The following is a 72,089-nucleotide window of genomic DNA, read 5'->3' as shown; positions in this document are numbered from 1 at the left end:
ATATTGAGAGCCAGATGCTCGGTTCATGGATGTGATCATAGTGTCATGGATTTTGGCATAACATGATTGGTTATACAGGTACATCCTTAATGTTCATTAGCTTGGATTTCTGATTCAGTTATGGTGGTATATCTTCTTGGTTGAGGATCATGGTTATTTAGTTTCTTTTGAGGAGCTCATGATGTGCACTTTGAGTTCTTTGATGGTTTGATGCCTTGGTTGATTCTCATGGTTAGAAGATGGTTTTTCATCATGATGTCATGAATAGCTTGGATACACGGTTTAGTGGGAGCTTGTGATAGTGATGGGGTGACAGTGCAGGATTAGTTCCTAGTTTGGTTTATATCTTCTTGGTTTGGAGAGGATGGATTTTATGATGCTATAGGTGACTTGGTACCACAGTTGAGTGGGAGTTGTTGGCATTAATATATTTATTGAGTGTTTGCAGATGTTGGAGGTTTGTCTTAGATCCTATTGCTGCAGAAGCATCTTTGACATTTGCATGGTGCACTTGTTATCTTCATGGTGTTTGAAGATGGTTAGATCTTGAGGACTCAAGGAATTCTTGGTTATCTTCATGGTATGTGGAGATGATTTTCTTCATGGTGTGTGGAGATGGTTGCATCTTGAGGACTCACAGGGTTCTTGACAAAGGTGTGGTTTATGCTTTTATTTGGCATGTTATCCTTGGTGTGAGGATGGTTTCATTATTATATCATGGTATACTCTTGATACGCGTTTAGAGTTGTGACATGTTATAGTATGTTCATATGGAGCATGTTATCTCTTTAGTTGAGATGGTAAGATCATGTTGTCATGTTTATGTTCCTGAGGCCATGGTTGGAACTTTGACATTGATCTTGGTTTAGTTTCTTGGTATTGAGTACACTGATCATAAGCTGGATACTTCATGATATTGCTATGTTGCATTTGGAGTTGGCATGGATTGATTGGTTATAGGTGCTCATGGATACTTAGAGACGGTGGTGACGCTGATTTCTCTTGGATTAGAGAAGTATTTGTTGGGACGGTTGATGGTTTCAGCAGGAAGTCCGAGGGGCAGTCACCTAATATGGACTTGAGAGGAGATTGTTCTTAGATGAGTCTTGGTTGGAGACTTGGGTATCTTGATGAGCATTCTCATTCCCCACTCTTGGTCTACTCGGTGGTTTGCTACTTGAGAGGTATAGCCCATTGTTTCTCTCAATTGCATTATATTTATGCTTATCTTTCATGGATATGGATCTTGAGCTATGGTACATGAGTTAGTTCTGGAGGGTTCATTTGAGAGATGGTTTAGCATTGGTTATCTCCATGTGCATATGTTGTTATGCTGGTTGAGTTTGGGAGATGGTTTTATATTGGGCATTTTTCTTGGATTAGGAATGGTTATTCCTTGGTTTAGGAATGGTTTTATTGAGTTTGATCTTCTTGTGAGAGGCTTACATCCATGATTAGTTATATGGTATGGTTTGGGTGTTGTTGAGGCTTCTTGTTGAGGTTTTATGGAGGAGATCATACTTGCACAGTTTACATCTAGAGTTGTGTGTAGAAGGACATGATACAGGTTATGATTTGCATAGTTTCTCTGGTCTTGGTTATCTTCTTGGATGTTCAGTTTTGACTACATTGGATTTGAGATTGGTTAGAGATTGTGATCACTGGTTTGTGCTCATGTATGTCATGTGAGAGATGACATGGTTATTTCTTTCTCTTTCCTCTGTTGGTTGTGGAGAATTTGGGAGACTATTGGAGACTTGTTATGAGAGTTATTCTTGCAGGATATTGGATTATGTATTATGGATGTCCTTGATACTACATGGATTCACTTCTTTGAGATGTTGTGAGTGGATTGGTTATAGATTTGACATTATCTTTTGCAGTGGGAGCTTCTTGGTATATATGTGGCAGGTATTTCTCTTGAGGCTTGTGATTGTAGGTTATAGATTGGATATGTTGGTGATATAAGATTCACTTGTTATACCTTTGAGGTATGGATAGTTGGATGTGTTTGGCACTTTGTTGTGGGTGCTATTTCAGCTATGGATATTTTGACAACTACAGATACATGTGATTACCTTTGGATCAGGTTATTTGTGCTTGAAATTTTAGTTGGTACAAAATTTTATGATCTTCTAATGCAACAAGTTGGGTGGCTTTCTCTTTGGATGGCTTCTATGTATGTCCAGTGGGAGTGGCATAATAGGAGGTGAGATCATTCATGTTTGAGATGTTGGATACTTTGATTTTGTCATGGGTATCAGGATGGAGCACTTGGTGTATTTTGATCCATGATGGTGGATGTGCTTGGAGGGATTGTTCCCTTATTCATTTATGTGCCTACGGATTGACCCTATGCAATGTATACAACAAGTGGGAGATTGCTGAGATAATGGGTGTTGCACACATTGCATAATATTGTTATTTTATTATTTTATTTTTATTATGTAATGTTGTACCTAGATGGACGTGCAATATGTAAAGATTCTCATGGAATATTCTTGATGAGTTGTATTGTAACATTGTAAAAATATTTTATGTAATTATTTAATATTGAGGAAAAGAATTAAATGCCCAATATTAAATGTGGGGTTAGTGGGTTAGGTAGTACATGGTTTTAGCACATGGTTTATGTAATACCACTTGGTGGTTTTGTAGGACTTGCTACTATATAAGCAGCCACAAGGGTAGTTGTTGTAGAGTGAGAGAGAGTGACAAGGAGAAGACAAAAGGCAAGAGTCGAGCGGGACAAGGCTTGACAGGTTAGCCAAGGGAGCATTTGTGAAGGTTGGAAGCATGGCATGGGATGTGTGGATTCATGCTTGTTCACCTAGTTCGCTCGATTGTGGCTATGGCCATGAAGGCTTCCACGGTTGTATGGCAATGGTATTTTTGCTGAATAATATATGATGATGGATGCTTTTGGAGGCTGGGTTTTTCCCTCAATGAGGGTTTCCCAGGGTATATCTTGTGTCACAATTTTGTGGGTATGTTGTCTATTCTCTTGCATGTGGATTTTAATTCCATGTTTATTTCAGATTTATTATGGGTTATCTGGAAACGGTTATATTCTTTGTTGCCAAGTTTCCTTACACCCTTTTCCCGTATGATAAACACATCCACTTAGATACGATCCAAATTCATGGCCCACATAAAAATAATAAAGAACTCACCATAAACATTATCCACAATATAATATGTATCTTCCAAGTATGATTATATATATATGGTGTCCACAGAAACATTAATGCCTTAATTACAATATATTACAAACTTAAAATAAAATAATACTTGAAAACTCCATTTAATTATAATTATATCGAAATCAAAATTAAAAAGAAATATCTATATACTCTAACCTTAACTTCACCTCCCAACATTTGGCACACCTTCATAAAAATACAAGCATCCTTAACGATATCATAAAAGTTCAACACCAAATAAACATTCTGGAAATCATCATTTTGACCTAATCCAAATTCCAATTAAAAAAATATAATCCCCCAAAACCTAACGTACTGTCAGGGCCCACACGAAGTATTGTTAGGCATCATATGGATGTAGAAGTGGCAGATGGAAGGAAGACGGACGACATACCCAGCTAGTCAAAATAACTAGCTGGGTAGCCGTTGCTGAAAGTGGGACCCCAAACATATGCCTCATAAAACTGTGGAAAGAGGCGAAAATACTACTAAATGCAAATAAAGCATCATGAGCTGATTTACAGATTTGGTGCCAATAATAGCACACCGGGCTAGAAAAAATGCCACCATCGCTCCATGTACGCTGCCATTGTAGGAGATGTCAGGAAAAAAAAAGGTGTAGTGGTCAGCATGCAAGACCCATTGGAGCTAAGTCATAGATCTAATAACTGCTGACAAGGCCTACGCATGGCCTAGGAGGAGTTGTTGGAAGTACAAACAAGGCCCAAAAAAAGCATCGCACTCAGCAGAGCAGGCAACAAGGTCTTCTTGATGTGAGGTTAGGTCCAAGAGGTCGCTATTGGCAAGAGCCTTCAATAGCATGTGGCCAATAAGCCCCATAACGTAGTGCTTCTCGCAAAAAAAACTCCATATGGTCCCATGTCCATTTTATTTGGTGTAGTAGGCAAAAGAGAGTCCATTGACCCCAAAAAGCTCTCTCCGAAGACACGCCTCCAAAAAAAACTTTTCTTGCTCTATGGCAAAAACAAATTGCCATAATGATTTTTGATAATAAAAAATCTAATCCTTTATTATTAGTCCCTGCGGCCCATAGGTGGGGACTAATGTTTTCACAACACTTCTTCAATTAACTCATGCCTTGAGAGTCAGGAAACTGAAAAACAATCCCATAAAATTCTGTCCTTTTTCATTTCTATTTACTATTATTTTTTCTGTGAATTTTCAGGCATTTCTATTGGTTAGGGTCCATTTCTCCGGTAGTCTTTTCTTTTTTATTTGCACAAAATTCTAGTTAAAAATGTGGGCGTTCCACCTGTTCTATGCACAATGTACAGCATGTGCCTCTTGCATGCTTCGATCAACATGGCTAGCGATGGCAAGCTAATGATGCATTTCAGCGAAATTCCTTTTGACTTAGACGTGGCTTGTTTGTTGGTGGTTGCCCATGAATGGCAAAGGCATTCATAGCCTGCACAGAAGTCCATCCTCACTGCTATCGACCTGAGGAGTCAATTTCGCATACCAGAAAGCTCTTTCAATCCCTTCCAAAAAGCTCTTTTACCATCAGAGATCCTTAGAATTTTTATGAGAGTCAGGCGGATTAAGGCTCTGGAAACAGGGGCCTTCTCGCAGGCGATTGTGAAGCATGTAGATATGTGCGATTACTGGAACCATGCAATGCAATTTCAAATAGATGAAGTAGTTACAAGTATTTTTTCCCTATTATTTGGCATGTGAGAAATGCAGATGTATATTAGCATTCATCATTACTAATCATATTCTTGTTCTTGAATAATACCCAAGCTCAGAAATATAAGATGATGAAATGTATAGGGAGAGAATGAATTATGATGGTTTCAATACCTGTGTCTGTCTTCTCCAGCCCTGCAGTAGCTTCTCACAGCTTATAAAACTCCATGCTCACATTCTTGTCAATATCCATTAACAACTTGTGATATTGTACGTGTACGTCAAATTCAATGCAGTGGGGATGACTGCAAACTGTTTAACAAAATCAGTAAATGAAATGTGTTCTTGTGACACTAACTGAAGTATAACGAATCCTTGGGTCTATTATTTTACTACAGATTATATTGATCTTTTTTAGACCCTATTTCCATGAAATAATGTATACCTAATAAAGTAGAATAATAACTATTTCTTCAGACTTTGCTACTCTTGTGTTTTGTTTTTTCCTTTTAGGTTTCTAGAGATCTTTGATTTAAATATTTGAGGCAAAATGAAACAAAATGTATCTTATTATTGTTAAGAGTTCTAATTTTCATAAGAAGAATATCCACTATACAAGACTATAGAAGTTGTTTAGTAAAAAAAAAAAAGTCATTGTTGTAAAGATCTAAGTATTGAGTTAGACAATGCCAAGTTGTAGGATTTCAAATATGCTCAACAATAGTATGGAAGAATCAGTCTTGATGACTTCAAATATCAAGAAGCTTGCATCTTTAAAAGCCCACTATTGGCACTATGAATAATACTTATCATACGGGTGCTTTTCAAGCAATTAGGGCAAATTTTTTTTGGGAAAATTGATCTCCATGCCTACCAATCTTATGCAGACCGCTGCCTATTACAGTCTAAACATACAATAGAAACAAGTGATTCTAATGTCTATCTATATATAACGTTCTAGTTCTTTCAACAAATTTTCTTGATTTTCTGTTCATTTAGTTCATTTTCCATGTCTAAATTCTTCCTGCAAACAATATGTTATGCATAGGCTACCATTTTATTTTCTCTACAAGTTTTTATGCTTCTTGTATTTGGTCTTTTATCAAATTTCAATATTTTTATTGGACTTTATGCTGCTCTATTTTTGCACAAGATTTAGATATTTGTTTAAAATATACTATATAAACACACACTTTGAACTAAATTTCTCCAATGATAACAATGATTACCTATTCTACGTAACTGCTCTGTAACCCAAGTAATATCTAAGTTTCCTCTTTTTTGAAGCTTCTGTAAATACAAAATATTTCCTATGAAAGAATTTCTTACAATTTGACTCCATGTATTTCCCTTTCCTGCTTTTATCACTCCTATAAATAACAAGCAATGTTAGTTGGGTTGGGATATGGCTTCCACTCATAGTTTTTCTTAGCTATCAATTTCTAACTCTGTTTGCAAATAACTGATTATAAATATATAGATAGGCAGCTATATGTATGTAATTCACAACTGTAAAATGTTTCTATGGCTCTTCAGATTTGAAAGATACATACACTAAAAGGGCTTCCCTTATCAGTTTATATTTCTATATTACCTTCCACCCCCAATGAGATGCACCATTTTAAACATTATAGCAAAGAAATGCTCATATTCTTAATGCAATTCCATTTTTGTTAGGAAAACCTCTAACTATTATGTACTTTTAACAAGGACTAGTACGTTGTTCAAAAACCCATTTATATGAAGATTCTTCACATCCCTTAAGATGAAAACCCTAATGATCTACAACTTGGGATAGACCATTTCGATCACCTCCACTGGAAGTGCTGAAAGAGCTTATGTGTGTCTTTAACTCCTCTTTCTTGTTATTATGTGTTACTATTTTATTTTTCGTTCTATTTGTTTTGTTCTATAAATTCTTGCACGCATAAAAAAAGTAGAAACATCAAGAAGTGCCAGGAAAAAGCTTCACCTAGGGTTGAGATGCACCATTTCAAACATTACAGCAAAGAAATGCTCATATTCTCAATGCAATTCCATCTTTGTTACAAAAACCTCTGACTGTTGTGAACTTTTTTCATTCTATTTGTTTTGTTCTATAAATTCTTGTAGCTTGGATCGAAATCATAAGTTTCAAAACTAGTAATCTACTTTAGTTGTGATCAAAACAAGTAGACAGTTCGTGGCTTTCATTTTTGTTTCTCATTCTGCTACAATGATTCTTATATGTTTGCTTGCATATGAAGTGTTTATTGTCTGGCGTGGTATTCCACCTCTAATAGCTGGCAATCTTGTTCAACTTTGTTCAAAAGCTAATGTATTTATTATTTTCATCTATTCATGTTTTCTGAAGCCCTACTTTTTGTACTTTTCCACACTATGTACACTTAGATTACCTTTTAAAACTCTCAATTCTCAAACTTTCTAACCCTCTACATGAAAAAATTAGAAACATCAACAAGTGCCAGGAAAAAGCTTCACCTAGGGTTGCTTGAGCACTTGGCAGCTAGGCAAGGCCCACAAGTCACTTGGCATTTTCAACAAGTCCTTGGCCAGAGCTTAGGGAAAAACTGAGCTAGAGAATCGGGTCTCATATTGCAGCTCATGCATGAACAATGAGTGACTTCCTCTATAAGAGTGGATTAGAATTAATAGTGAAGCTTTTCTCATTGCTTATGGAATATAATCTTTGCTTGAGCTTTGCTGGAATACCTTCACATGCTAGGAATTGTGTGGCAAAGGCTCTCAAAAGATATTTGTCAATCTCTCCAAAGACTCTAGCTCCGCACAATTGTAAAGGAATGTTAACTACTGCTGATTAATGGTTCTGATTAGTTCCTTCAATTGTGTGTCACTCTATTTGAGTACTTTCATGCATTTGACTATGCACTAAATCTCTAAATCTTAGACTCTAGTCTTCCTCTATCATACGCCAACTAGAGCTCTGTACTAACCATGAACATTTGCTCCATCTTTCCCACTAAACTTGCCACAAGCAGGGACTAATGCTGCACGCAACACTTGTTATTTTTTTAAAATAATAAAAACATTGCCTTGATTTTTGAGCCCAAGGCCAAAAATGGGCTAGATGCAAAAAAAAAATTGCCTCAGATTTCAACAGCATCCAAACTAGATATATATTTACATGGAAATGGGGGTTTTCGAGCACACTAAGGTCAATGGTGATGTCCATTTTTGCTCAAAGTACCTCAAAAATTAGTGACCCCCTACATATAATAAAAAAATCAGCTGAAAGCTCATGTCTAAAAACTGATGCGAAATCTCCCACAAGAAAATAGGGGCATGAAGATTTGAAGCTTTGATACCATATTGAAGTTGATGAGAGATCAACCCCACAACTCCCAAGAATTACCTACATGAAAAAACCTATCACAGAAAGAGAGAAGCAAAAGCTATGGACGCTAAAATTACCAGATCCATAGATGAGACATTCTTGATAAGCAAAAACTAGATTGCTATTATCAAAAGTGAATTAATCTCAATGAATGTTTACAATGAGAGATCGTCCTTATAAAGGAGATCGAAACCCTAAAAAGGTCTAACCTAGGCTACAAAATAATAATTAATAAAAGAATGATTTATTATATGCCTAAAGTTTAGCTTAAGTAGACTAGAGTTAATTAGAAAATATCTAATTAATCTAACATCTAAAACATCACATAATGTGCATGAATCCTCATTTTCAATAACTAGAACTCACAATACCTCTAAACATACTACACCACTACAAAATTGCCCAACAAACATGTTGACATTGAATGCAAAAAGAGAGATTTTCTTTTAACTAAATAAGATTATTTTATTTATTTAAAAGGATGTTTTCTTTTAATTAAATAAGATTATTAATGAAATGATCAAACCTTAGGAAATATTGAAATAGTTAAATTAATTGCAATTTGATCAATGAAAATGATTTGAATTGATTCAATAAAAAATTACAATGCATTGATTTAGGAAATTGATAAATTGAAGAATTGGGGCTCATAGTCTAGGTGACCATTTGAGGGTGTATATGTTTGCCCCTCTTTGACTAATGTGTGATCATTTCGGGAACACATGTAGTCAAAGAATGTACTTGAACTGTGAGGTCGATTTGGGATCACAAAAAAATACAGATGTGTGGTCAACTTAGAAACACATTAGGAAAAAGAATAGAATTATTTATAAAAAAAATTCCTTGACAAAGACAAGGTTGTCCCAAGCAGAACAAAGATTGATAAAGTTGAATCAAGGATTGAAGTTTAATAGGTACTGCCCCCTCGTGATCAAAATCAAAATGAAATAAAGGAGAAATAAAAAATTGATAAATTTGATCAAATCAAACTAAAGATAAGGTTCTTGATGTAAGATGAAAAATATAAGGATCATAGAACCAAGGTAGACCATCAAGCATAAAAGATTATGCCCCAGAGTTGAATTAGAAGAAAAGAAGTGGGGCGAAAGAAAATGGAAGATAGAAGTTTGAAAGAGGTCGAAAAACATGAAAAGAAGAAAAAGAATTTACCTCAAGAAAGAGAATGCCTCAAAATCAATCAACTATTTAAGATAAAAATTTCAATTGAGATCACAAAAGAAGATAAGAAAATGAAGATCAAAACATGACCATAGTTGATTAAAAGTCCACAAGAAAGATGAAGGAAAACTCTCTCAAACTCATAATGCAACCTAAAAATGAAGTCTAATAATGTAAGCTACATGAAAATGCAAAGGTGTACTTGTAGTAGAGCAATTGTAAAATAGGATTTTGTGTTCCACGTTCATTAGAGAATGTTAAAGAACTTATTTTCATCATTGGTTTATTATTAATAGACATTAGAAAATCACACAATCATCACTAGTCACAAGTGCAACTATGAAGATATGAATGTGATTTATATCGGATTGGAATGTGGAAATATTCTAACATAAACATCAAAGACATAAAGGTCAAGATGACTATGATGTTAGCTTACCCAATTTAATGTAGTAGAACCATGCTCACATCAAGGAATAGATGTCAGGATGACCATAGAACGACTATGCAAAAAATTTGAAGGATGATGCCTCAACTCTCCTAAGTGTTTCAAGGGGGCAATAAGAGACACTCTAGAGTTTTAAGAAGACACCCGCAAGCAGAAAGAAAATAAAAATATGCCCCATGTCCTAAGTCCTCTAGCTATGCATATCGGAGAGACTTTTTAGTCAAGAACACTCAACAGAAATCAATAACAGTTAGTACACAAAGAAACAATCATGAAATAGCTCAAGCATTAAGTGTTTGTGTTTAAAAATCTAAGTGTGTTAACTAATACTAAGTTTCGAGGGTAAGGATCAAATTCTTGCAAGTAGGTAAGATCACATGACAAAACTAGGTAAGACCAAACTAGTAAGTGTTGAAAAAACCTCAATGTTAGGGGTTGTATTGAAAAATACAGCTGGTGTGGTGTTGAATAACACCATTTATGAGGTGTCCTAAAGACCAATGCATCCAAGAGACCAAAGTTAACACAGTTATGCCCCTTAGACAAAGACAAAGACCAATTTTAAACCAAGGAAACAAGGACAAGGAATGATGGAGAAAGGCTAAGTGTTGAGGATAGACACTAAGAAATAGGGATACAAAGGCCTTAAGTAGCGCCCATTTCCAGGTTTTCACCACTTGAATTTTATTGCAATTAATTTTTTTCATCATTTATTTTTTTTGGAATATATAAATATTTTTTTGGAGATACATCAAAGTGCCTATTGCTAGGTTTTCACTAAGATAATCATTTTTTCAAGACGTTTTTCAATTTTTAAAATTTTTGACACTATATAATTTTTTTGGATTTTTGAAATATATCATTTTTTTGGATTTTTTTAGGATCAATAAATATATACAAAAGGTGCCCCCGAGAATCATGGATAAAACTTCTTCAGGTGCATGACATTGATAGGATCTATTGTTTAGTGTGGAGCCTGATCAGTCCCCAAGTGGGAGATTGTTAGATTGCGGTGACTGATCAGGGAAGTACTTACATACTCCATAATTCCTCGAATTTAATCAAGATTTAATAAAGATTTTTTGGCCCTATTTTATTAAGATTTTGGGTTGACGTATAATTATTAATTATTACCCTAAAGTGGTAAAAATACTTGTATAAAAGGGCTTAGGGTTAGGGATCGTTCCATAAGGTGATGCGAAAATTGGTTCTTGCGGCAATATTGAGTTGTAAGGGATTACAGATTGTAATTAGATTGTAATCATTGGATCGTAATAATATCGAACTTTCTATTTGGGGGACGTAGCCTAGGGATTGGGTGAACCACATTAAATCTTGTTGTCTTGTGTTTTTTTTTGTGTGATCTATTATTTTATGATATTGTTTATATTTTCATGTAATTATTATTTATGTCTATAGTTTAATCCTAACAGGATCAGGGAGTTGCTTTCCCTCTTTTGTAGACAGTAAATAAGCACTGGATCCAAAAGTTGTTGTAATGATGTAAGGTTTAGGCCAATTAGGTTCAAATTTCCCCTTTTGATCTCTTTGTTGTTGATTCTTAGGATTTTCACATAGGACAAGATCTCCCACCTAGAATTCTCTAGGGTAAACCTTTTTGTTGAAGGCTTTGGACATGCGCTTTTGATAAACCCTCATATGGTCAAATGATGCTTTACATTTCTCACCTAGAAGTTCTAACTCTTGAAGTCTCATGGCATGATAGTCTTCATCTATAACTAAACCTTTGAGAGAAACTCTAAGTGAAGGAATCTCAACCTCTAAAGGTAACACTACTTCAGCACCATATGTGAGGGCAAAAGGAGTAGCCCCAATAAGAGTACGAATACTCATTCTATAGGCCCACAAAGTCGAATTTATCTGTAAATTCCAATCTTGGCCACTCTTATGAACTATCCTATGCAGGATATTTAGGATGGTCTTTTTTAATGCTTCTGCTTGACCATTTCCTTGTGGAAAGTAAATGAAGGACCAATGTTGTTTAATCTTAAATCTCTTGCAGAGTTGTTTAAGGTCCTTATTTTTGAATTGACCTCCATTGTTGGTAATAATCTTGGAAGGCACTCCATATCGACAAATGATATGATTCATAATGAATAGAGAGACTATTTTTCCTAAGGCAACCAGAAAGTGGTACAACTTCTACCCATTTAGTAAAGTAATCAGTAGCAGTGCTCCAAGATGTGATCTTGCTTGCGAGTTTGATGCTCGCTCTGTCTGGGGGTATCCTTTGTATATATTTATTGATCCTAAAAAAATCTTTTAAAATGATATATTTTAAAAATTCAAAAAAATGATAAATTTCAAAAAATTCAAAAAAATGATATATTGTAAAAAATTCTAAAAATAGGAAAATAGCCTAAAAAATGATCATCTTAGTGAAAACCTAGCAATAGGCACTTTGATGTATCTCCAAAAAAAAAAAATTCCAAAAATACAAAAAAAAAAATTGAAAAAATGAAGCAAATTGCAATAAAATCCAAGCGGTGAAAACCTGGAAATGGGTGCTACTTGAGGCCTTTGTATCCCTATTTCTTAGTGCATGTCCTTGACACTTAGCCATTCTCCATTATTCTTTGTCATTGTTTCCTTGGTTTGGAATTGGTTTTTGTCTTTGTCTAGGGGGCATAACTGTGTTAACTTTGGTCTCTTGGATGCGTTGGTCTTTAGGACACCTCATAAACGATGTTTTTCAACACCAACCCAGTTGTATTTTTCAATACAACCCCTAACATTGAGGTTTTTTCAACACTTACTAGTTTGGTCTTACCCAATTTTGTCATGTGATCTTACCTACTTGCAAGAATTTGATCCTTACCCTCGAAACTCAATATCAATTAACACACTTAGATTTTTAAACACAAACACTTAATGATTGAGCTATGTCATGATTGTTTCTTTGTGTGTTGACTGTTATTGATTTTCATTGAGTGTTCTTGTCTAAAAAGTTTCTCTGATATGCATAGCTAGAGGACTTGGGACATGGGGCATATTTTTCTTTGCTTTCTGCTTGTGGGTGTCGTCTTAAACCTCTAGAGTGTCTCTTGTTGTCCCCTTGAAACACTTAAAAGATTTGAGGCATCGTCCTTGATTATTTTTACACAACTATTCTTATGGTCATCCCAACATTTATGCCTTGATGCGAGCATGGTTTTGCTACATTAAATCAGGTAAGCTAATATTAGAGTGATCTTGATCTTTATGTCTTTGATACTTATGTTAGAATCTTTCAACATTCCAATCTGATATAAATCACATTTATATCTTCATAGTTGTGCTTGTGACTAGTGATGATTATGTGATTTTTTGATGCCCATTAATAATGGCCTAATGATGAAAACAAGTTCCTTAACATTCTCTAATGAATGATGAACACAAAATCATATATTACAATTGCTCTATTGCAAGTACACCTTTGCATTTTTATGTAGCTTGCATTATTAGACTTCATTTTTAGGTTGCATTATGAGTTTGAGAGGGTTTTCCATCATCTTTCTTGTGAACTTTTAATCAACTGTGGTCATGTCTTGATCTTGATTTCCTTATCTTCTTTCGTGATCTCAATCGAAAATTTCTATCTTAAATAGTTGATTGATTTTGAGGCATTCTCTTTCTTGAGGCAAATTCTCTTTCTTCTTTCCATTTCTTTCCACCTCTTTCAAACTTCTATCTTCCATTTGCTTTCACCCCACTTCTTTTCTTCTAATTCAACTCTGGGGCATAATCTTTCATGCTTGTTGATCTACCTTCGTTCTGTGATGCTTATATTTTTCATCTTACATCAAGAACCTTATTTTTAGCTCAATTTAATCAAATTTATCATTCTGTTGTTTCTCCTCTATTTCATTTTGATTTTGATCATGAGGGGGCAATATCTATCAAACTTCAATCCTTGATTCAGCTTTATCAATCTTTGTTCGACCTAGGACAACCTTGTCTTTGTCAAGACAAAAAATTTATAAATAATTTTATTCTTTATCCTGATGTGTTCCTAAGTTGACCACACATTTGTGTTATTCTATGATCCCAAATCGACCTTACTCTTCAACTGCATTCTTTGACTACGTGTTTCCCGAAATGATCACACATTAGTCGAAGAGGGGCAAATGTATGCACCCTAAAATGGTCGCCTAGACTATGGGCCCCAATTCTTCAATTTATCAATTTCCTAAATCAATTTACCAAATTTTTGAATTAATGCATCGCAATATTTTATTGAATCAATTCAAATCATTTTCCTTGACCAATTGCAATTAATTTAATTTTTCAATATTTCCTAAGGTTTGATCATTTCATCAATAATCTTATTTAATTAAAATAAAATATCATCTTAAATAAATAAAATAATCTTATTTAATTAAAAGAAAATCTCTCTTTTAATTAAATAGTTTTATCTTATTTAATTTTTAAAAAATATTAAATAACCTTATCTTATTTAATTAAAAGAAAACATCCTTTTAAATAAATAAAATAATCTTATTTAATTAAAAAAAATCTCTCTTTTAATTAAATAGTTTTATCATATTTAATTAAAATCTTTTTTTTTGTTAAATAATCTTATCTTATTTAATTAGAAGAAAACATCCTTTCAAATAAATAAAATAATCTTATTTAATTAAAAGAAAAGCTCTCTTTTAATTAAATAGTTTTATCTTATTTGATTAAAATCTCCCTTCTAATGAAATTATCTTATCTTATTTAATTAAAAGAAAATTCCTCTTTTAATTAAATAAATAAATCCCCACTTAAAGTTCTCTTTTTGATGAAAAATAAAATATATGAAATAAATCAAATAAAGGTTCCATTTTTTGCACATATCTCTAAGCGGTGAGCTTTTTCAGCTTACTTTTCTTTTTAGGGATTTATCCCACATTGCTCTTGTGAGAAGTCTCCCACCTCCATAGTTTCTTTTATAAGGAGTCCTCTCCTTCTCATATAGAGAGATGTTAGTTGCTATATTATTGTTATGCTACAGGTTTGGAGAGCGATTTTGGAGAAGGAGTTTGAGCCTTAATGGAGTTTGGACATTGAAGCTTCATTGCAACTTCTCTCTTCTTGTCTTCTTCTCTCATGCATCAATGGCTTCCATCATCATGCTTCGTCCTTGTATTTTCATATTAGCTTAGAGTCATATTTTCTTTCATAGACTAATCTTGCATTGTTATTTCCTTTCACAGATTAGATTTCCTTTCTTGCATTGCTTTGCTTTTTAATCATTTAGATTAGCTTGCATCTTTATTTGAATGCATATTTTGATATTTGAATCTCTCATTTTATGGTGTACTTGCATGGGTACAAACTAGGTCAAACAAAGGGCCTCCATTGCAAATCCTTGCACTCCATGAATAGAGAGTTATGAGTCACCATTTGAGACCTCATTCTTGAGAAATCTTGGATATAATGACTCAAAGAAGTGTGTCAACATTTTAGCACACAGACATCAATGATAACACATCCACTATAAAAAATATTCTTACACAAGTGTTTCTGCCTTTTATATCCACAATTAAAGAAAAAATAACATTAACATTGTTTTCTTTCATTGTCACTATCCCTTTCAAGACTTTGAAGAAGTATGTTTTGAATTTTGTGACTCCTTACCAACAACATTTTATAGAATCCATTGCTTTCTTTTTCCTATAGATAAAGCTAGGGGATGACTTCCTTCCACCAGGTTGTCTTTTTGTTTGTTTTCACAATAGCACACTTGGTTTCCAAGTTCATTGTTTGAAAATCCATGACACATAAAAGAGATACCTTCAAAATTGATATGTTGAATCCAATTGCCTCTTTTAAATTTCAATTGTAAATCCATAGTTAGGTCTTCCATCAAATCTATTTCCACTAGAATTCATGTATTTGTAGTGAGAAAATCGTAGGGAACTCTCCTTTACTCTGAAAAGTCTATGAGGAGAATTGCCAACAATTTAAAGGCAAGATTTTAACTGATCTCAAATGAGATATTAGGAAGTCTTACCCAAATTATCATTTCTTTGAGCAATTTTGTAGCAAGATTGAAATTTGGGTACCATGGTTTCAATAGTTTAACATGTGCTTCTCCTCCCAAGTCCACTAAGAATCACATAGGATTTCGGTCTTGTCTTGTTCATATGCAAAGATCACCACAAAGAACAAAGAACCCACCCCTTAGCTTTAAGGTAAATCTGAACATTCTTGTTCAAGATGGAGCTCCAAAAATATTAAACTTACTTATGTAGTTCACAAAGGATAGGAAAAAAACCCTTTAAATATTCATGATTAAACCATCTTAGCATAATATATCTTTTTTGATATTTACGTAGTAGTATCTTCTCCTACAAAAAAATGTGGGACTACATGCTACCCTTATCTCCATATTTTGGCCCTAATCAACCCTCCCCTAGCATCCCAATTGTTTTGTTTCTCCATTGACCTAATGAGTCATCCCTTCAAATATTTGCTAATATTGTCACATCTTGCCCTCGAAATGTAATCCATGTTTTCTCCAAGATATATCTTCTTTCTTTCCTCCTCCATGCTCCTTGTTTGAGCCCTTAGGAAGTCCAAACCTTCCAAAAAAATCTTTGAGAAGGCTTCGCCTCTCTTGAAGCTCAAACAGCCCTCCACCGCCCCCTCCCCTCCCCCCCCCCCCGCCCCTCCCCCATTTTCATTTGCATCATTCCCACCTAATGATCATCCTTGCCTCTCTTTTTGAAGTTTTGGTCCTCATCATTTGCAAAAAAGGGGGCCTTGGTCATCATGAAAGTTATCTTTGCCATCTTGCAATTTGGAATCCAAACCAAAGTGAGCAGTATGTTGCGTGGATCTCCCTAATATACATCTTTAATGGGATCAAGACCTAGTAAGGCATGCAACAAAACCCTACTCACTGTAGTAGGATATGTACATGAGTGGGAGCCTCAAATATCTTAGATCGATTATTTAATATTTTTTATTATAATTTTTTATTGTTTACTTTGTTTTTATGTCAAGAACTACACAAATTTTAACTAGCATAATCTAATTTTTGTAGTTATGTTTGACTAGTTTTATTTATATATAATTTTATATTATTTATTTAAGAGTTATTTAAAGTAAATTATAAAATTATTATGTACATACAAATAATTTTTCACTAAATAATGTAAATAAAATAGAGATCATTTAATATAAAATGGAATAAATCTTGAAGAAATGAAATAACATATTTAATAGTTCATTTAAACTAAACACATCTATTAAATACATTCATACTAGTAATCACACTTTGATGTGCAATGGGTGAGTCAAAGAGGTCATAGGGAAGGTCAATTAGGAAAATATTATTCTATCTTTTTGTATACATTTGTAAAGTAAATGAGGTGGAATAGAGTTTCATTTAGCAGATGTTCTTATTTATGGAACAAAGGTCTCAATAGAGAAACGATACCTCCAAGTAAACTATACCTCCACTTATATGGATCCAAACATGACTCTATAGATATCTAAAGATGATTAGTGCATTTAAATGATCGCACTTTACAACTTCTTTTTCCTCAGAGCTAGACCTCATATTATTGTATCACTAAATTCTACTCACAATTGTCCCTCGCCAGGTGTATGAAGCATGTAATGCCTCACCCATAGATCCTTGGAAAAAGGATTCAATACAAGCCTATATATATATATATATATATACACACACACACACAAGTATGGATGCACATGACAATCAACATATGAGGATCACAAATATCACAATGGAAGACTTATCCACAATCCCGACAACCAATGAATCTCCAAATGCCACTACCAAATGGACACGCTCAAACAAAAAATGAAAACCAAAGATGACAAACAAACATAAAATTTCAGATCTATTGAAGAATGAAAATACAAGCAATCCCAAAGGGCACTCAAATCACCAAATTGCATTCCCTAAAAAACAACGAAGATGCCCCTTGTTTTCTGCATGAGAAAATTCCAACAGACAGTGTCACACAAGGAAGTACCCCTTCGAGCGAGGAAGTACACCATGCCACGTGAGGATCTTCCCTTTGTGCGAGGAAATTCTTGGCTAAAATACATTGCACTAGTGTTAAGTTTCAGATGAGGAATTACAAAGAGACCTACAAAGAACTATAATACACCATGCAAAACTTCACACTCTTGTTGGGATCTTTATAATAACTGAGAGGGGGTTGAATAAGTTATCCAAGGTTCAAATGTACAATTAAAAATTTTCACGGCTTAGTGAGCCCATATTCATAGAAATTTTTCATCATGCATGCATCCATTAGATTATGCAATCACTTAAACTTGTAGATTACTGTCAAATCAACTTTACATAAATGTAAACATGAAACATTATATATTCAATAGCACATTTGACACAATGATTTAACGTGGAAACTCAATTTGGGAAAAACCACCAATAACATGCTACTCATTCTCACTCTTTTGAAGTGATGCCCTATGAAAATCCAACCCTATTAAAGGTTACAATACAAACTATTAAATGTGAATTGGTTAAAGGATTTCAATCACCTTGTTATGAGTGAGTCTTGTTAGAGAAATTTAGATCATTAACTTGGAATGTCACATGGTTAAAGGATCTACAAATGACTATTAGGTCAACCTTAATCCAAAGGATTTACACTAGACTGGTACAATGATTAGAAAGTAATAGTAAGGCTTGATCTAATAACAACTTATAACTCCATTTGAGATTACAGATCTTTGTTTCAGTCCTCCATTCTGCTTGGCTTTTACACACTTCAGCTCTAATAACTTGTTCACTCTTCAAGCATCCATACCCTTAAGACTTCTTGCTTTGCTTGCTAATGCAGTCTCTTCTCTTAGGTAATTAAATGAAGCAATACCTTAGACTCCATGTCTTTCTTGAGTTCTTGCATATGACAACCTTTGCTTTTGACCAACCATCTCTATAAATAGAGAATTAAGATCTTTTTTCATTCATCCTCCATCGTCCATTTTAGGGTTAGGTTGGATTGGGTAGGATTTAATTAATCTACCCCTCATTTCATTTCATTCCCTTCTAGAAACTTCTCCTTCAATACTCTTCAAATTTGCCTCAAAATTGTTCATCTTGAATTCTATGCCACCAACTCATTAAGCTTATCTTCCACATAGTTCACAAATCAAACTTGTCAGCTCAGATTGATCAAATTCTTGATCTTTCTCATAATGATGACACTTGGCATTAACTAGCTTCTAATGCTTGGCACATAATGCATTCCTTGACATCCACTATCAAAAAATTCAGCACGAACTAAAGTTTACTGGTGCTTGGCATCAACTAAACTTTACTTAACTTACATTGTTTCACTCAGCTTATACTGAAATTGACTTTTCTTGGCTCCAACTAATTTTCTAATTAGATTACACTAACTTTTATAGGCACCTACTATGTCGAATGTTAATCTTGGCAGACATACTTCATTTAACTTGTTCTTCTAAACTTAATCAGTGTAACCAACCTTTGCAACCTTAAGTAGATTATCAATGCACTGTAATACCACTGTCTTAACTAATCTGTGTACTTCTTTTTCATATCATAACTCAACCTTTCCTCTAGGTGCTATTGTTACCTCATTTGATCAAATCCTCTTCATCAATCAAACAAATGATAGTACTTAAATCATATAAGCAATTTTCTTAGCAGCAAGTAGTAGGTTTAACATTAGTGACAAAACAATGATTGAAACACATTATCATTCTTGTATCAATTTGTTTTCAACAAATCTCGCATGAGGAAGTACAATTTCAAGTGGGGGTTCACAACACCAAACAAGAAGAACAAAAGATAAAAAGGTAGGAAAGATAATTTCCTCCACATCTAGGAGTACTAGATCCATAAATTGAGACATAGACACTTGAACACAATAACTGCAAGATGGAAACTACAACTAACCATCTAGAGCATAGCAGTAAAGTAAATGTATTGAAAGCAACATCACAATGAACAAACATAACAAAACTCATGCGTGGCTCCTCCCAACCATAATAGCATCATGAGACCTTGAAGGTCCTAGCCATCCCTCATGTGTAACATCCCAAACTACCAACTAGTTAGTCAAAGCTGTCTTATGAGGGCATCACTACTAAAGCATAATAACATCATAAGAACAAGAATATCTAACATGCTAACTAATAAGCAATAAACACCCCAACTAAATAACTCACATCATTTAATCATATGCTAAACATCATAATATAGGAATGCATGAAATAAACTAACATCATCTAAGCATGATATCCAAGCATTCCATTGAAAGCATAAATCACAAGGAAGCATACTCTAGAATCCCAAATACACCAAGTGAACATTAAAGCACTAGTCACACTGGAAATAATAGACCATCTCTATACACTAGTCCCCAACACTAATATAGGTAGCTACACCTCCCAACCACGCAAAACCTGTAGGTCCACTCTTGTTGTGCTGATGGAGATAATGATCCAACCAAAAACACACATAAGACATGCGTCCATGTCTAACACTCACGCTAGATAGTAAGGTGATTGAAACCAAGATCATGAGACAATGCAAGTACTAAAAGTCTTGGTTAGACACTCAATGGGTAACTATGTAGGGACTCACTGCATGGAGACTCACTTGGCATCTAAAAGCTCAAGCTAGATATCATGTAGTTCAACTTCCCAACAGAAGGCTCTCGCATTGTGTCCTCAAACTTAATCGGATGCTCACACATTTTATTATCTTAAGTTTTATCACTACCTAGTATTTTATTTAGTTATCACTCAATTAAAACTTCTCCATGCCTACCCTCAAGAAATAGTCATTGGGCTTCGGAAATAGAAGCCCCCTCCATGGTGCTACCCTACCCTACACATGCTCATCTAACGATGAGTGCCCGTAGGCATGCATATTCCCAACCCTAAATGATCATAAATCCTAGAAATACCATGGAAGATTGGGCTCACAAGTCACCCGAAAAATGCATGCACATGTGGTCATGTGTGGCACACCACCATCACAAAGATCATACACAAGGACTGGATGAGAACACAAGTAGAATAACACTCAATTGAAAACAAACTCAGGAGGATGGATATGGCACACATCCCAATGCAACATAAAAGTGTAACAATGGTCTAACTGACATCCTATAGATGAACCAGCTCCATGACCAACATCATGCCAAGAAAACTCAAGAAAACTGGCCGAGACACAAATCGAGGTAAACACACCAAAACTTGAAAACTTAAAAAATAAAACCCATTTGGTCTTTGGGCACAAAAGAAACAAAAATTCAATAATATTCAAGTTCAAACACCGTATGCAAAAATGACTAGCATAATAGTGTGAAACCCCAAACCCTCATCCCTTAAATTGGGAAAACATTCGTACCCAACCAACTGGGTAGAACTAGCAATAAGAAATGGAGGGGAACGCTAGTTCTTAGCCTCCTAACACACAAATACCAGAAACAAAAGTAGAAACAGAATTGAAATAAAAAAATGTGAGAGCCCTACCTGATAGCCAAAAGGGCTAAAATGGGAATCAACTAGATAAAATAAATATCCTACAAAAGTTGTTAAAAATCGCAACAAAACAAGGTCTCCCCAAGTTGGATACAATGAGATCGACGTCATCAAGATCCCATGCCCATAGTTCTCAGAATGAAAAGAAACACAATCCTTCAAAAGATGATTTTGGAAAAAGCTCTCAAATTTCTAATTTCCAAAAGTGAGAAGTGAGGAATTAATTTCCTCTTTGGATACTAATTCACTTTTCAAGTGAATAATCGATTAGGGAAAATAACTAGGTAACCTAGTTAAACCTTGAATCAACCCAAACAAAAATAGTCTATTCCAAGTAATTGAAATTCATCTATGGAAAAGCTTCCATAAATTAAAATTAATTAAAATAAAGCCCAAAAACCCAAAATCATAGAAATTTCCTTAACAAATTTCATGACAATGTGAACCTCTAAATGCACAGACATGTTCGCAGATCTAATTACATAATGCAAGTGAGTTTGGATTTATCAAAACAACATAAGATTTACTTAAAACATTTAAATAAAATACGTCGATCATACAGGGATGACATTGGTAAAATATGAACAACTAAATCACTAACTCCATGTGTCAGTGCCAAGGATATAAATCCTACACACTAAAACACATGATCAAGTGAAAATGCATATAATAACATAGCTGAAGCAATAAATGCATTAAATAACCTAATTTAACCATTTATTTAATTATACTAAAATAATCCATAAACATCACTCAGGTTTGCATAAAGTATAACAAAGCAAGAGTGAAGTAAATAACCATAGCATTAAATCCACATATAACATAATTAAAGATACGTCCAAATACTGGATAACTAGATATCATCATAAAAAATGCTATCATCTCAAAATGACATCATCATGCAAATATGATCAACTGAACATCATAGTAATCTAACATATATGATACTAAAATCAAAGTATAACATCTGACCCTCAGGTCATCTCAAATGTAAAACATAACATGAGTAACAAGTATCTCTTGAATCAAAATAAACAAGGTACAAAATCCAAACACGAGAGGCACTACAAAGTAGCTGCTTCATACTCTTGTTCATGGTCACACCATTTTTGTGAGACCTTGCATCAGATTTAATAAGAAATGCCACTGCACCTCCAATGGTATTTAAAGGCAATCTGGGGTTGCTAGTCATCCTATACCATACCCTTCGGTTCAATATTTATTTCAACTAAAGAAGGATATGATCTGAATTAAGAATTCAGATTACAATACCTGGTGTAGAACCTACAGTATTGTGAGTTAATTGAAAAATAATTAAAAAGCCACAATAGAAGATTTGCAAGCCAAAAGTGATCCATTCCATTTGAAAATAGAGTTTATACAAGTATGATAGATCCCAAGGGTCATCACTATCCCTTGGAAATGTAAATGAAGAGTCCACGGATAATTAATTACAAAATAAATGTAAACAACAATAAAAAACTACAAAAATATATATTAAAAAAATACGTCTACTTGTAGGGGTCATAACTTTCTCCTCCTAGCTCAAAATCACGAACCGTCAGAATTTTTGGAAAGATCTTCTAGAGTTTTACATTTTGTGTCTAAAGTCTTAAGCATATACCTACAACTTCTTGGTCCAACCAAAGCCCAAAAATGCCCCAGAGCCCTCCAAAAATGCAAATTACTAAAACATAGAAAATATTGAAAAAATAGATTTCGGTATTTTCTCATTTTTTCTTGTGCCAACATATTCTACATCTTCCTGGATTGTGTTTTGATCATTCCTTCCCCCTTGAGAGGAAATAGGCCCCATTTCATCCAAACTTTGAATCAAATGTGGAAAATGAAGTTGGATTTGTTCACATGTAAGCCACTTTCCTTGTTGAATAAATTGCCCTACTTTCACCACACAATATAAATAGATTTTCTAGTTCCTCAAATTTTTCATGAAAACCTAGATTTTCTAGTTCGTCAAATTCTTCATGAAAACCTCCACAATTTGGTCACTTTGAAGTGGATTAACAACTTCTGGGTTCAACTCTATATGATTGATATCTTCAGCAACATCTGCAATGTCTAATAAAGGAGGAAAATATGGCTTCAATAGTTCTACATTGAAAACTGGATGAACACCCAAAAATGGAGGCAAGTTGAGTTCAAATGCATTTTCACCAACTTTCTTGATGATCTTATAGGGACCATAACAAAGAGGACGAAGCTTTCTATGAGGGCCTTGTAAACGTTCCTTCATTAAATGCAATCATACCTTATCCCCAACCTAAAAATTATGAGGAGTTTGATGTTGATCATGCCTCTGTTTATACTTCTTAGTGGTTTGCTCCAAAATTTCACAAACCTGTTGCTGCACATGATGAATTTTATCAATGAACTTCATAGCTTTTTCCTTCCCCTTATCCAAGCATGGTACTGAGTTAGATTGCATAACTGAGATAGAAACATCTATTGGTGCTAAGGGTTGATATCCGTGACAAACTTCAGATGGGTTATGGCCAGTTGAGCTATGAATTGCCCTATTGTAGCTATGTTGCACATATGGAAGGCTCTCATCCCATGTGCGAGGATGTTTAGAGTGATACATACACAAGATTTGAATAATCATCTGATTAACAACCTTGGTTTGACCATCTGTTTGAGGATGAAATGCAGTAGACTTTGTTAGTTTTGTGTCCATCATTGCCCATAATGAAGACTGAAATTTATTGAGAAATGAGTATCCCTATCTGAAATAATGGTTTTTGGTAGCCCAAAATGAACCCAACATGCTTGAAAAAGAGTTTTGCAATTTCTTCTGCAGAGATTGCCTTTCTACACACCACCAAGATTGCCATTTTTGAGAATCTATCTACTACAACATATACGCAATCATGCCCATCTTTAGTGGTAGGAAGACTATACATAAAATCCATTGAAATTGAATGCCAAGGTTTATCTGGAATAGGAAGTGGTAAATATAAACCCAACTTACGATTTGCAAGCTTTGCAACAACACATGCTATACATGCTTGAATGTATTCTATCACATCATTTTTCATTCTTGGCCAGTAAAAATATTTTTGCAGTATAGCAGTAGTCTTACCTATTCCAAAATGACCATCAACCTTACTGTATTGAGCTTCCCATATTAACTTCTTATGTTCTTCCTCAGGAACACAAATTTGGCCAAAGTGGCAAAGCATTCCATCTTGTAGGTAATAATAATTCACATGTTTACCTTCCACAAGTTGAGTATAAACATCAGAAAATTCATTATCCCATCCATACAAGTGGGCCCAATTTTCTGTTTGGTGACCACATGATTCTAATACCATACTTATTCTTGCAATTGGTGGCCTACTCAAACAATTTGCTACCTTATTGGTGCTTCCTTTCTTATGACGAATGTTGAGATGAAATTGTTGAAGATAAGCTAACCATCTTTGGTGCCTATCATTCTATAATTTGCCTTGTTTTTGCAAAAATTGAAGGGCTTTGTGATATGTGTGAATGATAGTCTCCTTTCCCAATATATAATGTTTCCACTGCTTGCGAGCTTGAACAATAGCATATAATTCTTTATCATAAGTGTGATATCTACGCACTATATCAGAAAAGTCTCACTATGGTAGGCGACTAGATGTCCATGTTGCATGAGGACTGTTCCCAAGACATATTCTGATGCATTAGTTTGAATTTCAAAAGGTTGTTGTAAATCAGGAAGAGATAAAACAAGTGCAGAACATAACCTTTGTTTTAACTCCTCAAATGCTTGTTGTTGAGCACTTGAACAATGGAATTTCACTTTCATACCTCCTCATAATGACTGATTCAAAGGCCAAGACAAATGTGAAAATCCAAAAAAAATCTGTGATAAAAGTTAGTTAACCCCAAGAAGCTACGCAACTCTGTGAGATTCCTTGGAACATGCAGTCTTTAATTGCTTGGATATTTTCAAGATCAACATGAACAACTTCACTATCAATAACATATCCCAAATACTTAATAGTTTTCATACCAAAATAACATTTTTCCTTATTTGCATAGAGTCCATGGTCTTGCAATGCAGACAATATATGTTCCACATGTTGCAGATGCTCTTCCCATGTTTTACTAAAAACTAGAATATCATCTAGATACACAACTACAAAAGAGTTTATGAATGGCCTAAGCACATCATTCATCATCCTCATAAATGTGGTTGGGGCATTTGTAAGACCAAAAGGCATCACCAACCATTCAAATAATCCCTCTTTGGATTTAAAAATAGTCTTCCATACATATGTTGGATCAATTGGTACTCGATGGTATCTAGATTTCAAGTCAATTTTAGTGAAGAATTTTTCCCCTCTAAGTTAGTCTAAGAGATCATCAATTTGAGGAATTGGATATCTATTTTTTACAATTATCTTATTCAATGATCTATAATCAATACAAAGCCTCCATGTACCATCATTTTTCTTTGCAAGAATAATTGGACTACCACAGGGAGATGCACTTGGGCGGATATGTCCTTTCTGAATCAATTCTTACATCTGCCTTTTTATCTCATCATTTTCTAGAACTAACCTCATATACACTTTCTCATTAGGTAATGGGGTTCATAGTATCAAATCAATAGAGTGTCTAACTTGGCAATGTGAGGGTACCCCTATTGGTAACTCAAACACATTCTGATATTTTGTTAAAATTTGATCCATTGATCTTTGTTATTTTGTTGTGACGGACAACATGGAATTAGAATTACACACACTTTTCTTTTTTTCCTGAGGACGAATCATCAATAACACAAATGTACCCATTTGGGCTATCAATCTTCTACATTGTTTTGCACTAATCAAAGATGCATAGTGTGTAGGACTTACCTCTAGAATCTTGTACTTTTGTCCACCTAATTTGATTTTCACACTTCGTGGTCTACACTCATACACCCCATGATGTTGATACATGTATGGCTGCCCTAGCAAAATATCACACACATCAAGAGGAGCTACATCACAAATCACCTCATCTCTGAATGGTTTAATGGAATAAGATAAATGACATTGTTTGTTTACTTGAATATCTCTCCCTTGGCTCACCCATCCCATAGAATATGGTTGTGTGTGTGATGTTGTCTTCAGATTCAATCTTTTTATAGTCTCAGCATATATCAAATTCTTTTGACTACCACTATCAACAATAAAATGCAAAGCTTTTCCTCCTACCCACATTTGTGAATGGAACAATCTCTCTTCATCATCACGAGAAAATAACTTTGCAGTGGCCACCGTGGCATATGGGTCAGCCTCAATGATTTGTTCATCCTCTTTTTGTTTTCCAAAATTTGTCACCTTGGGTGCAATAACTTCTTCATGGGTTTCCATCATTAAATTCTTTATAGTTCTACAATCTTTGGTGTTATGAGAGGGACTTTTATGGACTTCACACCACATACCTAAGTCTTGCCCTATTTTCTTTATGCCCCATGTCTTCTTTGCTGGTGCATTTGGAGATGGCTCCATGGTTGTTTGCTTTCCCATTGTCTTATTACCTTCACCTTTCCATTTGTTGTTCATTGGATTTTCCCTCCTCCCTTTTTATTTGAATTTCTCCTCAATTTTTGATGCATATTTGAAAGCACTAGACAATGTTTCTATATTCAAGAAATCCATTTCAGTCTAAATATATCTATGAAGACCACTCTTATACTTCATAACTTGATGTTTTTCTGAGTCTTTGATGCCAAGCTTTGTAGAGAGAGCATCAAATATGTTGGTGTACTCCTGAACTGATTGATCTTTCTTTTGTCGAAGTAATTGCCATTGCATATATTTCTGTTCATAGGTATCCTCAGGGTAATATTCTTGTTTTATATGCTCTACAAATTCTTCCCATGTGGGCTTCCCATCAAAAATTTATGTTCATCCTGAGCCTCTTGGTTTTCTTTAATTGTTAAGTGAGTCTCCCATGCCAACTTCACATGATTTTCAGCTTTGAGGAGGGAAAAGGTTATCTTTTCAATATTTGAGAAATTATTAACACAAAAGTACCTCTCTAATTTGGACAACCAGTCATCAACAACATCTGCTTCAATTTTTCCTTGAAAAGTTGGAATATCAAAATTTACCTACACCTTGAATGGGGTTTGCCCACCAAATTTTGGATTACTTGGACTAGCTTGTGTCTCTCATTTTCCAAGTATCTCTGAAAATTGCTTCATCATTTCTTCACATTGCTTATTTAATGCCTCTTCCACTAGTGTCTTAAGGGATTCGTCCATCCCGTCAATTTGTTGTTTTGCCATCTGCGATCATGTGCGCCTCATAGGAAGATAATTTGAGAGATCTCTTGTACCCAACCCCAACCTTCGATAAGTTGACCATGTACGATGGGACATACAAGAGAGAACAAGCTCTGACACCACTGATTTGAATTAAGAATTCAGATTACAATACCTAGTGTAGAACTTGCAGTATTGTGAGTTAATTGAAAAATTATTAAAAAGCCACAATAGAAGATTTGCAAGCCAAAAGTGATCCATTCCATTCGAAAATAGAGTTTATACAAGTATGATAGATCCCAAGGGTCATCACTATCCCTTGGAAATGAAAATGAAGAGTCCACAGATAATTAATTACAAAATAAATCTAAACAACTATAAAAAACTACAAAAATATATATTAAAAAAATACATCTACTCGTAGGAGTCATAACTTTCTACTCCTAGCTCAAAATAACAAACTGTCAGAATTTCTGGAAAGATCTTCTAGAGTTCTACATTTTGTGTTTGAAGTATTAAGCGTAGCACTACAACTTCTTGGCCTAGCCAAAGCCCAGAAATGCCCTAGAGGCCTCCAAAAATGCAAATTACTAAAACATAGAAAATATCGAAAAAAATAGATTTTAGTATTTTCTCATTTTTGCTTGTGCCAACATATTCTCCATCTTCCTGGACTATATTTTGATCAGGATCTATAGTCTTTCCTCAACATTCTCCTTTGCTATTTTACTTTCCTATCTTGCTCTTTCTAGGTCACCTTTTGGTGTTCCTATTGTTGGTAGTTTCCTAGTTTGTAAGCTTTCAGTCCCTTAGACCATTTGGTTGTCTCTTTCTTGTTGGGCATTAATTATTTTATCTTATCTTATCTTATCTCCACCTTGAATTTATTCTTCTATACACTTACATCTCATCCTATCCTTACACCTTGTCACTTCATGTGCATTGTAGACCCCACCCTTCATAAATTTTTACATTTACCATTAAAATTAAATAAACTTTCACCTCAAATAAAATAAATTAATAAATTAATTACTTTGCCTATGCATTTACAACTCACCTTATCCCTCCACCTTTGCATCCATGTGCATCATAGGTCATACCCTCTCTCAACATTTCATAAATATTGATTATGTCATATAATTTCAACCATTGATCAAATGCAGGTAAGACATATAAATAATATCTCCACCCCCTCATTTTCTAACTAGTATTTTCAACATCTACATTATAGTCGAATTGTCAAGCATCTATCCTTCATTATTGTATCATTACACAATCACAATTATCTTATTTTGAAGAGAATCCCACATACTGAATCATTCAAGAAAGTGTCAAGTAACATTGAAGTCTACTATCTTTGTTATGGTATTATTGTTTATAAATTCATTTGTGTATAGATCTTAGATTATGTTTAATTGTTTCCAATTTATTTTTATTCACATTTTCACACCATTCACATTTTGGCACACTCAATGGGACTCATGTCCTTGGTTTAACAAAGATTTAAGAAAATTTGCATTATTTTTTAAGGTGTGGTCATATTCATGCATCTTGTATTTATGTATGTGGATCATGAGTTTGGATCTTGTATTATGTATGTATAGATTTTAGAATTTATTTCATGTGTATATGGACTATGTGTTTGGATATTGTAGTTCATTGTTTTTTAAATATTAAGAAGCAAAAAAACAAGGGTGTTGTCCCTTATAAAATAGCTTGATAAAAACAATAAACCAAAATAACTATTTACATCTAGGTCAAGTACAAACCATTAACAACACACTAGCAACACAACTAATAACCCACATAAAGAGTGGGTAGACAACTCACCTATAGTGCCCAGGAGAAGAATAAGGGATTGCAAGATGACTTTTCCCTTGTTGCCAAACAACTCCCCAAGTGATACGTTTAGTACATCCCTACTAATAGGGGGAGGTAGTGAGTTTATTTTGATTCACCTTTTCACATTATGGACATGCCCAATAAGATTCTTGTCTTGATTTAACAAAGATTTCACAAAAGTTATATTATTTTTGAAGTTATAGATTAAATCCGGGCATTTGAGGTAACATTCTATGGGTGGAGTAATTATTTTCATACTACACACACACATGTAGTCACTGCATGTGATATCGTAAGACCTTTATTTTTTTTAGAAATGTAAAGTGAACATTTAATTACCTACAACTAAGGTTTGAAGGTGTGACTCATCACGTTGCAACTCGTTAAAATAGCTCACCTAGTGAAATGTGTCCAAAATGACGTTTTAAACATTCAGCCAAAACTTGATCTAAAAATCTCTAGTAATTGAATTTAGAAATATTGTGTTATTGCTATCATGATTTAATTGTGTGATTTTGAGTCAAACTCATTGACCAATGTTTTATGAGTAGTGATTCAACATGAATCCATCTCTCATGAGAATAAATAAAACACTTAGCATTCATTGGATCTAGGTGATGCTCACAGGGGTGAATTAAAAATATTATTTTTTGTTCATATAATGTTGTATAACTATATAAAATATAACATATAAGCAACTTAAATTGACCAAATAGTTATTACTAATCATAAATATTTGTTATATATTAAACACAAAAGGACAAATACTTCAACAACAAAAAAAAAATATTTGTTGTTATAAAATTCAACCTATGTCTAACACAATAGAACCACTAGTTAAACACTAATTTTTTTTGACAATCTCCCACATTTCATAAGAAAATATAAGACATTTATTAGTATTTACCTTTTATATTTGTGATAACACATTATTAATATGATTTATTGTATGCATATATCTTGTTACCCTAATAGTTGTACACATAAGAATAGTATTTCTACACTAACATATCAATATTAATTTAAGTGGGCATCTTATTTTATTAAGCATATTTATTTTTAAGTGGCATGCAATAGCTATGATCTTCATTTATTTGTATTTTCACTTATAAATGAATTCATTCCTATATTTTTACTACAACATTTATAAATTTTCATTGCTCTATTTTTTATCAACATTTGAATTTTTCTAATTATAGATTAATTAATTACAATATACAGTAAAAATATGTGATAAGATTAGATAATATATGAATAAAAGGATGATAGACTGCTGGCACAACTACTGATCCTTCTCCCCTAATATGCATACAAATACCCAACTCAAGAATGAGCTAGTATGCTCATAGGCCTTGTGGCTCTCCTCTACTTGACCATTAAGTTAAAAAAAAATTAAGAGTAAACCAGAACCAGAGTATCTAAAGACCTGAGTTTCCCAATCAAGAAAGATGCCTAGAGGAATAATTATCTATGAACTAAAACAAGCCATGGTTCTCTTCAAAAGCAAGGGAAATAAATTAGCATAAAAAACAAAATATGGCCCCAATGGCATAATAGCATAATTCCACTTAAAATATAGGAACAAGACCCAAACACAAATCATTAACCGAGCCTGAAAAGACTTGATGTATAACAGATCGCTACACAATATATTCTTAAGATGATTGGTGATACAGGGAAGATCACATGTCAATAACCAGACTGTCCTGAGAGCTATGCACTAAGATGATGAAAGTCCTGACGCACAAGAGATTAAAAATGCAATTTGTATCATACATAACGGAACACGTAATAAATTATCATATTGTTTCGCTGCAATTTATGAAATTGCATTTATGAATGTAGGCAAGTTTGAAAGTATAACAGGACTCCTGACAAGACTCAACCAAATTCTGTTGCCCACATTATCTGAAATGTTCCAATTATTAGTTCATTTTAACAAAACTGGAAAACACCATATTTGAGAACTCTAGAACTGCACGATACCTTAAAATAAAATTAAAAACTGGAGCTTAAAACGCAAAGAAGGGCCTTTAGAAAATCAAGACTGTTTGGGAATTGAAAAAGAAGAGCCCACAATTAATCTATAATCTGAAAAGTTTCAAACATTAGTTCACTTTAAAGAAAATTGAAAACAACCATTTAAAGTCTTATTGGTTATTTAAGAATTCTAAAACTACATAATACAAAACAAATACAACACACGATGTAGGCAAGATTCATACAAAAAAAATTGGAGGCCCTTCTTAAAAAGCCAAAGATTCATATCAAAAAAATTGGTGGCCCTTCTTAAAAAGCCAAAGAAGAAAACCAAAAAAATTGGAGGCCCTTCTTAAAAAGCCAAAGAAGAATTGGAAGGAAGGATTGGATGCCCTTTATCAACCTAAGGAAATGGAAGGAAGAATTGGAGGCACTTTTCTCGACCTTAGAAAATGGAAGGAAGAGTTGCCCACAATCAATGAATGAATGTCAAGAAACTTAAAAAATTTTCAAACATGAGCTCATTTTAACAAAATTCATAAAAAACCCATTTAGAAAGTCTTACCTGGTTATTTAAGAGCTCTAAAACTGCACAATACAACCCACCCTGTGTTAATTATTGTTAGTTGGACAGCTGTTATTTCTGACCCGAAAATAGCAGTAGTATTTATAGGTAGCTTGGGCAGCTGTTCGTCCTTATCTATGAATAGTAGTAGTATTTATGGGTGGTTTGGACAGCTGTTTGTCCACTTGCCAAGAATTAGTAAATGGTTATTATTTACTAATTTTAGAGATTCCCTTTTGTACACCTTGCAACCAATTCTATTATTGGCTGTCGAGTTGTCTTAATCTCAGCCGTTGGTTTGATTTAATCTCGGTCGTTGGTTTACCAACAGGAGTAGTATAAAAAGGGGTCATTGGGTCATTTGGATCAAGAAGCTTTGGAGAAGCAGTTTGCAGTGTTAGCAAACAGTCTTGCAGTGTTAGCAAGGGCGCAGTATTAGCGTGGGGATAGCAGTGGGGAATATCAGCGGAAGAAATTAGGAGGTTGTCGGAGTTCTGCCAGTGAGAAGCAAGGAATTTTGTATCTCTTGATTTGCTGAAGTTTAATATAATTCCTCATCTGTAAAAATGGTTTTCCCTTAGGGGTTTTTCCAGGGACAATTTGTCGAAAAATATTGTGTTCATTGTGTTGCGCATTTCTTTCCGTATTTTATAAGTGAAGTTGCAGTTGTGTTATTTTTCGATATTAGTTGGGAATTTATTTTCAGCAGTTTAATAATCATTTATGATAGGAGATTAATAATCAGTGACTGCAATAGTTTGATTTTTCACATGGTATCAGAGCATTGTTAAGGGTAGAAGAGTTTTGCGCTAGGAAAGAAATTTTGATCTCTTTAGATTTATTATTGCTTTAAACCCTTGAGATGGCTTCAGCTGGTTTGAGAGATCAGGATAGATTGGATGGTGCCTCAAATTTTGGTATCTGGAAGGCCAGAATTTCTTTATTGTTGGAAGAGAATGGTATCAAGGATTATGCTACCAGTGGTGTACCTGTACCAACGGATGCAACATAGCTTGCAACATATAGGAAGGACGATGCCAAAGCGAGGAGGATTATCCTTGATGGTGTCAAGGATCATATTGTTCCACATATCTCGGAGCTAGATATAGCGAAGAAGATGTGGGACGCCATTCTAAATCTGTACCAGAATGCTACCACCAACAGGAAGTTGATTCTTAGAGAGAAGCTAAAGAATACCCGGATGAATCAGGGAGAAGACGTCACAAGTTACCTCACCAGGCTCAGACTTGTCAAGGATGAGTTAGCAACTGTTGGAGATAGCCCTAGTGATGATGAGCTAGTGAGAATAGCCCTAAATGGGTTTACTAAACAATGGAGTGTCTTTGTTCAAGTTGTCAGTGGACGAGATACTTTACCGAGTTGGGATCGACTATGGACTGATTTCACTCAAGAGGAGTTTAGACTAAGTCTTGTCAATGGGGCCAACAAGAGTCAAAAAAATGAGGTAGAACAAGAGAACGTTGCCCTAGCGGGTAAAGGGAAAGCAAAGAAGGGATCTAGCAAAGGATCAAATTCACAAAGTGAAAAGAAGAAGAAGGACCTTTCTAAGGTCAAGTGCTTTGGATGTCACGAGTTTGGCCACTATGTCAGTGATTGCCCAGAGAGGAAGAAGGGTAAGAAGCAGGTGATAGCTTCAGCAAGTGCAGAAGAACTCTCCAGTAGAATGGAAAATGAGTTTGCACTCATAGCTTGTATGGTTAGCTCAACCTCACAGTGTGTTTGGTATATAGATAGTGGGGCGTCATTTCATATGACAGGAGTTAGAGAGTACTTCTCCAGTTACAAGGAGGAGGACACCAACATCCAGATTTTTATGAGAAACTTGTCCAAACTCAACCCTGTTGGGAAAGGGATTGTTCAATTTCAGAGGGAGAATGGAAAGATAATTCCACTTCATGATGTGTTATATGTGCCAGGCTTAGGTATGAATTTGATTTTTGTATCTGTTCTTCAGGATAGGGGGTATAATGTACTCTTTAGAGGGACACATGTGTTGATTAAGCACAAGGATTGGAAATCACCCATAACTATTGGAGTTAAGAGTGGTCACCTTTATAGATTGCAGTTTGATACTCCTAAGGCACTTATGAGCAACAGTAATCCTAGAGATCTTGGAGAGCTATGGCATAGGAGGATGGGCCATATTCATCATGGAGCACTTAGATTGCTTCGTGAGACCATGACAGGTGTTCCAAAGGTGAGCATAAAGCATGACGATATATGTAAGGGATGTGTGTTGGGAAAGTTTGCGAAAGCATCTTTTCCAAGGAATGACACCAGATCTAAGGGTGTTCTTGATCTAGTACATTCAGATGTTTGTGGACCAATGTCGACGAAATCTCTCAGAGGATATGAGTACTATGTTACTTTTATTGATGATTTCTCTAGAAAGACCTGGATATACTTCTTGAAGACTAAGGATGAGGTTTTCAGTCGATTCCAAGAGTTCAAGTCTCTTGTGGAGAACTCGACAGGAAAGAAGATAAAGGTTCTTCAGTTAGACAATGGAGGCGAGTACAAAGGAAATGTCTTCTAGGAGTTCTACACTAGAGAAGGAATCGAGAGAGAATGGACTGTTCCTTACAATCCACAAAAGAATGGAGTTGCTGAGAGGAAGAACCATTCTATATCGGAGGCAGCAAGAGCTATGCTACATGACCAGGACATGCCCCGTTACTTATGGGCAGAGGCGTGTAATACAACAGTCTACATTCAGAATAGAGTTCCACACAAGGTGCTAGGAAAGATGACACCAGAGGAGGCTTTCACAGGGAAGAAGCCAGATGTTAGCCACTTCAGGATATTCGAGAGTTTGGCATATTTCCATATTCCTGGAGATACAAGTACAAAGTTAGATCAGACTGCAGAGAGGGGGTACTTTGTTGGGTACAGTGAGACCTAAAAGGCATACAGGATTTTCATTCCAGGGACTAAAAGAATTATTGTCAGACGGGATGTCAAGTTCATGGAGGACAAGGCATTCAAGAGATCTAGAGATTTGCCAGCAGATGATCAGAGTGAGCAGCCAACAGAAGCTCCAAGACCAAGTCAAGGGCAGCAAAGCTCAAGTACAGTTACCAGTATGAGTGTAGACTCAGTTAGTGAAGATTCACAGAGTATGGAGCAACAAGTGCAACAGGAAATGCATCTAGAAGACTTAGAGGTTGACATTTCATCCTCTACAGTTGGCAGCAAGAACCATCTGGTTCCAGATACACAAAGGGATACTTAGGAGTTTGTGGGAGCTCCTAGGAAGAGTACTAGACGACGAAGACAACCAGCCAAGTTCAATGACTATGTGGCATTAGTTAGTCAGTTGGTAGATAGTGAGCCTTCTAGCTATCAAGAAGCTGCAGAACATCAGGTATGACGAGATGCTATGGTTGAGGAATATTCTTCAATAATGCAGAATGATGTGTGGGAGGTGGTACCTAGACCAACAGATAGGGCTGTAGTTGGATTACACTAGATCTATAAGATAAAGCACAATGCAGATGGTAGCATCGAGAAATACAAGGCTAGGTTCGTGGCAAAGGGGTTCTCTTAGAAGGAGGGAAAAGACTATGAGGAGACATTTGCTCCAGTTGCCAGGTATACTTCTATACGAGCTGTAATCTCACTTGCAGCACAGATGGGATGGCAAATCCATCAAATGGATGTCAAGACAGCATTCCTCAATGGTGAGTTGAAGGAGGAGGTATACATAGAACAACCTGAAGGCTTTGTAGCACACAGCAAAGAGACCCACGTGTGCAGATTGAAGAAAGCATTGTACGGACTCAAGCAGGCTCCTAGAGCGTGGTATGAGCGCATTGATACATACTTGCAGAAAATGGGCTTTGTGAAGAGTGAAGCAGATGCTAACCTCTACTACTTGATGGTTAGGGGTGAGATTCTCATTCTTGTTCTTTATGTGGACGATCTATTTCTTACAGGTTCACTAGGGCTCATAGTAGATTGCAAGAGGAACCTTGCAGAAGAGTTCGAGATGAAGGATTAGGACTTATGCACTACTTTCTAGGCATGGAAGTGTAGCAGACAGATGGGGAGATTTTCCTTGGTCAAGGGAAATATTGCATTGAAATTTAGAAGAAATTTGGGATGGAGGATTGCAAAGCCATGTCTACACCCATGATCACGAATTGGAGGAAGGTAGATACATCTAAGGAGAAAGATGTAGATCCCACTTTATATAGACAGTTGATTGGTTCGCTTATGTATTTGGTCAACACTAGACCAGATATAGCATTTGTAGTTAACTCTCTTAGTCAGTTCATGGTTGAACCAAAGAGAATGCATTGGATAGCGGCTAAGCATGTGCTACATTACTTGCGTGGTATAGTCGAGTATGGGATCAGATATGTTCGAGGTGAACGTATCAGGTTGATAGGCTATACTGATGCAGATTGGGCAGGAAGTACAACAGACAAAAGGAGCACTTCAGGGTGTTGTTTCAGCTTGGGATCAGGAGTTGTATCTTGGTTCAGCAGGAAGCTGAAGTTTGTGGCTCTAAGTTCAGCAGAAGCAGAATACATAGCAGCTAGCATGGCGACATGTGAAGCTATATAGCCTTGTTTGGTCAGAAGGTTGAGAGTACTGTGATACATTGTGACAATCAGAGTTGCATCAAGTTGTTTGAGAATCCAGTGTTTCATGATAGGTCTAAACATATAGATATCAGATATCACTTCATCAGAGATTGTGTACAAAGGGGAGTTGTTCGACTACAATACATACCTACAGATGAGCAGGTAGCAGACATTCTGACGAAGACTTTGGGAAAGGCCAAATTTATCTTCTTCAGAGATAAGATGGGTGTCTTGCAGAACAGCTTCCTCGCTAAGAGGGAGTGTTAATTATTGTTAGTTGGACAGCTGTTATTTCTGACCCGAAAATAGCAGTAGTATTTATGGGTAGCTTGGGCAGTTGTTCGTCCTTATCTATGAATAGCAGTAGTATTTATGGGTGGTTTGGACAGTTGTTTGTCCACTTGCCAAGAATTAGTAAATGGTTATTATTTACTAATTTTAGAGATTCCCTTTTGTACACCTTGCAACCAATTCTATTATTGGCTGTCGAGTTGTCTTAATCTCAGCTGTTGGTTTGATTTAATCTCGGTCGTTGGTTTACCAATAGGAGTAGTATAAAAAGGGGTCGTTGGTTTACCAATAGGAGTAGTATAAAAAGGGGTCATTGGGTCATTTGGATTAAGAAGGTTTGGAGAAGCAGTTTGCAGTGTTAGCAAACAATCTTGCAGTGTTAGCAAGGGCGCAGTGTTAGCATGGGGATAGCAGTGGGGAATATCAGCGGGAGAAATTAGGAGGTTGTCGGAGTTCTGCCAGTGAGAGGCAAGGAATTTTGTATCTCTTGATTTGCTGAAGTTTAATATAATTCCTCATCTGTAGAACTGGTTTTCCCTTAGGGCTTTTTCCAGGGACAATTTGTCCAAAAATATTGTGTTCATTGTGTTGCGCATTTCTTTCCGTATTTTATAAGTGAAGTTGTAGTTGTGTTATTTTTCGATATTAGCTGGGAATTTATTTTCAGCAGTTTAATAATCGTTTGTGATAGGAGATTAATAATCAGTGACTGCAATAGTTTGATTTTTCACACCCTGTAGGCAAGATTTACACCAAAAGCATTGGAAGACCTTCTTAAAAAAGAGCCCACAATCAATGGATGAATACCTATTGGTTGGAATATCAGCGGGAGAAATTAGGAGGTTGTCGGAGTTCTGCCAGTGAGAGGCAAGGAATTTTGTATCTCTTGATTTGCTGAAGTTTAATATAATTCCTCATCTGTAGAACTGGTTTTCCCTTAGGGGTTTTTCCAGGGACAATTTGTCCAAAAATATTGTGTTCATTGTGTTGCGCATTTCTTTCCGTATTTTATAAGTGAAGTTGTAGTTGTGTTATTTTTCGATATTAGCTGGGAATTTATTTTCAGCAGTTTAATAATCGTTTGTGATAGGAGATTAATAATCAGTGACTGCAATAGTTTGATTTTTCACACCCTGTAGGCAAGATTTACACCAAAAGCATTGGAGGACCTTCTTAAAAAAGAGCCCACAATCAATGGATGAATACCTATTGGTTGGAATATCAGCGGGAGAAATTAGGAGGTTGTCGGAGTTCTGCCAGTGAGAGGCAAGGAATTTTGTATCTCTTGATTTGCTGAAGTTTAATATAATTCCTCATCTGTAGAACTGGTTTTCCCTTAGGGGTTTTTCCAAGGACAATTTGTCCAAAAATATTGTGTTCATTGTGTTGTGCATTTCTTTCCGTATTTTATAAGTGAAGTTGTAGTTGTGTTATTTTTCGATATTAGCTGGGAATTTATTTTCAGCAGTTTAATAATCGTTTGTGATAGGAGATTAATAATCAGTGACTGCAATAGTTTGATTTTTCACACCCTGTAGGCAAGATTTACACCAAAAGCATTGGAGGACCTTCTTAAAAAAGAGCCCACAATCAATGGATGAATACCAAACCCTATAGGCAAGAATTATACCAGAAACATTGGAGGCCCCTCTTAAAAAAGAGCCCACAACCAATGGATGAATGTCAAACTCCATAGGCAAAAGATTTACCCACCCAAATACATCTACTCATAGGAGTCATAACTTTCTACTCCTAGCTCAAAATAACAAACCGTCAAAATTTCTGGAAAGATCTTCTAGAGTTCTACATTTTGTGTTTGAAGTATTAAGTGTAGCACTACAACTTATTGGCCTAGCCGAAGCCCAGAAATGCCCTAGAGGCCTCCAAAAATGCAAATTACTAAAACATAGAAAATATCGAAAAAAATAGATTTTAGTATTTTCTCATTTTTGCTTGTGCCAACATATTCTCCATCTTCCTGGACTATATTTTGATCAGGATCTATAGTCTTTCCTCAACATTCTCCTTTGCTATTTTACTTTCCTATCTTGCTCTTTCTAGGTCACCTTTTGGTGTTCCTATTGTTGGTAGTTTCCTAGTTTGTAAGCTTTCAGTCCCTTAGACCATTTGGTTGTCTCTTGTTGGGCATTAATTATTTTATCTTATCTTATCTTATCTCCACCTTGAATTTATTCTTCTATACACTTACATCTCATCCTATCCTTACACCTTGTCACTTCATGTGCATTGTAGACCCCACCCTTCATAAATTTTTACATTTACCATTAAAATTAAATAAACTTTCACCTCAAATAAAATAAATTAATAAATTAATTACTTTGCCTATGCATTTACAGCTCACCTTATCCCTCCACCTTTGCATCCATGTGCATCATAGGTCATACCCTCTCTCAACATTTCATAAATATTGATTATGTCATATAATTTCAACCATTGATCAAATGCAGGTAAGACATATAAATAATATCTCCACCCCCTCATTTTCTAACTAGTATTTTCAACATCTACATTATAGTTGAATTGTCAAGCATCTATCCTTCATTATTGTATCATTACACAATCACAATTATCTTATTTTGAAGAGAATCCCACATACTGAATCATTCAAGAAAGTGTCAAGTAACATTGAAGTCTACTATCTTTGTTATGGTATTATTGTTTATAAATTCATTTGTGTATAGATCTTAGATTATGTTTAATTGTTTCCAATTTATTTTTATTCACATTTTCACACCATTCACATTTTGGCACACTCAATGGGACTCATGTCCTTGATTTAACAAAGATTTAAGAAAATTTGCATTATTTTTTAAGGTGTGGTCATATTCATGCATCTTGTATTTATGTATGTGGATCATGAGTTTGGATCTTGTATTATGTATGTATAGATTTTAGAATTTATTTCATGTGTGTATGGACTATGTGTTTGGATATTGTAGTTCATTGTTTTTTAAATATTAAGAAGCAAAAAAACAAGGGTGTTGTCCCTTATAAAATAGCTTGATAAAAACAATAAACCAAAATAACTATTTACATCTAGGTCAAGTACAAACCATTAACAACACACTAGCAACACAACTAATAACCCACATAAAGAGTGGGTAGACAACTCACCTATAGTGCCCAGGAGAAGAATAAGGGATTGCAAGATGACTTTTCCCTTGTTGCCAAACAACTCCCCAAGTGATACGTTCAGTACATCCCTACTAATAGGGGGAGGTAGTGAGTTTATTTTGATTCACCTTTTCACATTATGGACATGCCCAATAAGATTCTTGTCTTGATTTAACAAAGATTTCACAAAAGTTATATTATTTTTGAAGTTATAGATTAAATCCGGGCATTTGAGGTAACATTCTATGGGTGGAGTAATTATTTTCATACTACACACACACATGTAGTCACTGCATGTGATATCGTAAGACCTTTATTTTTTTTAGAAATGTAAAGTGAACATTTAATTACCTACAACTAAGGTTTGAAGGTGTGACTCATCACGTTGCAACTCGTTAAAATAGCTCACCAAGTGAAATGTGTCCAAAATGATGTTTTAAACATTCAGCCAAAACTTGATCTAAAAATCTCTAGTAATTGAATTTAGAAATATTGTGTTATTGCTATCATGATTTAATTGTGTGATTTTGAGTCAAACTCATTGACCCATGTTTTATGAGTAGTGATTCAACATGAATCCATCTCTCATGAGAATAAATGAAACACTTAGCATTCATTGGATCTAGGTGATGCTCACAGGGGTGAATTACAAATATTATTTTTTGTTCATATAATGTTGTATAACTATATAAAATATAACATATATGCAACTTAAATGGACCAAATAGTTATTACTAATCATAAATATTTGTTATATATTAAACACAAAAGGACAAATACTTCAACAACAACAAAAAAAAACATTTGTTGTTATAAAATTCAACCTATGTCTAAAACAATAGAACCACTAGTTAAACACTAATTTTTTTTTGACAATCTCCCACATTTCATAAGAAAATATAAGGCATTTATTAGTATTCACCTTTTATATTTGTGATAACACATTATAAATATGATTTATTGTATGCATATATATTGTTACCCCAATAGTTGTACACATAAGAATAGTATTTCTACACTAACATATCAATATTAATTTAAGTGGGCATCTTATTTTATTAAGCATATTTATTTTTAAGTGGCACACAATAGCTATGATCTTCATTTATTTGTATTTTCACTTATAAATGAATTCATTCATATATTTTTACTATAACATTTATAAATTTTCATTGCTCTATTTTTTATCAACATTTGAATTTTTCTAATTATAGATTAATTAATTACAATATATAGTAAAAATATGTGATAAGATTAGATAATATATGAATAAAAGGATGATAGACTGCTGGCACAATTACTGATCCCTCTCCCCTAATATGCATACAAATACCCAACTCAAAAATGGGTTAGTATGCTCATAGGCCTTGTGGCTCTCCTCTACTTGACCATTAAGTTAAAAAAAAATTAAGAGTAAACCAGAACCAGAGTATCTGAAGACCTGAGTTTCCCAATCAAGAAAGATGCCTAGAGGAATAATTATCTATGAACTAAAACAAGCCATGGTTCTCTTCAAAAGCAAGGGAAATAAATTAGCATAAAAAACAAAATATGGCCCCAATGGCATAATAGCATAATTCCACTTAAAATATAGGAACAAGACCCAAACACAAATCATTAACCGAGCCTGAAAAGACTTGATGTATAACAGATCGCTACACAATATATTCTTAAGATGATTGGTGATACAGGGAAGATCAAATGTCAATAACCAGACTGTCCTGAGAGCTATGCACTAAGATGATGAAAGTCCTGACGCACAAGAGATTAAAAATGCAATTTGTATCATACATAACGGAACACGTAATAAATTATCATATTGTTTCGCTGCAATTTATGAAATTGCATTTATGAATGTAGGCAAGTTTGAAAGTATAACAGGACTCCTGACAAGACTCAACCAAATTCAGATGCCCACATTATCTGAAATGTTCCAATTATTAGTTCATTTTAACAAAACTGGAAAACACCATAACTGAGAACTCTAGAACTGCACGATACCTTAAAATAAAATTAAAAACTGGAGCTTAAAACGCAAAGAAGGGCCTTTAGAAAATCAAGACTGTTTGGGAATTGAAAAAGAAGAGCCCACAATTAATCTATAATCTAAGAAGTTTCAAACATTAGTTCACTTTAAAGAAAATTGAAAACAACCATTTAAAGTCTTATTGGTTATTTAAGAATTCTAAAACTACACAATACAAAACAACTCTAAAACTGCACAATACAACACACAATGTAGGCAAGATTCATACAAAAAAAATTGGAGGCCCTTCTTAAAAAGCCAAAGAAGAATTGGATGCCCTTTATCAACCTTAGGAAATGGAAGGAAGAATTGGAGGCACTTTTCTCGACCTTAGGAAATGGAAGGAAGAATTGCCCACAATCAATGAATGAATGTCAAGAAACTTAAAAAAATTTCAAACGTCAGCTCATTTTAACAAAATTCATAAAAAACCATTTAGAAAGTCTTACCTGGTTATTTAAGAGCTCTAAAACTGCACAATACAACCCACCCTGTAGGCAAGATTTACACCAAAAGCATTGGAGGACCTTCTTAAAAAAGAGCCCACAATCAATGGATGAATGCCAAACCCTATAGGCAAGAATTATACCAGAAACATTGGAGGCCCCTCTTAAAAAAGAGGCCACAACCAATGGATGAATGTCAAACTCCATAGCCAAAGATTTACCACCCAAAACATTGGAGGCCCCTCTTAAAAAAGAGCCCACAACCAATGGATGAATGTCAAACTCCATAGGCAAAGATTTACCACCCAAAACATTGGAGACTCTTCTTTAAAAAGAGCCCACAACCAATGGATGAATGCCAAGGAATATTTTTGATTGCTCGTCGGTGGAAGTGCCACTTTGTCTATTCAGTTCAAGAGAGATTTTCAACCAAATATTATTATTTTTTAACCAAGGGGTGTCCCTGCAATCCAACCCAGCACCCAGTAATCTGAAGTGAGTCTGTATTGTTCACCTATTGACAAAAAACTCTGATATGGAAAGCCAACGGATTGCTCACAGACTCCGTGCTTTTGATTAGGCAGCCATAAATAAAATGTGTAGAACATATCTAACTATGAGGTTTTGCTATATTGATCACACATACATTAGAGCTAAATAAGTACAAGTGATGATTATATTAGGATGAGTTGTAAATACTTTGTATTTTGTACACTGAATTACAGCTATTCCTGAACTAGCAATGGATGAACTAGCTATGGATGAATTTGGCAGAATTACCTTTGAGTTCTTGGCTTTTAGCCTAAGAGGTCAGCTTATAGGCTCACATAATTTTGTGATATTGGTATGAGGATATATTATAGTTCTGTAGTTTATATTCAAACTCATTAACTAAATGTTCTATGGAAATGAACCCTGATCAGAGATGATATTGCCAAGTGTTCTATTCATTTTAATTAGATTCAAAAAACTACGCAGTTGAAACCTGATAACAATATTACAATTTCTCTTGCTGTGAAAAATCTCCTATTTATCAATTACATAATTTTATCAATATTACTGTTTAAGAACTTCTTTTTTATTAAAATAATTAACTTTTAACCCAAAAACCTAATCACGGTGACAACAGAAAGTAAAATTGCAATAGTCTGATTTTCTTAACAAATTAAAGTAATAATAATGAAGTAAGTGAAAAATAAAATGGTATGCGTATTCCCTTTGCCAACATCATATCTACAGTTCTCACTTCCAGATAGAAATTCTCTGTATCATGAATCCCTCAACATTGCCAAGAACAATGTTAAAAAACAAATAAACAAACTTAATTTCCTTAAGGACATGTAACCAGGAAGCCTCTATTACAGTGTCAAGAAGACACCAAAATATCTAGGTGAGCTCAATTTCCATGAGCAATTCCAACAATCATTTCAAAATACAGAAGATGTTTCACTCACAAAAACAACACATGGAGATGGCAATTGTAACCATTCATTGCTGTTGCAGAGTAGTGCAATTATAATGGAGGAAAGAAAGCCAAGGAAATAATCAATTTGATGCTTTTTCAGATTCATCATCTTCTTCAAAACGTATATGTTTACCCGTGGGTGTGGGCATTCCCTTCAAATGTACCACACTTGGAGATGGCACCGCCGATGCTACTTCTTCTCCTTCAATTTCATCATCACTGTTATAGACAAAGCGAGTATGTCTCCCTGCAAATGGAGGAATCCCTTCATGAACTGATACCTTGTTCAACCCCTTGCAGAGTTCATCACACTCATCATCTTCAATAGTTTCACCCTCTTCATCATATTCATTTTCATCCTCAAACTTCTCTGTTTCATGATAGTTATTGGCTTGGTCCTTGGCTTGGTCCTCCACCTTGCTCTCTTCTTGAGCGTCATCAACAGAAGTTGGGGATAAATGCGGAGCTCCTCTGCCCTTCTGCATTGAACAAAGAACAATGCTCATAAGTTAAGGGTCTTTTTTATGACAATGAATGAAGAAATTTTAACTACAAGACCTAGAAGTCTAAGATAACCGATAACCAGATTTATACAATCCTCCCACTTATCAAGTAGGTAATGCATCCCAACTGTTTTTTTGCCTTTGAAAATTAGGGCATACATTTCTCAAATTTCATGATAGGTGTGCTTTTATGGTTGTCAGCTTAGAACAATATTACAATATGAATAGTCAAAGATCAAACTTATAAAAGAATCTCAAAACTAACAAATATGAGAACCAATTTTACATATTAAAACAAAAACCATTAAAGTTTACTCTTGTTACTTACATCTTCAAGTGGAGTGATTGACATGGAGTCATCTTTGAACTCTGGTCCCAGAGGAGATATGCACAAATCTTTAGAACGCCCAATGGTATGATCCAATTTCCTTGGAAGTGAGCCGTTACTTGCTACATGAGTTGTAATGGCGGATTCAGGGGTATTTGCAGGTGTGGGGGCTAGCAGTCTGCTTGGAGAGGCTTGGTATCCATCAAGATGATACAAGGGTGTTCGCAGGCTGAAACCAGGCTTGATGCAATTTGATTCAACGCTTTGCGTGACTGATTTTTCATCGTGAGGGTTGCTCTTGGTTTTCGAAGCAGGGGTTTCTATGCCATTAATGGGGCAATCGTTTGTCATGTCTACAAGGACTTGACGATCACTTACAAAAACAGATTCTTTTCCTGCACAACAGAAACCATTTTGTTAGACATGCTGACGAGCTCTAAACTCCACACTGTTTTATGGGTGTGAGTTCCAAGATTTCGGTGCTTTGTGAAAAAACTGATGGATTACCTGGGCTTGAAGCAATCTTTCGAGAGACTGCTGCTGGGATTTCTGACATTTGAGAATCTGAATATGGTGTCTCCATTGCTCAGTTGAATATGGATCTGCAATAAAATTACTCAGAAAAAACCTCCATGATTGCTAAAAGAAAGTCACACTTTCAAGAACAATAGCATTTCCTCTGGAATACTTGAAAGAAGCAGTAGAAGAGATTTTGATTTGAAAACACAGTTCCCTAAAACATCATCAATCAAGAGATAACAGATCTCAAAAAATCTGTGTACAATGACCCCAAATATACACTGAGCCTCACAACGAGGTGTGACCATCTAATTACGCTGACCCCTATAAACAGTGAGTACATATAAGCCGAATGAAGCGTAGCAGCAAAATATAAGAGCCAAATGATTCTCAAAGATAATGGAAATGATCCATTCATTGATCCAAAAGGTTCTCAGAGAGAATCGATCGGTTAGTGTCATGGTGGAAATACTTTGATGGTGCATTGCCTGAAAAGAGACTGCTTAACAGATACTCAAGATAAGTTGTGATAAAGAGCAGATCTAACGTAAATAACCAGATTGTCCTGAGAGCTATGCACTAAAAATATTAAAACCCCGATACAAAAGGGCTTACAAATCAAAAGGGCTTACAAATGCAATATGTATCATACACGCATTAGAATGTTGTCCTGCAAAAGAAAACTTTCAATGAACACATCCTGCTAAATAAAAATTCATCATCTTCTTTTTCAAAAAAAAAACCCTTCTGCAAGAAGTGTAATGCAGAACTTAAAGAACACAAACAGATTATCGTATTTCTTCACTTCGATTTCTGAAATTCCTCAAATGAACCTGTAGACAAGCTTACAAGTACACAGGGCTCCGGACAAGAATCAACCACACTCAAAAACAAGTGCTAAGAAAGATTCTGTTGGGCACAATCTCTGAAAAGTTTCAAACATCAGCAAATTTTAACAAAAAAATCTAAAACAGCCATTAAAACGCCCTCTGGTCATTCAAAAACAATTAAACTGCACAAACCCCGCTTTGTAGGCAAGACCTATACCGGAAAAGAGTTAAAAACTGTGAAATGCTGACCTGAGGAAAACAGGACTGTTGATCCTTCAGGCCCACTTCTTGTTTGTGAATGGATTGAAGAAGACTCCGCAATCAATAGATGAATGTTCACCAGTGAAACAGCACTTTATCTAAGTACAAGGCTCAAATTCAAAATCACCGTGTGAAGGCGACCGTTAAATTTTAATTTAAATTATGACCGTTAAATTTTAATTTTAATAATTTTTAAGGGATTTGTTTACAACGGTGCAATTTTCTCCTAGGGTCTCTCAACTAGCCGTTATCGTGGTTTACACGATTCCCCTCATAAAAATCTCAATTTCAAGTGGACCTAGAAGAAGCAAAAGTAGCATGATGTGGCAAGGAGTTGCGTTCATCCGTATTCCCAACAATTGATTTTTTTTTATCGTGGTTTACACGATTCCCCTCATAAAAATCTCAATTTCAAGTGGACCTAGAAGAAGCAAAAGTAGCATGATGTGGCAAGGAGTTGCGTTCATCCGTATTCCCAACAATTGATTTTTTTTTAAACGTATTTTTGCATTATTGCCACTATTGAAGAGTATGTAATATTTATACATAATTAGCTATATATACCTCTATATATATTACGCCGAGAGTAATCGTTCTCGAGGCGCCTATTTTTATTTAATCCCAAAGTTATTTTAATCGAAGTTGGGATTAATGAAAATAAAAATAGGCGCCTCGAGAACGATTACTCTCGACGTAATATATATAGAGGTATATATAGCTAGTGGCAGTCGCGGCGCAATAGGAAAAATATTTACTTTTTATTTTTTATTTTGATAAGGTTACTATAAAATTGTTAATTTAATTTTTAATTAGAGTTGTATGAAGTTAGTATAAAATTATGCTTCAAAATATTTTTAAAAATTTAATATAAGGAGTTTAATATAGATTGAAATTATATTTTTTATTTTTGGGATATTGTAATGTAAAATGTTATAGTCATACATAGATATATGGTTAGGGACAAAGTTACCATTATAGTTAATGTTAACCTTAGGGATAGAATTAGGGTTAGGGTTAGCATTAGAGTTAGGGTTGGAGTTAGGGTTAGGGTTTGAGCTATGGTTAAGGTTAGGGATAGAGTTATGGTTATGGTTATTGTTAGAGTTATGGTTATGGTTTAGATTAGAGTTATGTTTATGGTTAAGGTTAGGGTTAATGTTATGGTCATGGTTAAGGTTAGGGTTAGAGTTATGGTTATGGTTATGATTAGGGTTAGTGTTAGGGTTATAGTAAGGCTAACGTTAGAGTTATGCTCATGGTTAAGGCTAGGGTTAGAGTTATGCTTATAGTTAGGGTTAGGGATAGGATTAGAGTCCAATTATGGTAGAGTTAGAATTAGGGTTAGAGTTAGGTGTAGAGTTATGTTTATGGTTAAGGTTAGGGTTAGAGTAATGCTCATGGTTAAGGTTAGGGTTACGGTTAAGGTTTGAGTCAAATATTATTTTAAATTTAATATAAGGAGTTTAATTTAGATAAAAATATATATTTTATTTTTGGGATATTGTAATGTAAAATGTTATAGTCATACGTAGATATATGGTTAGGGACAAAGTTAGGGTAAGGGTTTGAGCTAGGGTTAAGGTTAGGGTTAGGGTTAGATTCTAATTATGGTAGAGTTAGATTTATGGTTAGAGTTAGGGGTAGGGTTAAGGTTAGTGTTAGGGTTAGAATTAGGGTTAAGATTAGGATTAGATTTAGGGTTAGGATTAGGGTTATAGATAGGGTTAGGGTTAGGGTTAGGGTAAGGTTCTAGGTTAGGGTTAGGGCTAGGGTCAGGTTTAGGGTTAGAGTATGAGTTAGGGTTAGAGTTTGAGTTAGGGTTAGGGTTATAGTTTGAGTTAGGGGTAGACAGAGCATTATAATTTGGGTTAGGATTAGGGTTAGGTTTAGGGTTTGAGTTTGAGTTATGGTTAGAGTTAGGGTTAGAGCTAGAGCTAGAGTTAGAGTTAGGGTTAGAATTAGGGTTAGTTTTAGGGTTTGAGTTACCAATAGAGTTAATTTTACAGTTGGGTTAATGTTAGAGTTAGAGTTAGGGTTAGAGTTCTGAGTCAAGGTTAGGGTTAGAGTTAGGGTTAGGGTTAAAATTAAAATCCAATTATGGTAGAGTTAGATTTACAGTTAGAGTTATGGGTAGGGGTAGGGTTATGCTTACAGTTAGGGTTAGAGTTAGATTTAGGGTTAGGGTTAGGGTTAGGGTCAGGTTTATATTTAGAGTTAGGGTTATATATAAAGAGAGTTATATCAATGTTAAGGTTAGGGTAAGGGGATTGAGTCAGGGTTAAGGTTAGAGTTAGGGTTAGGGTTAGGGTTTCAGTCAGGATTAAAGTTAGGGTTAGGGTTAGAGTCTAATTATGGTAGAGTTAGATTTACAGAAAGAGTTAGATTTAGGGTTAGAGTTAGGGGTAGGGTTAGGGTTAGGGTTAGGGTTAGAGATAGGGGTAGACAAAGGGTTAGGCTTAGGGTTAGGGTTAGGGTTAGGGTCAAGGTTAGGGTTAGGTTTAGGGTTAGAATATGAGTTACGGTTAGAGTTTGAGGTATAGTTAGGGCTATAGTTTGAGTTAGGGGTAGACTGAGTATTAGAATCCTAGCTACGATTAGGGTTAGGTTTTGGGTTACGATTATGGTTGCGGTTAAGGTTAGAGTTAGGTTTAGGGTTGTAGTTATAGTTAGGGTTAAAGTCCAATTATGGTAGAGTTAGATTCAGGGTTACAGTTAGTGGTAGGGATAGGGTTACAGTTATAGTTAGGGTTAGGGTTAGGGTTAGAGTTAGAGGAAGGGTTATATTTAGAAGTTTTCTTATGGTCACAGTTATAGTTAGGAGGGGAGTAAGGGTTGGGATTTTAGATTATATTTATTATTATATAAGGTGGCCTATATAATAATATGTATATTCCCATGCTCATGGATAAGGTTAGGGAAAGAAGTAGGACTGTGGTTATTAGTGTTACATTTAGAATTTCATTTAGGAGGGCATTGTGTGCTATTTTTTCCCCCTATTCAACCCATCACTAATGTCTGATCTGAGAGACCTTAAATGGGATAGGTTCTTTGCAGAGGGTTAACATTGCTAAAGTTGGCGGCTAACATTTTGTGTTGGCTCGGTTTCTTCATTGACCACGCTGGATCATTTTTTCTTGGTCGGGTTGATTCATGCTGCGAGATTCGATAACTCTTATTTCTTTGCGAGCTATCTTCCCATCTTCCCAAAAGTGCAAGATGTTGCCATGCATTCCCATTCTAACGTTTCTTTATATGCTAGTGTCTTCAAAACACTCTAAAGCCTAGAATTGCACAAGATGTTGCCATGCATCTCCATTCTGATGCATCGTCATGCTACATTGTTTCTTCAATTCTCTGAAGCCCAAAATTGCATCATGCTACCACGCATTGCCTTTCCAACATTTCCTCACTCCACAATGCTTTCATGAGTCTTTAAGACCCAAAATTGTGCCACATGGAGGGGGTTCACACCTTTTGTGCTATCTACTTCGTTTGTTGGGAGGAATCTCTTCACTACATCTTAGTCATCCATTGGAAATAAAGCCAATCTTGATCAACGAATGTGACTTAATCCTTCATTGGGAGGAGTTTCCTCGTTGCATCTCAGTCATCCTTTTTGAGGGGAGAATCTACATCGACGGTTGCGACTTAATCCTTCATTAGTGAGGATTCACGATGCATCTATGCCGTCTATTTCGAGAGGAAGACCTTCATCGATGACCATCATTCATTTTTGGGGAAACCAAATTCCCCCTTGGGATCAACCTTGCATTTTTTGTGGGAGGTTAAGACATCATGTTATCTCTTTTCATAGTTTTTTGCCAGGGACATGAATGTCTTTCCTCTTCTTTCCATGAGTCTCCATTCTAGCACCTCCTTAAGCTGCATTGTTTCCGCAATGCTCTAAAGCCCAAAATTGCATCATGCTACTACATGTCACCTTTATGACATTTCCTCACTCTGTAGTGCTTTCGCAAGGCTCCAAGACCCAGAATTGTGCCATGTAGCGGGGGTCCCCACCTTTCGTGCTATGGTTACAATTTAGATTTTAGGGTTATGGTTAGAATCAAGGTCAATTCTAGAGTTTATAGAATATTTAGAGTTAAGATTAGGGATTAAATATACATGAGGGTTAGCATTGGGTTGTATGATAATTACAGTTAGGATTATAGTTAGATATATCATTTAGATTAGGTTTTAGTCAGGATTTAATTAAACTTAAGATTAGGGTGAGGATCAAGGTGAAGTCTATATTAGGGTTCATATCATGGTAGGATTGAAACTAATGTTAGGGCTAACATTGAAATTATGATTAGGGGTAAGGTGAAGATTTATATTTGGTCATGATTGTGGTTTGTGCTAGGATTAGGGTCTAAGCTATGATTAATTTTATGATTGTACCTTTAGGGTTAGGGTTTTGTTTAAGTTTATGATTATGGTTACAACTATGGTTTATGGTTCAAGTTTAAAGTTGGGAATGTGATTAGGATCAGGGATTAGTAAATTTTTTAAGAGTTCGGTTATAGGTTTACACCATGGTTAGGACCTTGGGGTTGGATTTAGAGTTTAATATCATGGTTATCCATATAGGTAGGTTTAGGATTTTGATCAATATTTTGGAGTTTTTTTTTACATTATGGTTAAGGGTTAGATTTTAGGGTTAGGACTATAACCAATATTAGTGTGTAGGTTTTTGGTTTAGATTATGGTTTGGACTGAGATTTTCGTTATATCAATAGGGATATGTTTTAGTGCTATAATTATATTTTAATGTTGGATTATAGTTATATTGTACATCATTGTTGGGGCTAGGGCTAAGGTAGGGGTTGTTGTTAGGGTAAACTAAGGATGACAATTAGGATGGTTTATCTTTTCAAGTAGAAAAAAAAACTCATATTGATTCAAAAACAAAGAAATTATACTTCGAAAATATTTTTCTATGTCATAATAGATTCATTTATTTTAATTATTGTATTAGTTAATTAGTTGTTTGATGTTTCAAAGTAAACATGGCTTATTTTATTTAAATTTAAATAATATTATTGTTTTGAATTGAATTTAGCTTAATTGTTAATGATCATATTTATATTTCTAATATTAACTCCAATTTGATCAAAGACCAAATATATTTTTGGTATTTTTGTAAACGAACTTGCTTGACACTTCCCTATTTCAAAGTTAATAAAATATAATTTCTATTGTCTTAGATTTGAGAGTAAGTATATTAAATAAGTAATAATAAATGAACATTATGATTAATATATTTCTAAAATAAAAATATATTACTTAAAAACTTGTTTACTTTAAATGAATAAAGTACTCATTTACTTGTAAATTTTAAAAATAGAAATTAATCTACATATATATAAAATATTTATTCTTTTTCCTATTTGCATACAAATTAATTAAAATCTAAACTTTAAACTACATAAATATTTTTAAAATATATATCCATCAATAAATAGTTTAGAATAAAGTAAAATCTAAAAATTAGACACATATAGAATCTTTTTAATTTCTATATACATGTTTTTCTAATTTATTTCTACAAACATGCAACTGATATTTCTATTATCCATTTTTTTCCATTCTAAAAAAATCTAGATGTAAATAGAATTTTTTTAGATGCATGCAATCTTTCTAATTTTTTCTACATACATATATTAACATTTCTATTTTATATTTTGTTTTTACATTATGGTTATTTCAATCAAAATATGTAGATGTAAATAGAATTCTTTTCAAAAAAATTTATTTAAATTTAAATAACATTATTGTTTTGAACTGAATTTAGCTTAATTGTTAATGATCATATTTATATTTCTAATATTAACTCCAATTTGATCAAAGACCAAATATATTTTTGGTATTTTTGTAAACGAACTTGCTTAACACTTCCCTATTTCAAAGTTAATAAAATATCATTTCTATTGTCTTAGATTTGAGAGTAAGTATATTAAATAAGTAATAATAAATGAACATTATGATTAATATATTTCTAAAATAAAAATATATTACTTAAAAACTTGTTTACTTTAAATGAATAAAGTACTCATTTACTTGTAAATTTTAAAAATAGAAATTAATCTACATATATATAAAATATTTATTCTTTTTCCTATTTGCATACAAATTAATTAAAATCTAAACTTTAAACTACATAAATATTTTTAAAATATATATCCATCAATAATTAGTTTAGAATAAAGTAAAATCTAAAAATTAGACACATATAGAATCTTTTTAATTTCTAGATACATGTTTTTCTAATTTATTTCTACAAACATGCAACTGATATTTCTATTATCCATTTTTTTCCATTCTAAAAAAATCTAGATGTAAATAGAATTTTTTTAGATGCATGCAATCTTTCTAATTTTTTCTACATACATATATTAACATTTCTATTTTATATTTTGTTTTTACATTATGGTTATTTCAATCAAAATATCTAGATGTAAATAGAATTCTTTTCAATAAATCTAGATGTATATAGAATTCTTTTAATTTTTTACATACATAAAATCTTTCTAATTTTTTTCTACATACATAAAAGAATAATTTCTATTTTCTATTTAAAAAAAAAAAGCTATAATAAAGATTGATAAAAAAATTGATTGCATATGCATTCTTTAGTTTGTGCACTAAATGCACAAAATAAAATGTATAGATTAAAACTTCCCGTGCTGGGCATGGGAATATACAATAGAAATATCAGTTAACAAGAATAGTCGGCCATAAGCAATCAAATCTTAAACTCTGCAAAATTTCTTGCAAGCAATCTTTGTTCTGTCTTCGGCTGAAAAGGAAAAAAAGAATTTCAGATCTGAGATTGTTTAGATTGCCCTATTCGATTCAAAAAGCCATGGAAGTCACCGCAATTACATCTCCAAGAGGCCTAATCTGCCTTGATTCAGTACCCACATGCTTATCTCCACAAAAAACTCTGCACAGGTCCTCCAGTGGCCTCAATTTCGGTCATATGAACAGAATTCTAAATCTAAATGAAATTAATTAAAATTGAAATATAAATCAAAGTAGAATATTATAACTAATTTTGAATTTCAATTTACTTCTACATCTAAATCTAAATGAAAATGTAAATAAAAAATAGAAATCTCACCTGCAAAAATGTTACTCCAAAACTTCAGTTTACTCCTATTCAAAAACTCCAATCTAATCCTCCAATAACCTCCACCTCTTCCTTCCTGCAAAAACATAAAATGAAAATGAAATGAGGAGCCTTGGTTTTATAACTTCTGAGAGGCTCCTCATATCCCCCAACAGACGTCTCTTCACATTCCATGAATTTGTTTCAAATTCCCCCACTCCCCGCAAAAAAAAAACATGAATGTGCATGCAAAATTATATTTAACAAAAAAAAAAAATCATATTGAAATTATTTCGCCCCTATTTTTTCGGGCCCTATTTTTTCGGGCCCTACTTTTTCGAGCCTATTATTTCGGCCTCCATTTGGCTTCCTATTATTTCAGCCAGCTATTAGTTCGGGAATTCTTTTTTAATATTTAATTTGGAAGTTTGTAATTGCTCCCAATTCTTTTTTATTGACAAGAAATCTTGGCATATTCCCGTGCTGGGCATTTGTGCTGCCATTGTATAGAACGCCTCTCGGCGTAATTATATATAAATTAGTTTTTGTTTATATTGAATCCATGTAATTTATTTGGACATTTTTTAAGAAGGTATTGGGCTACACTATGAAATGATCATTATTTGACTCTTGACACTTAACACATTATACAAATGCATTGTTACTATTCAAAAGTAAATTGGGAAAAAAATAAAAAATTAAGTCATCTACAATTTATACTTACATCATAGGGGTTTTCTAGCTGAAAGCCCTAGTCTACTTAAATGGAATCAATGTTTGCAATTGGTGGAATAGACAAGGTATACCATTGGGATGATCTTACATGCCCATGTTGTAGTACAAGAGACGATGACATTCTTTAATTATAGTGCATACTTCACCATATATATATATATATATATATATATATCAAAGTTGTATGTAGATTTTTTGAGATTGTTTGTATTTGTAATCATACTTTGTCATATCATCTTATATATGTTTTTACCATTTGTTTCAACTATTGTTAGTAAGAAAATATTGTTTTCTCATCTTTTCAATATGTGGTTGTGATGCAGGAGCATCCTAAGGTAGTTGGCAACCTTGCATCTTGGAGGGATTTTGGTTTGGAGTTGAGGACTCAGTTGTGAGGCCTCGCCCCGACCCTTCGTAGCTACACTATTATTTTGATACTCACGACTCGAGATGTCGAGACATTATCAGATACTTGAACATATCATATTATTTCATGTTGTGTGATGTTATTTTCAGATATTTGATGTCTGTCATTTAATGTTTTATGTATATGTATGTTGATGAATTAAGTAAAAGGTAGGATTAACATTTTGGTTTAAGATATTTTAAATGGTTAAGAATTGAATAGGATGAGAGGAACCCTGATTTTGTTATAGATGGATGTTTTAATTTATGCGATTCCTGATACGTATATATACATATGTACATGTGATTTTCGGGACTACTGATGTGTGCAATGAGTGTGCAGATATTTTAGTCAAGAAAACCGACGGAGGAACAGAACTGATCTCTATGTGCTAATTTTGGAAACCTTGTTGTTTGTAATTAAATTGAGATGTATGTATGTATCCTTATGTGATCAGTAAATGTTAATGTTCGTAACTGTGTTCTTATGGTGTCGCTTGACACTCGTGAATTGTTTATGTTCCTCAATATGCTGATTAGGGTTAGCTGTGTAACCTCTGGACCTAAGACGGATTAAGTTAATGTCTTTTTGCTAATTTGGTTCTTAATCGAGTTTAGTCATTCTTAATTCAGTTTAGTGCTTAATCTACTTTTTAGAGTTGTTAGTTGGTCCTATTTAATTCCTAGCTTTTGTTTGGCTCTAAACCTATTCCTAAGGCTTTAAAACATGAAATATTTATACCCAAGGGATATGGGTATGGGTTGGGGGTCTTTTCCAACCCCTAAGCCCCTTTTATTGACTTTTGAGACCACTCAAAAAGTCTCTTTTTGCTTTTGTGCGAAAATTGACTATGGCTACCATGAGTTTTATCACCCCACCTCCACTTAGTGTTTGACCACAGTGTGGGTTGAGTTAAGAGTTTCTAGAATTGTAAGTGGGTGGGAGAAGTTATTGATCCTTTTGGTGGTTGAGTTTGAGGCTTATTTAGAGGCCCTTCTTGGAGTAGTTGAGGTTGTTACCCAATCTCTACATTTAGAGAGGAGTCTTGGAAGATTGAAGCAAGGAAGGGAAAAGCTCTACTCAAACTTGTTCTTTTGCCATTACCTCTTTGTGCAGGTAGGAATTCTCATCTCCCTTGTTCAGATTTTCATGTTTGTTTCATGCTTATGCTACCTTGTTGTTGTTTGAATGCTTGTATGTTTGTGGGTATGTTGGGTTGATTTGAAAACTATGTTATTTTGAATGATTTCCTTTCATGTTTATATTTGCAATTTTGAAGCTTTCTTGTATGGGTGTTTTGGTATTACTCACCCTTGGATAGGGCAGAAGTGACCAATTTTGGGAAAGGTTTTTTTAGTTGGACTCCAACCAGTGTAGAGTCTCTTCTCAGGACGAGAAGAGGGAGAGAGGGTAGGGTGTTATGGGCCCCTACCTGTTAGCACAAACCACGTATGAGTTTTGGCATGTAAGAATGGAAGAATAGAAGTTCTTGATTTATAGCCCTGATTGGGCACCTGGTTTGGTGTTGTGTTTGACATCTCCTGTTGGAAAAATCCACCTTTCCCTAGTTTTGATTCATTGTGAATACTATTGTGTAAACCATGTATGAATATGCATGTTTGATTGTCTTTTGGTTATGCTTGGTTGTCACCCAATCAAATTTTGTTCCCTCCACGGTTCTTAGAAATGTGTTGCAGAAATTGATATGGAACCCTTGATGAGGGTCATGAAGGAAATTTAATTTAAGTGTTGTAATTTAGGATTGAAATCATATGTAATTTGTATCTCAAAACCTTGTTGTAATGGCAACAATGCCAGGTTTTCTTCCTGGTTCTTTCCCGGCTGAGCCTTTGAATCAGGTTTGCCTATAAAAATGGTGATTGAGTATAATGGTTTATCATGTGATTCAATCGTAATTTTAAATTAGATGGATGCACATTAGAAATAAGATGTTATGATGATGGATTAATTAAGCAAAATTTTTAAGTTTTCTTTATATGTTAAATATGAAAACTATGTTGAGGAAAGAAAAATGGTTTTGGTTGATAGTTCAATTCAAGTTGTTTAAATATTAATCAATCTTGTATTATTGTGTCACAATGATTAAATCTATGTATTAAATCCATAAAAAAAAATACACCTTGAAAAAAAAATACATTACCTTGTAAATCTTACTTAGAAATTTTTTGAAAAAAATAATAATTTCATGAGAGTAGAAACTCTCTGTCTTTTGTATGAGAAAAAGAATTGTTACCGTTTTGATAACAGAGAATCTAAAAGATTCTTCTAATATTCTTTATTGAAACTTATAAAATATTATTTACTTAAAATAAGAAGTTAAAAAAAGAAAAGAAAAGAAACAAAAGTAGATACATACTAATATCCTAAATGAACTAAATATCCTAAAAATATTATTAATATTCTAAATATCCTATGTTGCCACCAAACTAACTTTATGCATCTACTATATTTAATAGAAGAGACTTGTCATTAGACAAGCCTTGCTTCATCCCTCCTGACCAGCGTACTCTCCTGCATCACCCTTGGGCTGCGTGAGAGGAGATTAGACATGTTAGTGGATGGAAGGAAGTTGGGGTAATAAAGTTCAAACTCAAGGCAATCAAGTGTTAAAAAAAACTATTGTAAACCCTCCACCAAGCCTTGTTGAGTGCCCAACTTGGGGCTCTGTTCCATGCATAGTAGGGGACAGGTCTGCGCTTGCAGACGTGGGGCAGTGCACCCTGCTTGGGGATTCACCCAAGCATTTGGGTAATAGGGTGGTAGGGTGTGGGGGGGGGGGGGGGGGGGGGGAGTTTAGGTAGAGGGTTAGAGTTTAGGGGGTTTGGGGTATTTGATTTATGCATGGTTAGTTTAGTTGTTTTATATTAGTTAGATTAGTTTAGTTTAAGATTTATTTTAGTTAGTATTTAAAGTATAAGTTGTTATCAGTAGGTTAGATGTTAGAAGAGGCTAGTTTAGTGTAGTTGAGTCATAGTTTTTAATTAAAGTTTTAAGTTAGTGTTAGATGTCAGTGTTAAAGTTATAATAAGTTTAGTTAGTTTTTTTATATTTTATTTTGATTTTATTAATAGTATTGTTAGTGTGTAGTTTAGGTTAGTTAAATATTGTGATATTAAATTATATGTTATTCTTATTATTATTGGTTATCATTTGTTTGTATCATTTAAAGTTTCGTTAATTCAAGATTAGTTTTTAGATAAGAAGAATTAAATGTTATAGTATTAATTTAGTTATGTTAATAATTATTAATATAGACTTTGATTTAACTTGTTGAGTTAGAGTAAGTTTGTATGTTTTAAATTAAGTTCTTAAATTATTTAGTTAGTCTAATTGCTTAGGAAAGTTAAGAAATATGTTTTCGTCTAAATATAAGTTATGTAGTATAATTAGTTGTAGTTTAATTTTGTTATAGTTAGTTTTAATTTTAAGTAATTATTATGTCTTGTAACTTAGTTTTATTTTAAATATATAAATTAGTTAAGTTAAATTTTTAGACTTAATGATAAGATTAATGAAATTTCTTCTTTAAAATTTATTAAAAGCTTGAGTTAGTATTAGTGTAGAATACTAATTAATTTTGGAATATTAATTAGTTTCAATTCAGATATATGTAAAATTGAATTTAGTATTTAATTTAAGTTAAATTTTGTTTAGATTTAAGTTAAGTTTTAGATTTTAGAGATGTTAGTATTAAATAGTATCTTATTAATTTGATTTTAGTAAATTGTTTTATTAAATTAACTTAGTTTAAAGATAGTTAGCATTAGATGTAAATATTAATTGATTTAATTAAAGATTGTTAGTCCCATGTATTTTATTTTAGTAGACTAATTAATAATTTGTTTAATTAATGATCTAATATCTAAAGTTATTTGAATAATTTAAAGATATTGTATACAAGTATATATAATTACCAATGTGATAAAACTTTTAAATTAGAAATTTGATTGTTAAAATAATTAACCAAGTTAATGGTGAAAGATAAATTAATGATTAATTCATGCGGAAGATTATAAACTTAAGATGAAATGTAGAGAACCTTTACTTAAACTGTGATCGCAAACATATCTACTTAATGCATTTTAATTATTGTTTTAAAAAAAAAATTGTGTGTGTTTTTGCCTCGTAGTTTGGGCATGACATCAGTCACCAAAGGAGTGGTGCTCGGTCGTTATTGGGTGTAGTGTTAGCTGAGGTGCTCTGTCATTTAAGGTTCTTGATATATATTGTTGCTTGACAATGCTTGTGGGAGCTCGGTGATGCTTGTCGTGATTGTTGATACTCGACAGTGTGGCATGCGAGATGGATTTCTTGTGGATTTGTTCGAATGACTTGGCACATTTATTGCATGAAGATTGGGGTCGTGATTTAGAACAATCATTGGAGTGTGTGTGGACCTATTTTGGTCTTGATTAATTATTCTTGATGTATTTAATAAGTGTTCAAAGCCTTTTAAGCATTTGGTATTTAATATCTATTGGAGGCCGACTTGTGGCTCAATGTGTATTTAATGCAAGGGTTTATTTAAGTTTAGCTTACTAGGTTGACTTGTGGCTTAGTTGGGTATAAGTATGGGGTCTTGTGGAGTTTTTAGTGATTATTCATCTAACTCGGAGAAGAGGATGTAGCAGGGGAGCGAACTTTGAAAAGCTAGTAGTCGAGGCTTCAGAAACAAGGAGATTGTTTGGTGGTCTTGTGAGCACAAGTTTAGATCTTACTCGGAGTTTTCTACTAGAGTGTAGATCTGGACTAGCTAGGGTTTGGATTGGATCTTGAGGGATCTTACAAAACTATTACTTGCTTTGTATTTATTCATAACCGGGAAGGTTTTACAGCCCTTTATATTGCATGTAATAAGTTATTTTTATGAATCAAGTATTTTGAATTGGTATCAAATCTTGCACTATTTTTTTATTTCTATTGTGTGGTTATTCATTAGGGGCTAGGACATCTCCATTGGGGATTCTCCTACTTTGCATTGCATTAGATGGTATTAGATAAAAGGTTTTCCTGAGCATGTAGATAGATCACTGAAGCTAAGGCAGTTTGCACTAGGACCTGGGGTGAAAATTATTTAATCGAAGGTTGGATCTAGTTGATTTGGTGTGGAGGGTTTGTGAAAATCTTGGAAGATGCCTTTGAGATAATTGTGTTGACCTTATGGTCAAAACCATTTGTTAACTAGTGTCAAAACACTTAGTCATCTGGTTGGTTACATTGCTACCGAACTTCATAGTGTAAATTGAGTTGTTGTAGTGCCAAGCGAACTTCATAGTTTAAATTAAGTTGTTGTAGTGTCAACCAAGCAAAAAGTAAGTGTTTACTAAGCATAGCAGAAAGACAGTATTAACCGAGCTAGTTGTGTTAACCAAGCATAGCTAAAGTAGTGTTGACTGAGTCGTAGTGTCAACTGAGCTCTATAGTGTCAACCAAGCTCTAGAGTGTTTGTTGAGTCATTAGTGTTAATTGAGTTCATGCCTACTCCCGAGTGATCAATGTAGATTGAGTGCCAAAGCTTTCCTAGTTCACTGTGTTGTCGAGTGTCAATATATCACCCAAGTGGTCTTCAAAACTCGAGTATTAGCATTGAGTCGACTTGGTGAAGATTGTTAAATATGGTATTGTAGATGACTTTAGAAGGTAATTATTTGGATTGATATAAATATAAGAAATCTTGTCATATCCAAATGTGTGAAACAAGTAAGAAGCATAAGTATGAATGTGAATTAGAAGATCAAAGGCTACAAGCAGTATAAGGAAAAGTAGAGTCTCATCCATCACATCAAGGTGATCATTCTACATCAAGGAATCTCATTCAACAAACTAAATTGTAGAGTAGAGATCAAGTACTGGTTCATCCTAATAGGTGCATCAGTCAAATCCTCTAACAAGGTGGACTTAATAGTCTTATGCAAAATCTCATAACTGATTACATACTTTATTGTGTTGTATAAATCCTTTTGCAAGGTGGACCTAATAGTCCTTATTGCTCCTAATAGGGCAGATCACCAGAAGTGATCAATTGTAAGCCTTAACAGACTAACTTTATACTACAGTACTAAAGCTTGTGGGTATCATTCCCGTGCCCCAATTTTACTTTCAATTTGGAAGGATTATGGGTTACCAATTATTATGTCAAGTGTTTTGAATGTTTTATTGCTTTTAGTCTTTCAAGCATGCAATTATATCATATTAGTTTGTGAAGGATTAATTGGTGAATTGAAGTGAAAGTTTAATGGTTCCTGATTCACCCCTCCCCTCTCAGTCACCTAGCCTATTCTAAATTTCCAACAATTGGTATTAGATAATTTGGTTCTCACATTAGAAGTTTAGCAGCTTGAGAAAAGATTAGAGGCAATGGAAGTATATAGACTGGAGAAAGCTATTGAAAATGAAAAGTTGGATCTACAAATGGCCATGGAACAATTCAAGAATCTCAAGGAGCAACTCTCTAACTCTTTGTAAAGAAGTAAAGAACTAGTAGCACAAATGAATAAGAATCTCTACGTAGAAGAAAGAATTAAAGAAATTTGTCAAGACAAAAGTTCAGATGAAGTTGATACAACAATCAAAGGTCTACTTGAAAAGAGTCTCACTCTACATGAAGAAGTTAGAAAATTGAAAAGAGAGCGAGAAATTCAGTTAGTAAGAATGTGTGAAAAGAATGAAATAAAAGGACATGGCAAAAGAAGAGAAAAGATTGCTAACTGAAAAGATAGGAGAAAAGGATAATGAAATGCATCACAGATATCTCATTAGCAAGCAGATTTGATGAATCAACTCAATTGTGAAAATCAAGAACTTATCAACTTGATGACATATAATGAAATATTGTAGAATGATTTCAGCATAGAAAGGCAAACCAATGAAAGGATGATGAAATCTCAAGAAAGAATGAATCAATTGAATGAGAAAACTCAATTTAGACACAAAGGCAAAGTTGGATTAGGCTATATAAATGAAGGGAATCATCACAACAAGGAGCTCAAAAGAAAAGAAAAGAAAAAGGCCTACATGTAATCACTGTGGAAAGATAGGGCATACATCAAACAAGTGTTGGAGTAATGGTGAATCAAAATTTAGTGGAAAATATTATAGATGTAACAAACAAGGACATAGAGCAAGTGAGTGCATAGAGAAAACCAAGTTTGAAGGAAAATGTTTCAAATGCAACAAACAAGGGCACACATCTTCAAAATGCAAAACCAAAAGATGGAATCTAGAAAAACAAATTGTGAAAGCTATATTTGGTTGGGATAATAACACATGGTGCAGATGTCACTTGTGTGGTGAGTATGGACACATTGTAGCAAATTGCATAAAAAATCACATGAGGAAGAGAGACCCTACAAAGAGATGTTTTGTATGCAAAAAACTTTGACATCTAGCTAGAAACTGTATGAACTGTGTTGTAGTTGAAGATGAAAAGAAAGCAAAGGCTGACAATATCATAAGTCAAACGAGGCAAAAATCTCCATAGAACACAAGTCAAAGTCCTAAAAATGTTAATACCCAAGTCGACAAGTTGGGTGATTCAACCATTTAAAACTGATTATCCATGGAGGTCATTAGAACTATGATTCAGAAGAAACATCCTATTTCAATTCCAGTCAAGCAAGCAAGAAGATCCAAATCAACATTTCAAATGCATTAGGATCATTGAGTTAAATGACAGTTTGAGCCAAGTATCTTAGACCTAACCAAGCAAGGTTAGGTTACATGACCTTACCAAGCAAGGTCGGGTTGCATGACTTAACCAAGAAAAGTTCGGTTGCATGAACTAAACCGAGTTCAGAGTTCCTACTAAGCTTAGCTAGTGTATACTGAGTTTGAGACCTAACCAATCATGTGCTTTCCAATTTGAAGATTGAAGGTATATGTCAAGTTCAAGACTTAGCTAAGCATTTCACGCATCTCAAGTTAATAAAATTGTCATCGAGTTGTCTATCGTACAATGCATTTATGGTGACTTAAAGACAAATTTTGATTAAAAGGAAGAATCAAAAGTTTTCATTTTTCACTATGAATTTCAGAGCGAATAGTAAAAAGAAATCCTGAGCCCTTGAGCAATTCAAAGTGAATTTGTCAAAGTTTATTCCTCCATCACTAAGTACTATGGCATCCTCATCTAGTAGCAAGGTCAAGAAGGGTTTCAAGATGTTGGTAAGGAATGTTGAGCATAAAGTCCTAACATTCAAGCTTTGTCCTACGATTGGAGAGGAATTGGACCCGATCGGTGCACACTCTCAAATTCCACCAAAGGTATTGATAATACATAATCTTAGATCCTTTTATCACTATTCAATTCAAGAATTGGGAACTCTTGAGCTAAATCAAGCGTATGACACATTATGTGTGGAGGAAAACCAAAAACCCAAGCATAAACACCTAGAAGTGAAGGGTTTAACCCACATTCTACATATGTTGAAAGGGATTTCTAAATTAAGTGGATTAGGCTTATCCTTAGTTGTGTTCACGACATGCAATTTTGGCTCGACCAACTCATCCAAATTAGAAACAAAATGATTCTTTAAGGGTTACTAGGTTCCCCATGCTTGATAGACCTAAAATGACAAAATCCCTGGGTCGAGTTGAGTTGGCAAAGAAGACTCTTGTCAAGTGGGATGGTAGAGGAGTGAAGCTAAATGGTGTCACTGACATGGAGATTAAGTTTGGTATTCATGTAATGGCACACAAGATATATAGTTCCAGTTGACTAAATAGTGTCCCATGTGAAGTTTTGGACTTGGCTTTCAAGGTAGTCAAGAACAATCTATCTTTTAAGTTACAATTGAACTAATTGAGGAAGAACATGGAGAGTATCCGAGCATCTAAGACAAATTCGCATAAGTTTTGGTTCACTTTTGGTTTGTTTATTGTTTTATGTTCAAAATTTTTTCCTTTCAAGGGAAATGTAGTATGGAAGAAGGATAGACCCATTGTATATTAAATCAATGAATTTATAATTGAAATGGGAGACAATTTTGAGGGCATCATGGATGCATTTTTTGAAACCTTCAAGGAAAGGATGTAGAGTAGGCTCAAAATACCTAAGAAACAAGTGGATTATTATGAACAAGATATAGGCTACCTTGTAGATTGTGACAAGGTACATATTCAGGCAGTTAGACCTAGAGTTGCATGGGTAAGACCTCTTGGCTATGAGGTAAATACTGATGATACTAAGGACATCATTGAGGCTCTTGTCAATGAGCCTGTGGACCCTAAAGCACATTAAAATTAGGATTTCTCTTGAAATCAAGATTCCTCATATTCTGAAGAGAGGAAGGAAGAAGTTGGAAAAGATTCAGAAGGAGAATGTGAAATCTGGTTCCCTTCTTCTGCTCATATAAGGTAAGGATGATGACATTGAAGAAGAAGAAGAAAAAGAACAACACAAGGAAGAAGAATAACAAGAAGAAGAACCTCCTAAGAAAAAGGGAAAAGTAATAACAAAAAGAGCTACAAGGTCTTGACCTTCCTTTTTCACCAGAAGACCCACCAAGTCAACAAAGAAGCTTAGACTTCAAGATGAAGAAGAAGATGAAGATGAAGAGCAACAAATATATTTCAAAAGGTGAAATCCTACCTTTGAAGAGAGACTAAACCAACTCAAAGTAGGTGGAGGTATGAAAGACTTCAAATTTCTTAAGTATGAAACAAGGAGCAACGAAGAGCAGATGCAAATAAAAGAAGCCTTAGTGGCAAAGATGGCTAAATGGAAATACTCTCCAAGTGAACTAGGAGGACAAGTCCCTAACAATATACTTAAGGTAGTATCACATCATTGGGATAATGCAATAATGGTTTCTAAGGATATCCAGGAACAATCCTTGAGGAAGGTTATGCTAGATCTATTAGACAAAGAAGTGAAGGAAGCATTGAAAAAGCATGAACAATAATTAGCTCCTAAGTTCAATGCATTCTTGATTTTTTTTTAAAGATGTTGAATCTATTGTATAATCTAATACAAATGCATCAAAGAACATTTATGGATTAAATCTTATAAAACCTACTAAGGAAGTTGTGCAAGTAGATGATGTAAATGATGATGAAGAGGAATAGGAAGATCAAATAGTAAGTGATGATCTACCTGAGATTTAAAACATTGAAGATTTAGATCCAGAAAATATTTCAGCAGAGGTAATGGCCTGCCTCCCTAACTCTCTGAGAAAAACCTGTGATATCTAGCTCAGAGAAGGTTGCAACCAAGTCATAGACAATTGGGTTAAATATTGCTCAACCTAGCACTCAATTGACTGTTGGAGTTGTCTTACCATGTATAGAGATGGGTGTTATTATCACTACTTCATCTACCGAGTAGAAGGCTCCACTCATCATAGCATCAAGTCAGAAAGAGTCACAAAAAGGCATTACAAGTACTTCTGCTATTTTTTTTGTTTCTCAAATCAGTCATTTTATTTCTATTACAAGTGATTCCACAGTAAGTGTAATGATAGTTGAAGTTAAGCCTCAACCGAGTACTAAGGATTTAAGGTAAGGAAGTCATTCCTTCACCTGTTTGAAAGGGAAAAGGTAAAGATATAGAAGTTTCCATTGATAAATTTGATCTAGATGAAGACATAGTAATTCCAGATTATGATCTCTCCAATCTTACTCCTGATCAGATGGACACTCTTGGAGAACTCTGGAAGAAAAGGGCCAAACAACAAAAACTGGGAGCAGAGAAGAAGAAAAGAAATCAAGTGATAGAAGATATCAAAGGTATATTTATTGATGCACTTAATATTGAAATTAATGAAAAGAAGCCTATGTTGGATCAACTTATTGACATATTTCACAAGTTTAATGAATATTTGAATGGACAAGAGAAATTATTGTAGAGGGCAAAGAGAAAATTTGATAATAGAGTTTTGGAGAATGTGGCACATAAGATTGTCATTGATCAATTGGAACTGTCCACTATTCTTACTTCTTTTGAGAGCACTATAAATAATGTTGTTTCCCTATTTGTAAAATTAAGTGATATTACAAAATTTACTAAGGAAATCAAGGACAAGTTGTCAAAATTTGATACTGATATGAAGGCAAGTACAAACCAGTTGTCACTTGACCCTACCACTAGCTCAACACATTTCATCAAGATCATATATTTGACAGACTTGTATGGAGAGTTATTGAGAGAAGAAGTAAGAATCAAGGCTACACTATCATAAATTCATAGTTTGATAATTCTTGACATGGATGTAATGCAGAAACACATTTGTCATGCAAAGACATTAATCCATGATAACAACTTTTCTATTTCTGATCATATGATGGAGTTATCAGCTAAAGTTTAGATTGCTTTGCACACTTCTAAAGTTTTGCAAGAAAATTGGGACAAAACCATGTGTTTAGTTTTGAAGGTACATGGTGATTTCCTTTCACATTTTGGTATTACCTTCTAAATATGTATTTTTGGCATTTGTGTAAAAAAGGAGGAAATATAGTTATATCATACAAAAAAGGGATAAATATAGATATAAGGGGGAAATATAGCTGTACAACAGAAATATATATATATATATATATATATAGCAAAGCATCAAAGCTACAAAAGCAATTTTGAAAAATAAAAAATAGAGTCAGTGTTAGCCAAGTATCAACACAACAGTCAAAACTGAGGTATAGACCCAAGTACATTGATAAGGGGAGTTTTGACTTATCATTTTTTAGCATTCATAATTTTTTGTATGATAAGTGTTTTTGTCACTAAGGCCAAAGGGAGATATTGTTGACCTTATGGTCAAAATTGTTTGTCAATTGGTGCCAAAACATTTAGTCATTTGGTTGGTTACATTGTTACCGAGCTTCATAGTGTATAATCAAGGTGTTGCATTTTCAACCAAACTTCATAGTCTAAACCAAGTTGTTGTAGTGTCAACCAAGTAGAAAGTAAGTGTTAATCGAGTAGAGAAGAAAGATAGTATCAACCAAGCTAGCTATGTTAACTGAGTAGAGCTAAAGTAGTATTGATTGAGCTGCAATGTCAACTAAGCTCTACAGTGTCAAATGAGTTCTACAGTGTTTTCCATGTCATCAGTGTTAACCATTTTCATGCCTACTCCCAAGTGATCATTGTGGACTGAGCATCAATGTCAACTGTGTGTTAGATCTTTCTAAGTTCATTGTGTTTTTGAGTGTCAGTCTTTCACCTAAGTGGTCTTCAGAACCTAAGTATCAACATTGAGGCAACTTGGTGAAGATTGTTAAATATGGCACTATAGTTGACTCCAGAAGGTAATTATTTGGATTGATATAAATGTAAGATATCTTAGCATATCCAAATGTACAAAATAAGTAAGAATAATAAGTATAAACATGAATTAGAAGATCAAAGGCTACAAGAAGTATAAGGAAAAGAAGAGTCTCATCCATCACATTAAGGTGATCATTCTACATCAAGGAATCTCATTCAACAAACTAAGTTGTAGAGCAAAGATCAACTATTGGTTCATTCTAATAGGTGCATTAGTCAAATCCTCTAACAAGGTGGACTTAATAGTGTTATGAAAAATCTCCTAATCAAGTACATACTTCATTGTATTGTATAAGTCCTTTTACAAGGTGGACCTAATAGTCCTTATTGCTCCTAACAGGGTAGATCACCAGAAGTGATGAATTGTAATCCTTAACAAGCCAACTTTATATTGCAATACTAAAGCCCTTGGGTAACATTCCCACCCTAGTTTTACTTTCTATTTGAAAGGTTTTTAGGTTACCAATTATTGTGTCAAGTGTTTTGGATGTTTTATTGCTTTTAGTTTTTCATGCATGCAATTAGAGAAGATTAGTTTGTGAAGGATTAATTGGTAAATTGAAGTAAAAGTTTTATTGGTTCTTGATTCAACTCTCCCCTCTCAATCACCTAGCCTATTCTACATTTCCAAAAAATTGGACCCTAAGGTTGTACATGGTGAGAACATGTATTCATGAAACTTTAGTGTAGAATGCAAATGGACTGACGATGAACTATACTAGACCCAAGATATCATCATCAGAATGTAATCTCTACAAGTGTCTCATGTTTCCCTAACTACAATTGCTAAAATAGCTCTTAGACCAGCATCTTAGTGGCAGTTCTAGAATGGGATTATACTAAAAATGCAGATCTACAATGAAAACATGCAAGATCTATGACTAAAATGCAAATTATTTGTGAAATACAACTCCTAGAAATGCTCTTGAAATGATCATGCCATGAACTAATATGCAATAAATGATGCTAAATGACACAAAATGATGCTAAAATGATTAGTTCAAATGTGTCTATAGTGTAAATGCATAAAAAATTTGGTCCCTTGCCTCTTAGATTTCCCTCCTATTTATAGGATTTCGGAAGGGGTTGGGGTAAGAATCAAGATTTCCACCTTTGATTGGGGATGAAAGTGTTATAGAAAATATCTCATAAGAGACCAAGAGGAAGAATCTATCAGACTTGGTTTTGAGGATAATATGAGGATTTTTCAAATTCTTTTAAATGGTAAAAAGGGGACTTTCATTTTTGTGAGGATAAAAGACTTTATTGATTTAATAAATGTCTTATTTATTTTCAACACTTTATCTTTTTGTTCTACCCTTTTTGAATTTCATTTTATGAATTTGAATTGTTTTCTTCTCTTTTAAAATTTGATTTAGGTCTTGTTGATTTCATAGATGATTAATGACTTGATGTGATTTTTGATTTGAAAGTCTATTGTGTTTCTTCTAATTTCTTTTTAATTTGCACTGATTGATTGGAATTGCATGATTTAGGTCTTTGCCAATTTGTTGGTGTCTACAAAGGTGATTGAATATCTCTGTGATATTGTGGAAGTAAGGATCTCAAAGAAGATTAAAGAAGAATTCATATATGAGATGGTGTTGATGAAGATTAATATGATCGTTGAGATCATAAGTGCTATAGGTGGTTTCCCTTGGCATGTGGGTACTGAAGATGGTTATGAGGAATTTTTTGAAGACTTTGAGTTTACTAGGTTGAGTGGTGAGGACATAACTAATCATGTGGAGAGACCTATGGGCAATAGGGTTGGTCAATTTGCTAGACTTGGATCTCAATTGAAGCTGAAGCATAAGATGGAGGTTTCTAATTTCTCAAGGACTTTGAATCCTGAAGACCTGATTGATTAGATTGGTGAATTGGAAGACTACTTTGAGTTAGAGGATATTGAAGATCCACTTAGAGTGAGGTTAGCATAGACTAAGCTAAAGGGACATGCTACTCTTTGGTGGAAGGAATTGCAGTGAGATAGAGAAGAGGAAGATGAAATGATGATCACTAGATGGAGATTGATAGTGACTAAGTTGAAGGCTAAGTTAATTTCTATTGATTATGAACTAGAGTTGTTTAAGAAGTTATAGAATCTAAAATGGAAAGATATGTCTATGAAAGATTATGAGGAGTTTTATAAGTTGACTATTTGGTCTAGGCACAGAGATTTGTCTATAGAAAAGATGGATAGATATATTAATGGCTTGAGATTCACTATTCATGATGAGGTTGATATGTTGAATATTGCTTCAATTAAGGATGATTATTAGTATGCTTTGAGAGAAGAAGAGATATTGAAGAGGAAAAATCAAGGAAGTTCTTGAGGGAAGGAGAAACACGACTACTTAGAAAAGGCTAAATCTAGTGCAGAAGATGAGCCAAATCCTATTGATTGGAAGAGAAGGGATAGGTAGAGGTGAGTTTAGGGGTATTTGTTTCATATGTCATGAAGAAGGACATATAGCTTAAATTTCCTAAGGATGGTAACAAAAGAGTTGATGTTATGAATGAGGCTGAAAACCATGTTAGTGAACCTGAGCAAGGAGAAAATTTACTAGCTTAGCGAGTACTGGTTGGTCAGAGGACACTGGAATCTTGTCAAAGGAGTAATTTGTTTAGAACTCATTGTAAGTCTAGTTGTAAAGTATGTAATGTGATTATGGATAATGGTAGTACCGACAACCTTGTTGCTAAGGAGATGGTTCAAAAACTTGGTTTGAGAAGAGTAAGACATCCTTGTCCTTATAAGATTGGTTGGTTGCAAGATGAACATGCTTTAAAAGTGAACCAGCAATGTCTTGTTGATTTTCAGATTGGGCAATATGAGCAACTAGTATTGTGTGATATTGTGGAAATGAGTAGTTGTCACATATTACTTGGTAGACCTTGGTAGTATGATTGCAGGTCTATGCATGATTATGTCAAGAATGTGATTACTATTGAGAAAGGTGGTAGGAAGTATTCCCTGATTCCTTTGCAGAATGAAGAACTTGGTAGGAGGAACCTAAGTATTGGTAGCTGAGTTGAGTTAAAGGATTCTAAAAGGGTTAGAGATCAGTGTGGAAATCAAACCTATGGAACACAAAGGATAGGTGTGAAGAAGTAGAAGTGGAACAAGGGAAAGAGTGTATAAGTTGAGGACTTAGAGGACATAAATGTGAAGAACCAATTTGGGATTTATGTGTTGAATCCTAGAAGATGATCTTGAAGCTACTAAGAATATATTTTGACACCTGGAGTGTCTGATGCAAGAGCATCCTAGGATAGTTTGAAATTTTCAATCTTGGAGGGATTTTGGTTTGGAGTTGAGGACTTGGTCACCAAAGGAGTGGTGGTCAGTCATTACTAGGTGTAGTATTGGTCAAGGTGTTCAGTCACTGAAGGTGCTTGGCCATTAAAAGTTATTGAAATATATTATTGCTCGACATAAACCTTGTTTCTTGATAATGCTTATGGGAGTTGGGTGATGCTTGTGGTGATTACTGATGCTCGGTAGTGTAGCTTGCAAAATGGAGTTCTTGTGGATTTGTTTAGATGACTTGGTGCATTTATTACATGAAGATTGAGATCATGATGTGGAAATATTTTTGGAGTTTGTGTGGACCTATTTTGGTCTTGGTTAGTTGTTCTTGATGTATTTAATAAGTGTTCTCAACATTTTAGGCAGTTGGTATTTAATATTTGTTGGAGGCTAACTTATGGCTCAACATGTATTTAATGTAAGGGTTTATTTAAGTTTAGCTTACTAGGCTGACTTGTGGCTTAGTTGGGTATAAGTAGGGGATCTTGTGGATTCTTTAGTGATTATTCATCCATCTTGGAGAAGAGGATGTGGCAAAGGAGTGAACTTTGAAAAGCTAGTAGCTGAGGCTTGGGAAACAAGAAGAATGCTTGGTGGGCTTGCGAGCACAAGTTTAGATCTTCCTTGGAGTTTTCTCCCAGACTGTGGATCTGGACTAGCTAGGGTTTGGGTTGGATCTTAAGGGATCTTGTAGAACTATTACTTGCTTTGTATTTGGTCGTAACTGGGAAGGCCTTATAGCTTGACACATTACATGTAATCAGTTATTTTTATGAATCAAGTATTGTGAATTGGTATTGGATATTGAATTGTTGTTTTATTTTCATTTTGTGGTTATTTTATTGGGTCTAGGACATCTCCATCAGGGATTCTCCTACCTTGCACTACATTAGGTTGGGAGAAGCATCCAACACTACTATGTAAAACCTATAGTTTGCAGTACCACCCACAATTGGAATGAATCAATAGCTTTCAAAGTACTATGTTGACATAAGTTTTTTAGAATTGTTATAGCTCTCATAGAACACCATCCCAAGTTGATTCAATGTGATGATTTGTTGACAAAGTAAAGACATTAACATTTGCATCCTTGACTTCTTCTCATCAATGCTCTAAAAATAAAAGAAAAAATATTGAGATTTTTAGATATTAAGCATTGTAATTTTATCTATAATAGTTTTATACATGGGTAAACATAGTCAAAATAAATGTTGTTTGGTTTTTTGGAAGTTTTATTTATGAGATGTATAAATACTTTCCTTTTATTTTCATTAATAATGGGAGTAATATTTGTTATATGGCATGATGAATATTTGCCTAATTTAGGATGCACTTGTTTATACGCTTACTTATCAACCCTCTCTAATATCTCATCAATCTTTGTAAAAGTTCGAAAGTGTTTTATAGACACATGAATGTAAATGAAAAGAGTGCTTCCTTGGATGTCTTTATTATTAGAACTATAAGAATGCTTCCTTGCACATTTTATTTTATGTTCTAATCTTTGTATAAACTTAAGCATGAAGGGGCCAACTATGATTTTTAGCTCCAAATTAGATTAATCATATCTTAATGTGATGAAAATTATGGACGATATATAAGTACTACCTCTTTTGGTTATTTGTGCTAAGGTATTTGAGTGATAATTAAAAATAATGCATGCTCCTTCAGTGTGGCTTGCATTTTCATTGTTTAATCAAATACTAATTCTAAAAGAATCTTACAAATACCAAGTGGGGTTGATTAAAAAGTACTTTCTATTAAGTATTAACTGGGGTGCCCTCTTCATCTCTTTAAAACTAAAACAAGAAAAAGGCCTTGCAAAAATATCTAAATCA

At 34.3% G+C, this 72,089-nt stretch overlaps 1 protein-coding gene across 3 annotated transcripts; it reads right to left on the bottom strand.

Annotated features, from left to right (window-relative positions):
* Positions 1-43,682: 43,682 nt before the first annotated feature.
* LOC149532596 (uncharacterized) lies at positions 43,683-46,518 on the bottom strand. 3 transcript variants are annotated; one of them, XM_089805567.1, is made up of 4 exons: positions 46,392-46,518; positions 45,301-45,395; positions 44,794-45,188; positions 43,683-44,441 (listed from the first exon to the last, which is right to left on the bottom strand). In XM_089805567.1, exons 2-4 carry the CDS (start codon positions 45,374-45,376, stop codon positions 44,043-44,045), a joined length of 870 nt encoding a protein of 289 aa, XP_089661693.1. In that variant the 5' UTR covers positions 45,377-45,395; positions 46,392-46,518; the 3' UTR covers positions 43,683-44,042. The 3 variants fall into 3 exon arrangements, with proteins under 3 accessions (XP_089661693.1, XP_089661694.1, XP_089661695.1); XM_089805568.1 differs by lacking the exon at positions 46,392-46,518 and adding an exon at positions 46,162-46,335; XM_089805569.1 differs by lacking the exon at positions 46,392-46,518 and adding an exon at positions 45,945-46,081.
* Between the last annotated feature and the right edge of the window lie 25,571 nt (positions 46,519-72,089).

The sequence above is a fragment of the Cupressus sempervirens genome, chromosome 10 (genome assembly GCF_028749045.1).
Source record: "Cupressus sempervirens isolate cs-2001-9-10 chromosome 10, ASM2874904v1, whole genome shotgun sequence".
NCBI classification, from domain to species: Eukaryota; Viridiplantae; Streptophyta; class Pinopsida; order Cupressales; family Cupressaceae; genus Cupressus; species Cupressus sempervirens.
This window is presented reverse-complemented; position numbering and strand designations above follow the sequence as displayed.

Excerpts from the sequence above, each read along its gene's own strand:
- LOC149532596 (XM_089805567.1), bottom strand. The coding sequence starts at position 45,376 with ATGGAGACACCATATTCAGATTCTCAAATGTCAGAAATCCCAGCAGCA. Across the intron at positions 45,189-45,300 it reads AAAGATTGCTTCAAGCCCAG|GAAAAGAATCTGTTTTTGTA; the intron begins GTAATCCATCAG and ends TCTGTTGTGCAG. Across the intron at positions 44,442-44,793 it reads CAATCACTCCACTTGAAGAT|AAGGGCAGAGGAGCTCCGCA; the intron begins GTAAGTAACAAG and ends TGTTCAATGCAG.